Raw genomic sequence first — 72,089 nt, forward strand, 5'->3', positions numbered from 1 at the left:
TTACATCCACCATCACCACCTTCACCACCTCCACCACTTCCACCATTACCTCCATCACCACCACAACCATTACCTGTATTACCACCAACACCACCATAACCACATCACCACCATAACACCCACCTTCATCTCCGTCACTGCCACCACCACCAGCACTGCATCACCATGACCACCACCTCCACTATTCCTCCGTCACAACCACAACCACCACCATCACCACCTTCACCACCTCTGTCACCATCACGACCACTGCCACCAACACCATCATCCTCACCAGCCTCACCCCCACCATCACAACCCCACCCTCACCATTACCACCATATCGCCAACCAGTACCACCAGCACCATGTCACCACCACAACATCCACCTTCACCTCCATCACCACCACCATCACCACATCACCACAACCACCAGCTCCATCACTTCCATCACCGCCATAACCACCACTATCACCACATCGCCACCACCACTAGCTCAATCACCATGACCACCACATCACCTCCACCACCACCTCCATTACCTCCATCACCACAACCACCATTACCTGCATCACCATCAACGCCATCATAACCACATCACCACCATCAGCACCATGACGACCACCACCACCACCATCACTGCATCACCATGACCACCAGCTGCACCATCACTCAGTCAACACCACCACCATCATATCACCACCACCACTACTTCCAAACCTCCACCTCCAACATCATCTCCATCACAACCACCCACCATCGTGACCACATCACCATCACCCCCTCCACCACTACATCGCTACCATCACTGCCATCATCAACCATCACCAACACCTGCATCACCACTGCCAAAACATCACTACCTCCAGCATCACCTCCACAACTCCCTACCACCACCACACCACCACCATCACCCATATCTCCAACATCAAATCCATTACCAATTTCACGCCCACCCCACCACCATCATCAACCCTACCCCCATTCCATCCCCAACATCCGCATCATCACCACCACCACCTCCATCACCACCACAACCACCAGCTCCATCATCACCTCAGTCACCACCATCACCGTATCACCACAATTACCACCACTACCAACACCTGCACCTCCACCATCATCTCCATCATTCCTGACTCCACTATGACATTACCACCACTGCCACCTCCAACATCACCTCCATCACTGCCACCACATCCTCCACAATAACCTCTATCACCAGCACCACCACGACCTCCATTATGATCTCTATCACTAATGCTATCACTTCCACTACCACCTCCATTACCAGCATCACCACCTCCACCATCTCTTCCACCACCAACACCACCTCCATCATCACCTCCATCACCACAACCACCACCTCCACCACCACCTCCATTACCATCACCACCACAGTCTCCATTACCAGCACCACCACCTCCACCATCTCCTTCACCACCACAACCACCACCATCACCTCCATCACCTCCACCACCAGCACCGCCACTGCCATCATAGGATCACAGTGGTAACGATGAAGATGCTGAGGACCAAGTCGCATGCCTGGGTTCGACTCCAAGGCTGGAGGCTCTGGAAACACCCCTGGAACCACACAATGTCATGCAGGTCTCCATCAGGCCATGCGGGCAGGATGTGGCCAACAGTGTTGGGTCAGTGCCTGGGGCCAGTAGTGTCCCTCTGCTCACCTCTTTCTCCATCACCTTCCTGGGTGCAGGCAGGCTGGAAGTGCTGGCCCACCTCCCAGACAGGTAAACCGAGGCCCTCGGGTGTGTGGATGCAGCCAGCCAGGGAGCCTCTGCCTCCGCCCAGAGCAGCTGTTTCTGGGCCGGCCCAGCCTGGAATGCATTGTGTGTGGAAGGAAAGCAGCCAAGGGAGGAAATCCTCTTCCCAGTGCCTTCCAGGCAGGGGCAGGGCTGTGGGGGGGAGCGGCAGGTCAGCGCCCAGGACTGGCCTCCCTGCTGGCCTGGCCCACGAAGCTGCCCTCGAAGGGGCGCCTGACAGCCAAGACCTGGCCTCGGGGCTTCATTTGTAAAGTGGGTGCTGCTGGGGCGGAGGGGTGGGCCTGGGGCTGCCCCAGGAACGGCCACTGGAGGGCTTGGCGCCCCCTCCCCCAGGTGGTGCTGGACCATACTCTGGTCACTGAGGGGGAGGAGCCGGCTCACGCCTTTCTGGAACCAGTGTGGCCACCCAGGTGAGCCGGCTCACCCAGCCGCCCCTGCCCACAGCCTGCCCTGCGCCGGTGGACGGAGGGATCCGCAGAGAGGAGCCTCACTGGCCCGGCAGGGAGAAGTCGCCAGAGGCCCACGTCGTGGCCCCACGCGGGGTGGACAGGAGGCAGAGACCGCCTCCTGCTTTCTATCTGCCTGTCTGTCCAGGAGGCAGCCCTGGACCAAACCTCGCTGGCCAGGCTGTGCCTGCGCAGGAACGTATAGGCTGCCGGTCAGCAGGCGCTGGGTGCAGGGGTGGGCCTGGCTGGACGCAGGGCTCTGGGGGGCGCTTGGCCAGAGGGCTGGTCATGGTGGGTCCAGATGGGTGCCTGGACCCTTTCTGAGGTTATTTCCCCAGTTCCAGAATGCATAATTGAAGTAGACATATACGGCAACTGGAGGAATCCCAACCCTGGATCACTGACGTGTGGAGTGAGGGCTATTATGGTTGGGAAGGTCATGTGGAAGCCACTAGAACTGCCCCTACCTAGCAAAATAGGAAATCAGAAGCAATACCGGATTGCTGGAGGGAATGCAGAGATCAGTAGCACCATCAAGGATTTGAGGGCTACATGGTGGTGATTCCATTCAACTCTTCTATTTTAGCCTGTACAGAAAACAGATGGATCTTGGAGGGTGAAGATAGATCATTGTAAACTTAACCAGGTGGTGACCCCAGTCACAGCTGCTGTCCCAGACATGGTATTGTTGCTTGAGCAAATCAACACATCCCTGGTTTGTAGCTATTGATCTGGCAAATGTTTTTTTCCTCAATCGCCATTGGTAAGGACCACCAGAAAGAGTTTGCTTTCAGCTGGCAAGGCCAGCAGTACACCTTCACTGTCCTGCCTCAGGGGTATAGCGACTCTCCAGCCCCATGTCATAATATTGTCCACAGGGACCTTGATCAACACCCCCTCCCACAAGACATCACTCTGGTTCATCATATTGATGAGATCATGCTGGTAGGACCTAGGGAACGAGAAGGAGTAATGACCCTTGACTTATTGGTAAGGCATTTGTGTGAGAAAGAATGAGAGATAAATCCAACAAAAATATATAGGGGCTTTCTACCTGGTGAAATTTCTAGGAGTCCAGTGCTGTGAGGCATGTCGAGATATCCCTTCTCAAGTAAAGGATGAGCTGTTGCATTTGGCCCCTCCTATGACCAAAAAAGAGACTCAGTGCTTCCTTGGTTTCTTCAGATTCAGAGACAACACATTCCTCATTTGGGTGTCCTCCTCCAGCCCATTTATCTGGGTAATTAGGAAAGCTACCAGTTCCGATTGGGAACCGGAACAAGAGGGGGCTGTGCGACAGGTCCAGGCTGCTGTGCGAGCTGCACTGCCACTTGGGTCATATGATCCAGCAGACCCAATCATACTAGAAGTGTCAGTGACAAATAGAGATGCCATCCGGAGCCGTTGGCGTCCCCTATAGGGGAATCACAATGCAGTCCCTTAGGGTTTTGGACAAACCCTGCCATCACCTGCAGAGAACGACTCTCCTTTTGAGAAACTGTTTGGCTACTGGGCCTCAGTAGAAAACGAGTGTTTAACCATGGGCCACCAGGTTCCCATGAGACCTGAAGTGCCTGACGTGAGCTGGGTGTTGTCTGACCACAAAACCACAAAGCTGGGCAGGCACAGCAGCACTCCGTCATCATATGGAAGAGGCGTACACGAGACAGGGCTCAAGCGGGTCCCTGAGGCACAATAGATTACGTGAGGAAGTAGCTAAAATGCCCATGGCCAGCAGTCCTGCCACGTTACCTTCTCTTCCCCAGCCCACAGCTGTGGCCTCTTGGGGAGTCCCTTACAATCAGTTGACTGAGGAAGAGAAAACTTGGACCTGGTTTACAGATGGCTCTGCACGATATGCGAGGACCACCCAAAAGTGGACAGCTGTGCACTGCAGCCCCTTTCTGGGCTGGCCCTGAAGGACGGTGGTGAGGAAAACTCCTCCCCATGGGCAGAACTTCAAGCAGTGCACCTGCTGGTTTTCCCTTGTAAGAAGAAAAGGCCAAGGTGCATTTGTATTCAGATTCATGGGCTGTTGGCAACGGTTTGGCCAGATGGTCAGGAACTTGAAAGGAGCGTGATTGGAAAATTGGTGACAAAGAAGTGTTGGAAGGAGGTATGTGGATAGACCTATCTGAGTGGGCAAAAAATGAAGATGTTCGTGTCCCACGTGAATGCTCACCAGATGGTGACTTCAGCAGAGAAAGATTTTAATAATCAAGTGGGTAAGATGGCCTGCTCCGTGGCTAGAGCTCAGCCTCTTTCCCCATCCACTCCTGTCATTGCCCAGTGGCCTTGGTGGTGGGGATGGAGGTTATGCACGGGCTCAGCAACATGGACTTGCCCTCACCAAGGCCAACGGCTACAGCCACTGCTGAGGGCCCCATCTGCCAGCAGCAGAGACCCACACTCAGCCCCTGACACGGCACATTTCCCCGAGGTGACCAGCCTGCTACCTGGTGGCAGGTTGATTGTATTGGACATCATGGAAGGGACAGTGACTTGTTCTAACTGGAATAGACACATTCTCTGAATATGGGTTTGCCTTCCTTGCACGCAAGGCTTCCTCCAACACTACCATCCGTGGACCTACCGAATGTCTTGTCTACCGCCATGGCATTCCACACAGCATTGCTTCTGTCCAGGGAACCCATTTCACAGCAAAGGATGTGTGAAATGGGCACGTGCCCTTGGAGTTCACTGGTCTCATCATCCTGAAGCAGCTGGACTGATAGGACAGTGGAATGGCCTTTTGAAGACTCAATTACGGCACCAACTAGGTGGCAATACCTTGCGGGGCTGGGGCGGTGTTCTCCAGGAGGCTGTGTGTGCTCTAAATCAGAGGCCACTCTGTGGTGCTGTTTCTCCCATAGCCAGGATTCATGGGTCCAGGAATCAAGAGGGGGAAATGGCAGTGACACCACTCACTATTACCCTAGTGACCCACTAGGCAAATTTGTTTCCTGTCCCTGCAACTTTAAGCTCTGCTGGTCTCCAGGTCTTAGTTCCCAAAGGAGGAGTGCTTCTACCAGGAAACACAACAATGATTCCATTGAACTGGAAGTTCAGGCTGCCACCTGGCCACCTCGGGCTCCTCAAGCCTCTGAATGAACAGGCAAAGAAGGAATTACTGTACCGTCTGGGGTGATTGATCCTACCAGGGAGAACTAGTGCTACACCTACACAATAGAGGTACAGAAGGGCTCGCCTGGAGTGCAACATATCTCCTAGGGCGTCACCTGCTAGTACCGTGTGTGCCCTGTGAGTAAAGTCAATGCAAAGTTGTAACAAGCCAATCCAAGCAGGATAGCAATGGCCCAGAATCTTCAGGAATAAAAGTTTGGGTCACCCCGCCAGGCAAAGAACCACGGCCAGCTGAGGTGCTTGCTGAGGGTAAAGGGAACTGGAATGGGGAGTGGAAGAAGGTAGTGATAAGTAGGAACCTCAACCACATGACCAGCTACAGAACTGAGGACTGCAATGGTCACGAGCATTTCTTCCTTGTTCTGTTACAAGTGTGTCTGTATATGGACATAAGACGAATATCTTTTTTCTTCTCTAACCTTTTCCCTTAATATATGACATAAGTTGTATTAGTTTCATGTTTAGTATTTAAGGATGTCGAGTTTAAGAGTGAATATTACCCAAGGACTAGCACCCTAGTCTAGAGGGAATTCGTGCATTTCCAGTTGTATGCAGGACAGTTGAGTATATATATATGTATATATTTCTGCTTAACAATATATACAATATAGATATGGTATGTAACTATATATATATATATATATATATATATATATATATATATATATATATATATATACATGTGCTATTGTTTTTATTTAGAGTTTCAGTATGGTGTAAGGTGAGGTGTACGGCTGTGGGTTGACACGGGGTGGACTGTGATGGTCAGGCTAATGTGTGCACACAGCCAGGTAATGGTGTCCAGTTGTATGGTCAAGCAAGCACTGGGCTAACTATGATACAAAGGCATTTCGTGGACTCTAATCATCAGTGAGCAAAGATGGCTGACTGCATCTACAATCAACCAGGGAGAGAGCCATCCTCAATGAATGACAACTCATCCACTCAGGTGAAGGCCTTAAGAGGGGAAGTCATTTCAGCATCGAGAGAGAGACTTCCCATCACTGTATCAGACAGACAGCCTCTCCTGGGAACTCATCAAGGAAGTGTGCAGTCCCATGGTCACGTGAGAGTATTTTCTAAAATCTCACACTATTTACAGCTACCGCCTGTTGGTTCTGTTTCCCTAGAGAACCCTGACGAGTACACTGACCCAGCTGGACTGGGGGTCAGGAGAGCCTCGGGGCTGAGATGCCAGGATCACCAAGGCAGCGAGAGTAGCTAAGACAGAGAACCAGGGAGAGCACTCCCCATAGCCACAAAGGGCCTTGCGCCTATGCAGCAGGTTACACATCAGTGCATTCCCAGGGGCTGGGGAAGAACCATTCTAAGTGACTTTGGGAGCAGAGCCCAGTGCCCACCCAGGACTGGGAATAGAGCCTGGTCTCATCCACCAGACTGGAAACCTCATAACTGACGAGGCCTCCAGTACTCAGGAAGGCTTGCCACGGAGTGGGGGATAAGTAGCCTTGGACAAAATTCATTAGGTCCCATGTAACAAATGGAAAAAGCAAGAACTGAGATAATCAGAGCGTTTCCAAGTTAATTAATCCCCCTCTAAGAAATTATTAATATTTATAGGAAAACAACAATAGATAGCACCCAACAAGACATTCAGAGGTTACCAAGAATACAAAGAGCAGGAAAATATGACCTATAATGAAAGTAAAAATCAATCAGTAGGGGAGTGGGTGGAGCTCAGTGGTTGAGCACCTGCTTTACATGTATGAGTTCCTGGGTTCAATCCCCTCTATGTCCTAAAAAAAAAACATTCAATAGAAACCAACACAGAACTGATACACATGTTAGAATTACCAGACAAGAACATTTTAACTTGGCATTTGTATAATCTATGTATCTTTTAAAGAATTAAAAAATTAAAAAACAAAAATTTTAAAAAAGAACATTCTAACAGTTTTGGTAATGTATTCAAAAGAGTTAAGAGAGAAATGAAAGTTATTTTTAAAGTCCCAAATCAGACTAATAGAAATGAAACCTACAATATCTGAGATGAAAAATACACTGGATAGGATTCACAGCAGATTAGTCATAGCAGAAGAATGGTGAACCTGTATGCATGGCAATAGAAATTAACCAAAATAAAACACACAGGGGAAAAGATTTTGTAAAAGGAAAAGTGCACCAGCGAGCTGTGGACGCCAGGAAGCAGCCCAATAACTTGGAACTGAAACCCTGAAAAAGAGGAAGAAGGACACAGAAAAAATATTTGAAGAAATAATGGCTGAAATTTTTGCTCAATTTCATAAAAGTACAAGCCCACAATTCCAAAAGAAACAACAATCCCCAAGACAAGAAACATGATGAAACTACACCAAGGAACATAATAACAAAATTGTTCAAAACCAGTGATAAAGAGAAAATCATAAAAGTAGGTGAGAAACTATATATGCACAGAGGACTAAAGATAAGACCGACAACTGATTTCCCTTGGGGAACAGGGCAAGCGAGAAGGCAATGGTCCACCATCTGCAAAGTACTGAACGAAAAACCCAAATCTGTAATTCTCTTTGTAGCAAAAATATTAATGAAAAACAAAGTTGAAATAAGAACATTTTCAGATACGCAAAAACTGAAAGAATTCATCAACAAGAGATCCACACTGTAAGAAATGTTAAAGAAAGTCTTTCAGGCAGCCGAAAAATTTTACCAGACAAAAGTATGTTCAGATCCCTGGACATGGTAACTACTTGGGATATACGTAGTATTTTTTATTAATTAAATCTCTTTGAAAGATATTTGCTTAAACAAAAACATAATAACAATGTGTCATATATAGCATGTATAAGTAAAATATATGACAAGAATAGCATACAGGCTGAAAGGGGAGAGATGGAGGTATGCGATACATAGTATGGTTTCGATACTCTACAGCAAGTGCTATAATATCCCTTGCTAAACGTACTGCAATGCATAGAACATTCATCCACAACTAAGAATTATCGGACCCAAAATGTCAATAGTGCCTGTAATCAACCACTGAAATAACAAAAAGGTATAGCTAATAGGCCACAAAAGACATAAAAAAGGATTCATATTAAAAAGTCCAAAAGAAGACAGAAAAAGAGGGGTGTTTTAGTTAGCCAAAGGGGTCCTGATGCAAAATACCAGAAACTGGTTGGTTTTTATAAAGGGTATTTACTTAGGGTAGGAGTTTACAGATAAACCAGGCCATAAAACATAAGTTACTTCCCTCACCAAAGTCTATTTTCACATGTTGGAGCAAGATGGCTGCCAATGTCCGTGAAGGTTCAGGCTTCCTGGGTTCCTCTCTTCCCAGGGCTTGCTTCTTTTGAGGATTAGGGTTCCTCTCTTCCTGGGGCTCCAGCTTAAGGCTTCAGCATCAAACTCCAACATCAAACACCCTTACCTCTGTCCTTATCCATGCGTTATATCTGTGAGTCCCCACCTACCAAGGGGTGGGGACTCAACGCCCTACTGGCACAAGAGGTTTCCATAATTCCTTAATCAAGTAAACCTATGAATCCAATATGATCTCATATGCCCGAGGAAAAGATCACTTTGCAAACATAATCCAATATTTCTTTTTGGAATTTGTCAATAATATCAAAATGTCACAAGTGGGAAAAAAGAAACAAGTAACAAGTGGAACAAATAGAAAGTAAGTGGAAGGATAATAGCATGAAACCTAACCGTATCAATAATCACGTTAAATGGAAATGATCAGAACACCCTTCTTAAAAGCAGAGATGGTCAAAATAGATTTAAAAAGCACAATCAACTCTAGACTGCATACAAGAGTGCACTTTAATATAGGTTAAAATTAAAAGGATGGAAAGATAGGCATGCTAAAACTAATCAAAAGAAAGCGGGAGGAGGTGGGCAAGCTGGCGTCCGAGCAAGTGCGCCATCGCCGCCTCCTGCGAGCACACAGGTTCCTTTCCCACGTGCTGAGGAACCTGCTGGAAAATGGCGTGTGCTCTCCAGATGGAGCGGAGTCCTGCCGACCGGGCTGTTTGGGGAATCCGCGGGGCAGTAAGCGTCTGGACGTCGATCTGGAGACACAGCAGCAGAGCTGGTGCTTGCTCAAGGTAGAGCGGCGGGTTTCCAACACTGAACTCGGAGGCCGTGGAAGGTTCGTCCCTTCCCCCCGGGCTGAGGGCTCAGCGCTCCCTGAGAACTGCCGGTCGCGCAGCAGAGTTCCCAGCCCCGCGTTCCCCAATCGTGTGATCCCCAAGTCCGTGTTCCCTGAACCCCCACAACCCACATTTCACAGACCCACGTACTCCGAGTCCACATTCTCTCCGGCCTCTGTTTCCCAAACCCAGCACTCCCGGAATTCCGGCACCGCCCTCGCCCTCCGGCCCTGGACTAACTCCGGGAGTGGGAGGGTTTAGGGGGGAGGTGCAGAGGGGCCAAGGGGTGCAGGTTCAACTTTCTGGTCCCCCCTTTTTATTGAGTTTGGAGGAGCAAACCAGCTGACTTGGGGAGAGCCTAGGAAGAGAGGAGACACCAATCTGCTGAGAGAGCCTGATTTACCTAAACGCCCTGGGATAGGAAACTTGGTCTGGGAGAAGGTGGAGTCAGAAAGTTAACTAGCCCCCTGGTAGCACACCTAAGGCAGAGGGACAGCAGGACGTGCTCTGCAGGCTTCCAGTAGCATATTTAGGGTTCCTAGAAACAGGTGGGTGCTCTCAAGAAGTTAAGAGACATTATTTTCTGAGGTCAGTTGGTTGACCAGGGACCCATTTGATTCTCCTACAGGAGCCCTCACTCAGCCTTCCTGCTGCCCTGGGAGAGAGGGAAATGAGGAAGGGAGAAAGCGGGGAGGTCAGATTCCTAAGCAGTTTATTCATTTCAAAGAGGATTCCTTGCCTGAAGCCTTGTCTGGTCTTTTCTGTTGTTTTTCCATCCTCTTTATCCCACTGTGGTCCCTTTTTTTCTTTTCATTTTTTTCTTTCTTTTTCATCCTTGCTTTTCTTTTTTCTTTCTTTTTCTTTATTTTCCTTTTTCTTCTTTTTTCTTCCCTTCTATTACATGCTGCAGGCAACATTTCTTATTTACTGTGCTTCCTCAATCTCAATTTCCTCTTTCCTGTGTGTACTGATTTTTGATACTAATACTATTCCCTTTCCTTTGCATCTTTCTGTCTTCATCTTTTATTGTTTCTCTTACATTCCATCTCTCTTTGTTTGGCCCCCAATATTTCTGACTTTTTATCTCTAATACCTCTAATCTGTTTTCTATCTTTTATTCACTATTTAAAGTACTGTCCTTTCTTTTCTCTTTCCCTCTCTCATGACCACGCTGGCCTTTTAACTCATACTATATTCCTCCCCATATTCAGATTACTAACTCATTATAGGTACTCCACTTTTACTGTTATAACTATACACAGCTTGATGAGGTCTATATCCATTCTCCTAGATCTCACATGGTTCTTCTGCTAATGTTCACTATCAATACTACTATTATATATATTTTTTTCTTACCCCTTTTGCTTTCTCTGGTCCTAATATTTTCCTTCCAGGGAATGTCACCAACAACAAGAAATAGAATAAGAAGAACAAAGTGACAAAGAGAAGACTTAACATGCACACAAAAACAACAACTAATTAAACCCTGAGACAAAGAAGCTAATCAATTAATAAACACAACAAGATAAAATGATGATGAGACAGCAACAAAAAACTGCAGGCCATATGAATAATCAGGAAAACACAGCCTAATCCAATGAACAAACTTAAAACCAGGAAAAGGAGTGTAACATCAAACAACAAATTAAAGCTCTCAAAACATGTACCATTGACCAGCTGAATGAAGTGAAGGAAGAGATGAAGCATATTAAGAAAACTCTTGGAGAGCATACAGAAGAAATTCTAATTGTACACAAAAGGATAACGGATATGATAGGGATGAACAGCACAATCTAAGAAATCAAAAACACACTCTCAGCAAATAACAGCAGATTGAAGAGGCAGAGGATAGAATTAGTGAAGTGAAAGATAGTACATCTGAAATGAGATAGTGGGATTGATTGATAAAAAGATAGAAAAAATCCATCAGAAATTTAGGGATCTGAATGACAATGCAAAACATGCAAATAGAAACATTATAATCATCCCAGAAGAGAAGAGAAGGGAAAGGGGACAGAAGGGCTGTTGGAGGAAATAATGCCTGAAAACTTCTCAAACCTATTGAGGGAGGTGCATGTACATGTCCAGGAAACACAATGTACCTCAAAAATCCCAACAGGCCTACCCCAAGACATATACCTGTCAAATTATCCAATGTGCAAGACAAAGAGAAAATACTAAAAGGAGCAAGAGAAAGCAGAACCATCATAGACAAGGGAGGCTTCATAAGATTAAGTGCTGATTTCTCATCTGAAACCATGGAGGCAAGAAGGCAGTGGTATGACATAGTCAAGGTACTGAAAGAAAAGAATTTCCAACCAATACTCTATCTAACAAAGCTAGCATTCAAAAATGATGGAGAATTCAAAATATTCACAGATAAACAGAAACTAAGAGAGTATGTCAACAAGAAACCTGCCCTTCAAGAAATACTAAAGGGATATCCGCAGGAGGAAAGAAAAAAAACAGGAGAGAAAACAGGAGTTGGAAGTTGGAGGAGAGTGTAAGAACAATTAAAATGATAAGAAGAGGGGAAAAAATCAAGCAACATATCACAAAAACAAATCCAAAGAAAATATGGCTAATAGAAGTAATTTCTTGAAAGTAATAACACTGAATGACAATGGATTAAACTCACCTGTTAGGAGACACAGATTGGAAGATTGGAAAAGGAAATATGACCCATCTATATGCTGTCTACAAGGAAGACATCTTAGACCCAGGGATTCAAGGAGGTTGAAAGTGAATGGCTGGAAAACAATCTTACAAGCAAACAATAACCAAAACAGGGCAGGAGTAGCTATATTAATATCAGACAAAATAGACTGTAAATGAAAAACTATTGTGAGAGACAAAGATGGACACTACATATCGGAGAAAGGGATACTATTTCAAGAAGAAAGAACTATCATAAACATTTTTTAAAAAAGATTTATTTATTTAATTCCCCCCCTCCCCCGGTTGTCTGTTCTCTGTGGTTTTTGCTGTGTCTTGTTTCTTTGTCCGCTTCTGTTGTAGTCAGTGGCATGGGAAGTGTGGGCGGCGCCATTCCTGGGCAGGCTGCACTTTCTTTCGCGCTGGGCGGCTCTCCTTCCGAGACACACTCCTTGCGCGTGGGTCTTCCCTACGCGGGGGACACCCCTGTCTGGCACGGCACTCCTTGCGTTCATCATCACTGCGCATGGGCCAGCTGCACATGAGTCAAGGAGGCCCGGGGTTTGAACCGCGGACCTCCCATGTGGTAGACAGATGCCCTAACCACTGGGCCAAGTCTGTTTCCCCAATCATAAACATTTATACCCCTAACAAGGGCACCTCAAGATATGTGAGGTAAACACTGAGAAACTAAGGGAAGGAATAGTTGCCTCTACAGTTATAGTGGGGAGCTTTAACACACCACTATCGCCATTCGACAGAACATTTCAAAAGAGAATCAATAAAGAAACAAAGACTATGAACAATATATTAGAGGTTCTGGACCTAATAGACAAATATAGAACATTACACCCAAATACAGCAGGATATACATTCTTCTCAAGTGCACATGGATCATTCTCCAAGATAGACAACATGCTAGGCCACAAAGAAAGTCTCAATGGAGTCAGAAAGACAGAAATCATACAAAATATTTTCTGTGACCACAGTGCAATTAAGCTGGAAATCTCCAAGGGTCAGAGACCTAGATTTGGCACCAAGATATGAAAGTTAAACAACACACTCTTAGAAAAACAATGGGTCAAGGAGGAAATCTCAACAGAAAATAAATAACTACTTTGAAACTAATGAAAATGATAGCACAACATAGCAAAACTTATGGGATGCAGCAAAAGCTGTACTGAGAGGAAAATTCATAGCCATAAATTCAACCATCAGAAAAGAAGGAAGAGCTAAAATTGAAGAACTAACTGCACAATTGGAGGAGTTAGTAAAAAAACAACAAACTATCCCCAAAGAAAGAAGAAAGAAAGCAATAACAAAGATCAGAGCAGATCTCAATGAAACAGAAAATAAGAAAGCACTAAAAAAAATAAACAAAACAAAGGGCTGGTTCTTTGAGCAGATCAATAAAATGGACAGATCCTTTGCTAGACTAACAAAGAAGAAAAGAGAAAAGATGCAAATATACAAAATAAGAAATGAGAAAGGGGATATCACCACTGATCCCACTGAAATAAAGACTTTCACAAAAGGATACTTTGAAAAATTATATTCCAACAAGAAAGACAAATTATCCGTAATGGACAAATTCCTAGAAACACATAAGTGCTGACAAAAGAAGGTATCAATGATCTCAACAAACCAATCACATGTAAAGAGATAAAATCAGTCATTAAAAACCTCCCAACAATAGGGGGGAAGGGGAAAGAAATAAATAAAAAATAAATCTAAAACAAAAAACAAAAAACCTCCCAACTAAGAAGAGCCCCAGGCCAGATGGCTTCACAGGTGAAATCTACCAAAGATGCCAGAAAGAACTAACACCAATCCTGCTGAAACTCTTCCAAAAAATCAAAACAGAAGGAACATTGCCTAACTCATTTTATGATGCGAACATTACCCTAATACCAAAGCCAAACAAAGGAAAATTACAGACCAATCTCTCTAATAAACCTAGATGCAAAAATCTTCAACAAAATACTGGCTAATCATATTCACCAACACATTAAATGAAGTATACACCATGATCAAGTGGATTTCAGTCCTGGTATGCAAGGATGGTTCAACATAAGAAAATCAATTAATGTAATACACCACACAAACAGATTGAAGGGAAAAAAACACATGATCATATCTATAGATGCAGAAGAAGCATTTGACAAAATACAGCATCCTTTCTTCATAAAAACACTGCAAAAGATAGGAATAGAAGGAAACTTTCTGAACATGATAAAGGGTATATATGAAAAATCCACAGCAAACACAAGTCACAATGTTGAAATTCTAAAATCTTCCCCTCTAAGATCAGGAACAATACAAGGATGCCCACTGTCACCCCTTCTATTTAACATTGTGTTACAAGTACTTGCTCGAGCACTGAGGCAAGAACCAGATATAAAAGGGATCCAAGTAGGAAAGGAAGAAGTCAAAATTTCATTCTTTGCAGATGGCATGATCCTATACAGAGAAAGCCCTGGGAAGTCTACAACAAAGCTTCTAGAACTTATAAATGAGTTCAGTAAAGTCACAGGTTATAAGATCAATGCACAAAATTCAGCAGCATTTCTGTACACTGATGATGTGCAATCTGAAGAAGAAATCAAGAAACAAATACCATTTACAATAGTTAATAAAATTCAAACACCTGGGAATAAATTTAACAAAGATATAAAACACTTATACAGAGAAAACTACACAACACTGTCCAAGGAAATCAAAGAAGACCTAAATAAAGGGAAGAATATTCCCTGTTCATGGATAGGAAGACTAAATATTAATAAGATGTCTATCCTACCAAAACTGATCTACACATTCAATGCAATCCCAATAAAAATCAACACAGCATTTTTTAATGAACTAGAAAAACTAACTATGAAATTTACTTGGAAAGGAAAGAGGCATCGAATTGCCAAAGACATATTGAAAAAGAAAAACGAAATCGGAGGAATCACACTACCTGACTTCAAAACATACTACAAGGGAAGCGGACTTGGCCCAATGGATAGGGCATCCGTCTACCACATGGGAGATCCACAGTTCAAACCCCGGGCCTCTTTGACCCATGTGGAGCTGGCCCACGCACAGTGCTGATGCATGCATGGAGTGCCTTGCCACGCAGGGGTGCCCCCTGTGTAGGGGATCCCCACACGCAAGGAGTGCGCCCTGTAAGGAGAGCCACACAGTGTGAAAGAAAGTTCAGCCTGCCCAGGAATGGCGCTGCACATATGGAGAGCTGACACAGCAAGATGACGCAACAAAAAGAGACACAGATTCCTGTGCCGCTGACAACAGCAATGAAGAAGAACACGGAACAAATGGACACAGAGAACAGACAACTAGGGTGGGGGGGGAGGGGAAAGATATAAATAAAATAAATCTTAAAAAAAAAGTTTAAATAAAAAAAAAACATACTATGAAGCCACAGTAGTGAAAATGGCATGGTATTGGCACAAGAATAGACACACTGACCAACGGAATTGAGAGCTCTGATATAGAGCCCCATATATACAGTCATCTCATATTCGACAAGGCCACCAAGCCCACTCAACTGGGATGGCTCTTCAACAAATGGTGCCTAGGGAATTGAATATCCATATGCAAAAGAAGGAAAGAGGCATCTCACATCTTGTACAAAAATCAACTCAAGATGGATCAAAGACCTAAATGGAAGAGCCAAGACCATAAAGACCTTGGGAAAAAATGTAGGGAAGCATCTACAGAACCTTGTAATAGGAAATGGCTTCATGAACTTCACACCGAAAGCAGGAGCAGCAAAAGAACAAAGAGATAAAAGGGACTTCCTCAAAATTAAAGCCTTTTGCACCTCAGAGGAGTTTGTCAAGAAAGTGAATAGAGAGCCTACTCAATGGGAGAAAATATTTGGTAACCATATATCTGATAGGAGACTTATATCCTGCATATATAACAAACTCCTACATCATGAAAATAAAAAGACAACCCATTTTAAAAATGGGAAAAAGATTTGAACAGATGCTTCTCCAAAGAAGAAATACAAAGCAAGGTATAAAAAGCACATGAAAAAATGCTCAAAATCACTAACTATTCGGGAAATGCAAACCAAAACTAAAATGAGATACCGTCTTACTCCCATAAGACTGGCAGCTATCAAAAAAAAAACAGAAGACTACAAGTGCTGGAGAGGATCTGGAGGAAAGGGAACACTCATCTACTGCTGATGGGAATGCAGAAGGATCCAGCCATTCTGGAGGACAGACTGGATGTTTCTCAAAAAGTTAGCTATAGATTCACCCTATGACCCAACAATTCCAGAAGAACTGAAAACAAGGACACAAACTGACACATGCACAGCAATGTTTATAGCAGCATTATTCACTATTGCCAAAAGTTGGAATCAACCCAAATGCCCATCAGTAGATGAATGGATAAATAAAATGTGGTATATACATACAATGGAATACTACAGCTATAAGAAGGAATACAGTACAAACACTTGTAATAACATGGATGTATCTTGAGGACCTTATATTGAGTGAAGCAAGCCAAGCATTGAAGGACAAACACTACATGACTTCTCTGATATGAAACAAGCAAACCAAGCTGTCTCAGAGAGCTAGAGACTGGAAGATAGACTTAAAGGAATTGGGGGCAGGGAGAGGAAGGTTGCAAGCTGATGCCTACATGGGTGAAGTCTATGGTAAGTTGGAGGTAAGTATTTGTACAGGGAAGGGGTAAGATGGGGGCATAGGGATACCTTTGGGTGGGGCTTTGTGGGCTTGAGGGGGGCTAGGGATGGGAGGATGGGTCAGATGGCCCAAGGAATGGGGGGGAGGGCTGCGGGAAACAGTTGTATATGGGAGACTGTCAGGTATATGGTTGAAACTATAATGTTACTCTTTAGAAAATATAATAAGGAAGGATTACGTGTTTGAGGTGCTTGGGGGGGGGCATCTGGTACAGGGGCAGGCTTCTAGGGAGTGTGTAAGTGCTCATTTTGTCATAATGTATTATATCATTGGATGGAGACCCATACAATGAGGTGAAGGTGTACCCACATCCTGGGGAGACCTGATGTTCTCAAACAGTGGGAATTGTGTCTCTTGAGAGATTCAGGGGCTCCCAATCAGTTAGGGCAGTCTAGTATGTCAAGCCGTCAGCACTGTTGCAAGTATCTGTAAATCTGGTCCCTCTAGTAGTGAAGATTGATTGTCACTGTGGGCCCTGAGGGGAAGGGGAGCAAGGTATAGAACAGATGGAAGCAAGGTAACTGGGGGGCAAAGGAAGTGTTCCACAAGATGATATAATGATGGATATAGGACACGTTAACATGCACCAAAAGTGTATAAAAGTCTATAAGCTGAAATGTAAACCATAATGTAAAACTTAAGGAAACTAAAAGTTTTAAAATGCATAGTCTAAAACATAAACCATAATGTAAACCCAAATGGAAACATGTTTGACACCTATATATCAAAATCTGTACATCAGCTGCAGCAAATATAACATGAACATTTAAAAAAGATCACTGCTGGGGAAAGGAGAAAAGGGTTTGATGTTGGATATATGGGAGTCCCCTATATTGAATACGTGAATTAATGTGATCTAAAACTTTTTTGAAGGCAAAACTAAAAATTAGAAGAAAAAAAAGAAAGGATGTAGACACTGAGGAAGAAATGAAAGAAAGTGCTTTGTGGGAAACAGTTGTGGTTCAACTGATAGAGCATCTGCCTACCATATGGAGGGCCCAGGGTTCAATACCCAGGGCCTCCTGACCCGTGTGCTGAGCTGGCCATGCAAAGTGCTGCCACACGCAAGGAGTGCTGTGCCACGCAGGGGTGTCCCCTGTGTAGGGGTGCCACACGCTCAAGGACTATGCCCTGCAGGAGAGTCACCCCACACAGAAAAAGCGCAGCTCGCCCAGGAATGGTGCTGCACACACAGAGAGCTGATGCAGCAAGATGACACAACAAAAAAAGCGACACAATTCCCTGGTGCTGCATGACAAGAATACAAGTGGACACAGAAGAACACACAGCGAATGGACACAGAGAGCAAGACAGTGGCGGGGGGGGTGGGGGTGAAGGACAGAGAATTAGATAAAATAAATCTTAAAAAAAAAAAAAGGAAGTGCCTTGCCACTGTACATACAGGGTAACACCTATTACAGTGATTACAGTCAAAATGTTAAAAACAAAGCTTTATAATATATTTCATTTTTAAAATATATCAATTTATTTTTACTTGTGTTTGGTATTTCTAAATTAGTATGTATTCTATTTCTAAACTTTAAACCCATCACTATATTTCAATTTCCTATTAATTGAATTTGACAATATATTAGGCTTCATTGCTGTACAAGTTTTGGACCACAGAGAGGCTCAGCTATGGCAGGGGAGGAGCTCTGGTATGGGGTGTTATTGATTGGGGGCACACGGTTGGGAGGGAGTTCTCCAGGGCATGTATATAGGGCACATAAAAATGTTCTGATATATGTTGGGTATTCTGATAGTAGTTACAGTTACAAACGTCAACTGAGGGAGTGCTGAGTTCCTACCCAGGGGATCTCTGTCACATTCCCCAAGGGAACAACAATAATCCCCCAGTGCAATGGCAAAGATCTGCAAGAAAGGATGGTCCAATATGGAGCCCTTGATACTGACGACTATGTTTATGAGCCTGTGTGCCTAAAATATGAACTAGGCCTAAAGCTGCAGGGTACCTAAAGTTACCTCCTGAGAGTCTCCATATTGCTCAAATGTGGCTGCTCTCTAAGCCGAACTCAGCATATAAATGCATTTCCTTCCCCTCAGCATGGGACATGACACCCAGGGATGAGCCTCCCTGGCACCAAGGGATTACTACCAATCACTAGCTGGTGATGCACCTAGAAAGACACCCTGAATAAAAGGGTCAGCTCAAACCAGCAGAATATCTCAGCCTACATGTAGGATAATGTGTTAAAAACTGCTTTTTGACCTTGAATTAAGAAGGGGGAAATGGCAAAGACAAATGAGTTTATATGGCTAAGAGTTTTCAAAAAAGAGTCGGGAGGTCATCAGAGGGGTCATGCTTATGAACGCCTCAGCAGGATCCCAGAAAAAGCCAAAGTACATACAACCCTAGGTGCAGGTTTTCCTGAAGGCTACAGAGACCCACAGAATCTATGGTCATGACAGATGGATTTGGAGCTCTGTGCCATATCAGTTGGCTATACTTTGGAATTTGTGTTCCTGAGTGTGATGGAGCTGGACTCAGATCTGACCTTTCTGCACACGCCTCTTCTGTCACTTTTACTGAACTTGTGGTTGGTGCTAGGGATGGTGCATACTCAGGGGACTTGAATCTCTGGACTCTCCATGTGCCAGATGGGCCCTGCGCCTCAGCAGAGTTGCAACTCCTACTCTCAGGTTCGTTGGACTTACCCAGGTCAGGTAACAGGGAGGTGAAGATGGTCAACCACCACAAGAGGGGATCAAGAGTGCCTATAACTGCAAGCAGAGGAATTGCATCCATCTTCCATGTGGAATCTAAGCCCCCTCTTGATCTAGAGGTGGAGGGGACATCACCATCCCAGGGTCCACAGAATGGAGGAATAAAATATTGATTAGAGTGGCCCTACTGGTATTCTACTATAAAACTATTGTGACTAGTAATAGAAGAAATTATAGCATTAAGTTAGAGAAAGTGGCCACAGTAGTTGCTAAGGGCAGGGAGAGGGAAGAAGAGATGGGATGTGGGGGCATTTTTGGGACTTTGAGTTGTCCTACATGATATTGCAGGGTCAGATGCTGGACATTATATATCCTGCCATAACCCACTGAATGTACTGGGGGAGAGTGTGAACTGCAGGGTAAACTATTATCTATGTGGTACAGCAGTGCTCCAAGATGTGTTCACTGAGTGCGATGAGTGTGCCACAATGATGGGGGCGGTTGTTGGTGTGGGAGGAGTGGGAGGGGTATATGGGGACCTCTTATATTTTTTAATGTAACATTTTTTTGTGATGTATATCTTCAAAAATACAATTTACAAAAATGATGGGGTGGGGCATGGGTTATAGGGGAACCGCTTACGTTTTTTGAGGGTTTTTTTGTTTTTTAATGTAACATTCTTTGTGATCTATTGACTTTAATGAAGGAAGGAAGGAAAGAAGGAAGGAAGGAAGGAAGGCCTGCTGCAGGGATTCCAGACTCTGAAGACGAGGGGCATGGCCCCGGCAGGAGAAAGGTCTGTCCTTCCAGCAGCGGAGCTCCTGGCCCTGGGGACAGACGCCATTCAGGAGGCAGGTGGAGTCCCTGGGGTTTGGCTCCGTGGTGCCTGCGCTGTCCCCCGTGGCCACTGCGGGGCGTCCAAGGGCCGCACCTGTCCTGGGCAAAGCCTGGGGAGGCACCAAGGTCCCTGCCTGCTCCTGCTACCTCCTGCTTCCCAGCCGGCAGGGGGTGGGGGAGTGGGGGACACCCCCACTCCTCATGCAGGAAAAGGTTGCCTGAGCCTCCTGAGGGGTTCCCCTGTAGGGAGAGGACCAGGGCCCAGCAGGAAGGGGCTCCATGGGGCGGGAGGCCTGGCACCCAGAGCCTGTCAGAGCTGCACCTCCCAGTCAGAACCCCTGGCAGGAGCTGCCTGCGCGGGGTGGGTGGGCCCCGCCAGCCCCAGTGTTCTTCCAGAACAGCTCAGGCTGCTCCCGCACTGGCCTGGGCTGTGGGGCTCTGTCCTCAAGGCCCTGGACAGCCTGGACGGACAAGGTCACGGTGGGCTGAGGGCCAGTTTGTGTGCTCCTTGCTCTTCACTGTGTCACCGTGGTCAGAGCACTGAACTCCTCCTCCTGCCTGTGAAGGGGACGAGCGCACAGAGCCACCTCACAGGGGGCGTTGTCTGGGCCCAAGGCTGAGCACGTGTCAAGTGCCCAGAGCAGGGTCCTGCTTAGGAAGCGCCCAGCGTGTGGGCACCTGTCAGCACCATCACTTACCACCACCGCTTCCACCTCCACCACCTCCACCTCCACCATCACCTCCACCACCGCCTTCACCACCTCATCACATCCCCACATCACCACCACCATTAGCACCACCATCCACCATCACCTCCACCATTACCTCCACCTCCACCACCTCCATTACCTCCACCCCCACCACCTTCACCACCATCACCTCCACCACCACCTCCACCGTTACATCCACCATCACCACCTTCACCACCTCCACCACTTCCACCATTACCTCCATCACCACCACAACCATTACCTGTATTACCACCAACACCACCATAACCACATCACCACCATAACACCCACCTTCATCTCCATCACTGCCACCACCACCAGCACTGCATCACCACGACCACCACCTCCACTATTCTTTCATCACAACCACAACCACCACCATCACCACCTTCACCACCTTCACCATCACGACCACTGCCACCAACACCACCATCCTCACCAGCCTCACCGCCACCATCACCACAACCCCACCCTCACCATTACCACCACATCACCAACCAGTACCACCAGCACCACGTCACCAGCACAACATCCACCTCCACCTCCATCACCACCACCACCACTGCATCACCACAACCACCAGCTCAATCACCATGACCACATCACCTCCACCACCACCTCCATTACCATCACAACCACCGTTACCTGCATCACCATCAACACTACCATAACCACATCACCACCATAACATCCACCACCACCACCACCACCATCACTGCATCACCACGACCACCAGCTGCACCATCACTCAGTCAACACCACCACCATCATATCACCACCACCACTACTACCAAACCTCCAATTTCCACCATCATCTCCATCACAACCACCCACCATCGTGACCACATCACCATCACCCCCTCCACCACTACATCGCTACCATCACTGCCACCCTCAACCATCACCAACACCTGCATCACCACTGCCAAAACACCACTACCTCCAGCATCACCTCCACCACAACTCCCCCCCACCACCACACCACTACCATCACCCATATCTCCAACATCACATCCATTACCAATTTCACCCCCACCCCACCACCATCATCACCCCTACCTCCATTCCATCCCCACCATCCGCATCATCACCACCACCACCTCCATCACCACCACAACCACCAGCTCCAACATCACCTCAGTCACCACCACCACCGTATCACCACAACTACCACCACTACCAATACCTCCACCTCCACCATCATCTCCATCATTGCTGAATCCACTATCACATTACCACCACTGCCACCTCCAACATCACCTCCATCACTGCCACCACATCCTCCACAATAACCTCTATCACCAGCACCACCACCACCTCCATTATGATCTCTATCACTAATGCTATCACTTGCACTACCACCTCCATTACCAGAATCACCACCTCCACCATCTCTTCCACCACCAACACCACCTCCATTATCACCACCATCACCACAACCACCACCTCCACCACCTCCATTACCATCGCCACCACAGTCTCCATTACCAGCACCACCACCTCCACCATCTCCTTCACCACCACAACCACCTCCATCACCTCCATCACCTCCACCACCAGCACGGCGACTGCCATCATAGGATCATGGTGGTAACGATGAAGATGCTGAGGACCAAGTCACATGCCTGGGTTCGACTCCAAGGCTGGAGGCTCTGGAAACCCCCCTGGAACCACCCAATGTCATGCAGGTCTCCATCAGGCCGTGCAGGCAGGATGTGGCCAGCAGGGTTTGGTCAGTGCCTGGGGGCAGTAGTGTCCCTCTGCTCGCCCCTTTCTCCATCACCCTCCTGGGGGCAGGCAGGCTGGAAGTGCTGGCCCACCTCCCAGACAGGTAAACCGAGGCCCTCGGGTGTGTGGGTGCAGCCTGCCAGGGAGCCTCTGCCTCCGCCCAGAGCAGCTGTTTCTGGGCCGGGCCAGCCTGGAATGTATTGTGTGTGGAAGGGAAGCAGCCAAGGGAGGAAATCCTCCTTCCAGGGCCTTCCAGGCAGGGGCAGGGCCGTGGGGGGAGTGGCAGGTCAGTGCCCAGGACTGGCCTCCCTGCGACATGGCCCACGAAGCTGCCCTCGAAGGGGCGCCTGACAGCCAAGGCCTGGCCTCGGGGCTTCGTTTGTAAAGTGGGTGCTGCTGGGGTGGAGGGGTGGGCCTGGGGCTGCCCCAGGAACGGCCGCTGGAGGGCATGGTGCCCCTTCCCCCAGGTGGTGCTGGGCCATTCTCTGGTCTCTGAGGGGGAGGCAGCCTCGGCCCCCCAGCAGTGGCCCACACGAGCTCCAAGGGCCACAGGACCTGCTGGGCAAGAGCGGGTGCCAGGGTCCCAGGCCCTCCCATCCCAGCTGCTTCTCATTCCATTTTATTAAGCTCCTCTTCTAGGTTCCACCTGCCCGTGGCCCAGAGCTACGTCCGGATGCCGGGTTTCCCCGTCTGTGAACACCTGCGCAGGCGGGCCTCCCACGTGGCCACACCACCTGGGGTCAGCGTCCAGGGGACCCGACACCGCCCCCACCCCAGCTCCCAGCAAGCACCATTCGCCTGACCCAGGTCTCGGGTGCAGACACTGAGGCTCGAGAGCTAGCCGGGCTCCACGGGCTCTGTGTCCACCGGGGACCTGGTCCGTCTCTCCGTGAGCTTGCCGGGGCCACGCCCAGGGCAGGGACGCCAGGTAAGGGGCCTCGAGCACCCCACCTCCTGTCCCCAACCCCCTGGCTCCGGCTGTAGGGTCTGAACCAAGGGACAGGAAAGGAGGGACTCCTGGACCAGAGGCCAGCGCAGAGCAGGGACTCCGAGGCCACGCAGCGTGCCGACACCCAGAGCCTCCGGCGCAAGGCACGGGACTGCGGGTTCCCAGGGAGAGCTGCAGGGGACGCAGATGGCCAGGCAGCCACACCCAGAGGCAGCCCCGCGGCCGCGTCCCACTTGGCCCAGCTGGCCTCGGAGCAGGCCCAGTCAGGCCTTTGCAGAACCAGCGTGGCCGCCCAGGTGAGCCCGCTCGCCCAGCCGCCCCTGCCCGCAGCCTGCCCTGGGCTGGCAGACGGAGGGATCCGCAGAGAGGAGCCTCACCGGCCCGGCCAGGGAAAAGCCGCCAGAGGCCCACGTCGTGGCCCCACGCAGGGTGGACACGAGGCAGAGACCGCCTCCTGCTTTCCGACAGACAGGGATGGCCGTCCGTCTATCTGCCTGCCTGTCCAGGAGGCAGCCCTGGACCGCCCCTCACTGGCCTGGCTGCGCCTGCGCAGGAACGTATAGGCTGCCGGTCAGCAGGCGCTGGGCGCAGGGGTGGGCCCAGCTGGACGCAGGGCTCTGGGGTCGCTCGGCCAGAGGGCCGGTCATGGTGGGCTCTCAGGCAAAGGTGGGCGCAGGAGCGTGGCGGAAGGCGGCCTCTCCTACTGGGGGTGCCCAGGCGGGGCCTGGAAGGACAGGGGTAGGCGGCCCCCAGGAGGGGTGACGGGGCCCCTGGCAGTGCAGACCCAGGCCCCGGGTCAGGGCAGAGGCCTCTGGGGAGGGTCAGGGCCCAGAGTCCGGGCGGGGCGTCTCCTGGCCCCGCGCAGGCCTGACCGCGCCCTCCCAGGTGGGGGCTGCAGCCACCCCCCGCCAGCCCCCACCTCCATGAGCAGTTCCTCCGGGAGAAACGGGACAGCCCCGGGCCGCGCTCAAGGCCCCGCGGGGAGCCGCCCCCGAAAGCTCAGAGCAGCCCCGCGGCCCCCCCCAGGCCCCACCCCCCACAGCGGCCAAGGCTCCTGGAGGGTAGGGCACTGTGGGGCAGCACGTGGGGTGACCGCCGGCCTGTGGCATCCAGCCCCAGCCTGCCCGCCTCAGTGCTTTCCCAGAAGCCCGGCCCGGGGGGAGGGGCCAGAGCAGGGAGGGCGATTCCAGTGGCCAGTGCGGGACCCTCCTCGGGCCACAAATCCCCCCACGCTCCTCTCCCTCATCCTTCCGAGGGAGGCGGGGTCCCAGGAACCGGGGAGGTCGGACAGAGGGAAGGGGCACCCGGCTCTGGGCGTCCTGTGGGGCATTCCCCAGACCCCAGGCCCCAGGCTGGCTCCCAAGTGCCCGTGGAGGTGGGGTGGGGGCCAGCAATGCCCCCGAGGCCGAAGCTCTCCCGGTCCTGTTGGCCATGCCCGCAGGAGGCCTGCGCCCAGCTGGACTTCCTCCCCCCCTGGGTGGGCTGGACCAGGGAGATCCCTCCTGGGGCCGACAGCACCCACCAGCCCTGCCGCCCCCTGCGCCTTTCTGTCCACGCACCATGGACGTTTGGGCGGGCCTGGCACCCTGGAAGGCCTGGAGCTGCCCAGGGAGGCACGGAGGTCTCTGGAATTCCAGGCCAGGACACCGGCTGCCCCCAGCCCTCTTCCCAACAAGGCCACGTGCCCAGCTGGTGAGCAGAGGCCACACGGCCTCACCCTGTGGCCCTCCAAGGAGCCGAGGCGCCAACGGGCAGCACAGAGGCTCCAGGCCCCCGTCCACCGCCCTGCAATGACCAGGCGCTGGCCCCACTGCTTCTCCAAGGCTGTGGCCCCATCTGGGCCCCACGTGAGCCTGGCAGGAGCCCAGGGGCTAGACAGAGGATGTCCTGGACCATCGAGTGTGACCGGTTGGGACTGGCAGGGTAACGTGGCGTGAGTGCAGGCCAGTGGGCGTCAGGCCTGAGCACAGCTGAGGACACAGCTGTGTCAGATGAGCGGTGGCCTGGTCCACACGGCCACTCCAGCTGTCCCTGGTCCTCATGGCCACTCCAGCTGTCCCCCAGACCGGCTGGGGAAGGGGGCTGGGCCAGGAGCTGGAGGGAGCAGAGTGTACACTGGCCTACCTGGTGACAATGTGCTGGGATGTGACGTGGCTGCCAGAGGGGCTGGGTGGACACAGGTGCCCCCAGGACCTCGAGCCTGCGCCCCCCAGACCAGCTCAGAGTGAAGCCCTGCCCCGGCCGCCCCCAGGTGGCACCTCACTGGCCTCTGCCACCCTCTCCTGCACCTCTCCCCCTCGGCCCGCGCCCAGGCATGGCTGTCTGCCAGGAAGCAGCTGCCCCCGGTCACACTCCCAGCAGCAGGACCTGCGCTGACCCAGCGCCTTCCCTGGCCTCCCCCTCCCTCCTTTTGGCCTGGGTAGGGAGGGGGTCTGGGCTCCGGGCAGCTCAGCGGCACCCACGGACCCCCAGGGATCTGGGAGCAGGAGCTTCTCAGGGCCCCCGGGCCAGGGCGGGGGGAGGCCCCTGGTGGGAGCCCCCAACCCCTACCGCCCCTCTCCCCAGGGGTCACGAAGCAGCCCGGGGCTTGAAACCCCAATCCCTGCTGCTCCAGCCGGCCCCTCCCCCACCAGGAGCTCCTCTGGCCAAAGTGCCCGCCCCCTGCCCCTCCCCCAGGGGGAATTAAACTGAAGACCTGAGGGGGTGGGGGTGGCTTCCTCCTCCCTGGGCCGGTTCCCAACTGGGAAGAGAAGGGGCTGGTCCGTCCCTTGGGATTTGTCAAGGCCCAGGGGCTGCTGGGAAGGTGAGGGTGGTGGCACAACCTTCCAGGAACGTCCGTCGGGCACCCCAAGACCATCGAAGGCGCTGAGGCGTGTTAGCCCCCCCGGGCCACGGGGAACAGGCCCCTGTGGGTGGGCGTGCTGTCCCGAGCCCCCCTGACCCACTTCCCCCTTGGAGGGTCCGTAGCCCACCGGGCGGGGGGGAGCGGGGCTGGGTGACACGCACGGCCCCCGGCAGGGGCTCCCTCCCGGCCCCACCCCTTCCCTTCATGGGGGGCACAGCGGCAGGATCCGGGCAGATCGAGGGCCCCGGGCAAGCGGGATGAGGCCATGGGTGCCCAGAGGTCCCACCCCACCCGGGGGAGCCTGGCATCTCGGTGGGCGAGTTGGGTGCTCGGGAAAATGCGCCCTTCCCGGGAGCTCAGGGTGCCGGGGTGCAGGGTGGGGGCGTGGGCAGCCGACGGGGCAGATGACTGGGCGGGACTGGCGCCAATGCCCAGGTCCTCGGGGCGCCGGGCGCAGGGAGGTGACCGAAGTTAGGGGAACAAAGAGCAGAGCGGTGCGGGGCATGCGGGGCGTCCAGAAGCGCCGCCTTCCCTGCCTGGCCGCGGCCCACAGGTGTCCTTCCGGGCGAGGAGGCACCCAAGGAAGGAGGGTTGACACGGCCTGACCCTCCCCCGTGCCCCCGGGCCCCTCTCGGGGTGCGGGGCTCTGGTGTGCGGGCGGGGCCTGACGTCTCGGGCGGAGCCGAACCGGGCCGGGCCGCCGAGCCTAAAACCCGCGAGCTCCCTCCGCGCCGCAGTCCCTGGAGCCAGGAAGATGGCGAGGCCGGGCGCGCGGCGCTGCGCGGGGGGCGCACGGCAGACGGGACCCGCAACGCTGCTGCTGGCGGGGCTGGCGCTGCTGGGACCCGCAACGCTGCTGCTGGCGGGGCTGGCGCTGCTGGGCGCGGCGCGCGCGGCCCCGGAGACCGACTTGAGCCTGCACCCGCCCTTCTTCAACCTGGCGGAAGGGTCCCGCATCGCGGCCACCGCGACCTGCGGCGAGGAGGCCACGCCGCGCGGGACCCCTCGCGCCACCGAGGACCTCTACTGCAAGCTGGTGGGCGGCCCCGAGGCGGGCGGCGACCCCAACCAGACCATCCAGGTGGGCGCGGACGGGGGATCGCGCCCCCGGCGGGGTGGGGTGAGGGGTCCCCTTCCAGGGCGCTGCGCGGGGCCGGACGGGGATCAGGCTCGCGCCCTCCACGGCCACCCCCGGAGCGCCCTGGGCCAGGGAGGGTCGAGGGGCGGACAGAAGCCTCCGACTCCCAGCCGGGCCCCCACCTCCGCATTTCGGGACGGAGCGGGACCCCAACCCGCCACGCAGCCCGGCCTGGGAGGCGCACACTCTTCGGGGAAGTGGTGCGCGGGGTCCTGGCGACGATTCGCGGGCGGCGATGGGTCCTGACGGCGGCCTGGCGACCAGTCCCCAGAGCCCTAAGTCCCGGGATCTCGGGGACGGGACTTGGCCTCCCCGCGGCTGCCTGTGTGGGGTGCGGGTAGGCTCCGCCTCTCCGCTAATTTTCCTGGTCCTGCCGTGGAATGTGCGGAACACCTTGAGACCCCAACACCTTCCAGGGGGGCCCTGAGGGTCAGGGTGGCAACCAGGGGTTGAAGCTTAGCTCCACTGGTGGTCTAGGGCCTCGGGACCCCCAGGTGGGGGCACTGGGCGGGATCTACCTGGGGTGGAATAGGTGGGGCCCGAGCAAGGGCTCTGTCTCCCGGGGAGTGTCCCCTCCACCCCTGAAGACCTGCTGGGGGGACAGGGACCTGTGGGGGGCAGCCCCCTTCCACTGAGGCGTGGAGGTGGGCTTGGAGTGTGGGATAGGAAAGCGGGCGGGGGACACCTCTGGGCTTGGACTCGGGGACCCCCTGGGGAGCCAGCCCTCCTGGGCTCGGCTCTGCTTGGAGAGCAGAGTCTGCTCGAGAGCTGCCCCCCTTCTCCAGAGGCCACGTCCTGCTCCTCCAGGGACTTGTCCCCACCTTCCAGGAAAGGAGAGGTTGGGAGGGGGAGAGAGTAGCTGGAGAGAGTGGATGAGCTGGCTGGGGCCTCTGAGAAGGAACTGCAGCCTTGAGCTTTTCCAGGGGCTGCGGGAGCAGCCGGGAGTGAGCAGACCTCCACTCCCGAGCAGAGCCCGGCTTGTGGGGCGGGGGCGGGGCAGGAGGAGCCCTGGGAGCTGGGGTGCTGGCGCAGGTGCACCAGGAGGGTCTGCTTCCCCCGAGGTGGGTGAGGGGATGCTGCGGGTGCGGTGGGGCCACCTGGCTGGGGTTTCCTTTGTCCTCAGGTCCCTGGAGCTTCAGGGGTGTGTGGGGGGGTCCTGCCCAGGTGGGTCCTCTGGCACCTGGGGCGCTGGGGGGACGAGGCTGGCGTAGGAGGAGGCAGGGCTCTGTGGGCCTGGGCCTTGATTCCCCCTCCCCCACAGCTGGGAGTCCACGGGGAGGTCGTGGGACAGGCCTGGGGGGCAGCAGGGGCCCGCACTGAGTGACCGCTGGGCAAGGGGTGGCCTGAGTCCTGTCCACCCACCGTCCCAGAGTTCACCGTCTGCCAAGAAGAGGCGACAGCACCCGGGAACGGCCCCCTGGGCTCGCAGGCTGCAGGTGTCCTGCAGGGAGTGGCCAGGTGCAGGGAGACCATTGCTAAATGGCCGTGTGACAGTGGACAGGCCCTGAGCCATCGGGCCACCTAGTCTTCCTTGGGGCAGGCGGTGAGGGTGGCAGCTGGGGTCCGAGATGGGGCTCAGCCTGGACAGAGCAGAGGCTGGGGCGGGCCAATGGCGCTGTGCCTGGCCCCGTGTCCCCGCCTCTGTGTGAGCCGTGCCTGCGGCGACGCTTCCATCCCCGCCCACCCCGCTCCAGCCCAGCCCCGTGACCAGCGGGCACAGGTGGTGAGCTGCCCGCGCCCGCTCCTCCTGCCCTGCCGGCCTCCCTCTACCTGGGCATCTCCTGGACGTGCCCGTGTCGGTCCAGACGCCACCTCCTTCGAGGGGCCTCCTCTGATTTGCCCCCGCCCTCCCGTTGTGCCTGTCCCCGACTCTCAGAGCTGATCTTTGGGGTCGAGTATGCGTGCAGTCGGTGCTCAATAGGTGCTTGCTGCGCGCCTGGATGTGTGCAGGACGAGGGTCAGCAGATGGGGGGTGCCGGCGGGGCGAAGAGGCCCGAGGCTCGCCCGGGGCCCGCCTGACGCCCCTCCCCCACAGGGCCAGTACTGTGACATCTGCTCGGCCGCCAGCAGCAACAAGGCGCACCCCGCCAGCAACGCCATCGACGGCACCGAGCGCTGGTGGCAGAGCCCGCCACTCTCCCGCGGCCCGGAGTATAACGAGGTCAACGTCACCCTGGACCTGGGCCAGGTAGGGTTGCCCTTCGCACCCAGCATCACCCGCGCCCGCCACCCCCGTTGGGAAGGACACCCTGGGGGAGGGCCCGGAGCTTGAGGGCGCAGGTGGGCGCAGCGCGCTGTCGTCTGCTGGCGGCATGGGCACGGTGTGCTCGGCCAGGTGCCTTGTTGCCTCAGTATCCCCGTGCAGCGCAGGGAGCGAGGGCTGGGGGGCTCACGGAGACCCCTGGGCAATCCGGGGTGCAGGGTGCCCAGGGCACAGGCTGGGGTGGGGCAGAGTCTGCGAGGCCAGCCCGGGGCCCTGCTGTTTACTGGAGGAATTCCTCTCCGGGAGGCTGCTGCTGGCCGGTGTGGGAGGGGCTGCGGGTGTGCAGGAGGCGGAAGGGGACATTCCTGGGATACCTGTGCCCGTGGCTGAGCGGGCAGGCCCTGCCCCTGGGCGCATCAGCAAGCAGAGGGGCACGTGCCACCTGGCCGCTCACCTGAGGGAGGAGGCACCTGGGACCCCCACCCCTTGGGAAACTCCCAGGTGGTCATCGAGGGGATGGGGCAGCGCCCAGGAGCCCCCGTGCCAACAGCCGCTGGCACGACGGGCTGGCACTGGGGCAGCCGCAGGGACTCAGGACGGGGCTCAGGTGCGTGTCGCGTCCCCAGGTGTTCCACGTGGCCTACGTGCTCATCAAGTTCGCCAACTCCCCGCGGCCGGACCTCTGGGTGCTGGAGCGCTCCAAGGACTTCGGCCGCACCTACCGGCCCTGGCAGTACTTTGCCTGTGAGTCTCCGGGAGGCCTAGGGCCCTGGGGGGCGTCCCTGAGCTCCCTCGAGGTCTCAGGACTTCCATCACGGCCTCGCGCCCGCTCCTGCACTCACGACCCACCGCAGGGCGCCCCACAGAAGCTGGCACCCAGGCAGCGGAGGCAGCTACTCCCCGACGTGGGCGTGGCTGTCCCAAGGCACAGGGGCAGGAAGCCCAGGCCATCTGTGGCCTCCTCTGCGGGCGTCATGCCCAGTAGCTCCCACCCGCCGGGGGAGAGCCCGAGGCCAGGCGCCCACTCCCGGGGGCTCGGGTGGCACCCACCCTGAGCCTTGCGGGAACGGGGCACCCATGCCCGAGGGGCCGTCTCTAAGAGCAGCTGGGAGCCGTCCCCTTAGGGGACAGCTGAGCCGCCATGGACAGCGCTGGGCAGTTGTGGCCAGGGTGGGGTTAGCCGTCACCTCCACTTGTGCCCGCAGGTCGAGCTGGGTACCCAGAGGGGGCGGGGCCTGGCTGCTGGGGTGGCCGGGGGCAGCGGGCTTGGCGGGGACAGTTCCCACCTCCCCCAGGCTGTGCTGGGCCCAGGCTCAGGACCTGCCTGGGGTCTCGGGACCCCCGGGCCCCGCCCTCCCCTCCCTCCTCCCCTTCCTCCTCCCCTTCCCCCTTCTTCCCTCTTCTGCCCCTCCTCTGTACTCCAACCTTTCCCCTCCCTTGCCCCCCTCTGCCCCCCCCCCAGCCTCCAAGAGGGACTGCCTGGAGCGGTTTGGGCTGCAGACGCTGCAGCGCGTCACGCGGGACGACGACGTCCTCTGCTCCACCGAGTACTCGCGCATCCTGCCCCTGGAGAACGGCGAGGTGCGCCGGGGTGCGCCGGGGGCGCGGGGGGGCCCCGGGTGTGGGCGCAGGGCCGGCGGCCTCACCCCCCCCGCCCCGCCCGCAGGTCGTGGTGTCCCTGGTGAACGGGCGCCCGGGGTCCACGAACTTCTCCTACTCGCCGCTGCTGCGCGACTTCATCACGGCCACCAACATCCGCCTGCGCTTCCTGCGCACCAACACGCTGCTCGGCCACCTCATGGGCAAGGCGCTGCGCGACCCCACCGTCACGCGCAGGGTGGGCCAGGGGCGCGGGGCCTGGGCTGGGGGCTGGGGGCGCGCGGCCCTAGGGCCCGGGTGGGCGTGCGGGCGGGGCCGGGGGAGCGCGGGCTGGGGGCGCGCAGGGCTGGGCTGGGGGCGCGCGACCCTAGGGCCAGGGCGGGTGGGCGGAAGGGCGCGCAGGTGGGGCTGGGGGCTCGGGGCAGCTCTGCCCGGCCCACGCCCACACCCACACCCACGCGCGCCGCAGTATTACTACAGCGTCAAGGACATCAGCATCGGGGGCCGCTGCGTCTGCCACGGCCACGCCAATGTCTGTGTCGCCCGAGACCCCGCCGACCCGCACAGGTGAGGCCGCCGCTCCTTGCCGCCCCCACCCGCCTGGCCTGGGGAGACCTGGGTCCCAGAGCCCACCGTGGCCCTGGCCTCCACGGGACCCGTGCTGACTGCCCCTCATGCCTCGGTTTCCTCTCCTGCGCTTTGAGGATGGGTCAGGCAGAGCTTGGAGAGGAGGGCAGTGGTGTGCAGCCCCCTGCCCGGACACACGGCTTGGACAGGGCCGTTTGCCCTCATGCTGGACCCCCTAGCCCACGGGCCCTCCACGCAGCCGACGTCCCCAGGGCAGGGGGCTGCGGGCCGCTCGGGCCTGGGCAGCTCCAGAGCAGGCCCCCCCACGTCCTCCTCTACGACCTCCCCCTCCGCTCTCCTCCTGCCCCCTGCCCTCCCCTCCAGCTCTCCCCACCTTCCCGTCCCTCCCTCCCACCTCCTCCTCTCCCTCCCACTTCCTCCCTCCCTCCTTCCCTCCCTCCCTCCTTCCCTCCCACCTCTCTCCCTCCCTCCTTCCCCAGCTCTGTACCAGCCTTTTGCCAAATGCCTGGCTCTGTTCCCAGCACTGGGGACACGGGGGACCCCGGCACAGCCCCGGAGCACCTGTTCTGGGGGAGACAAGTGGAAAACATGCCACCCAGAAGCCTGCAGGGCCCCAGCAGGGCTGGGCACTGTGAGGGTGGTGCCGTGGGCGCAGGGCTGCAGGGAAGGAGCTGCGACCCTGCGACAGGGCGGCCCAAGGGGCTCCCAGCGCCCCCCACCAAACGCCAAGCCCCTCCGCACGGAGCTGGCCCGCTCACCCCCACTTCCTCCCCCCGTTCTCGGGGTCACAGCAGAGCCACGTGAACCCCAGACTCTTCAGATGTGGCCGTGGATCTCTGCAGGACACGGCCCCCCAGCCACCCCCCTTCTCAGCGCAGGGCCGAGGGCAGCGCAGCCTCGTGCTCTGAGCCGCGCACGGCGAGGGGCCCTGGGAAACTGAGGCCCCGTGGGATGCGCCAGGCGGGGGAGGGGCCGCCCAGGAGCCAAATCACCCCGAGGAGAGGGGGCCTCGGGGGAGGGGGAGGGGGGGAGGGACGGGGCTGCCCCGCCTGCTGGGCGAGCTGCCACCCCCAGGACCAGGAGCTGCAGCCAGGATGAGCTCACCCTACCTGCGGGGGGGTCTGGAGGGGAGCCTCTTCCCCAGCCCCACGAGCCCCCTGCCTCCCCCCTCCCCCCGCCCCTAACAGCAGCCCCCACTTCGTGTCCTCACTCAGCCCTGCCCCTGCCTCTGCTCCCTCTTTTCTCCTTCTGGAACTGCCTCTTAACTAGCCCCCTCCCCCCACTCCAGCACCCCTCCCCCCCAGGCCTGGATGCCGCTCCCGCCGCACCCTGTTTGCTTGCACCTGCTGTCCAGGGAGGGCTGGGGCCCTCGGGGCCCATTTCCAAACTGGGACAGAGCTGGGGCACGGGGATGCTGGGCCCAGCCGGCTCTCTCTGCCCGACAGCTGGGGAAACTGAGGCCGGGGAGGGTGGGAGAGCTTGTGCTCGGTGGGGCACTGACCATTCGGCCTGGGAATGAGGGCCCACCACCCTGATGTCTCGGGCCCTGGCCTCCTGGGCGGGCCCCCACGGCGGCTGGGTGGGCTCCGTGGAGGTCTCAGCCGCCGGCCGCGCCCCCAGGCTGCAGTGTGCTTGCCAGCACAACACGTGCGGGGGCTCCTGTGACCGCTGCTGCCCCGGCTTCAGCCAGCAGCCGTGGAGGCCGGCCACCCCGGACAGCGCCCACGAGTGCCAGCGTGAGTGCCCGCGGGGGCCCGGGCGGTGGGTGACGGGGGCCGCGGTCCTGGGCCAGCCGTGTCTGGGTCACGCGTGGGCTGCGGGAGGCGGTCGGGGAAGAGCCCGCGTCCCGGGGGCCGACGCGGTGGCCTGGGTCGCATGGGGGGCTGGTAGCTGAGGCCCCTTCCCCATAGCCTGTAACTGCCACGGCCACGCGCACGACTGCTACTACGACCCCGAGGTGGCGCGGCGCAACGGCAGCCTGAACCGCGACCTCGAGTACCGCGGCGGGGGCGTCTGCATCGACTGCCAGGTGGGCGGCCGCGGGCTGCGGGGGCTCAGGCGGCCGAGGGGGGGCTCGAGACGGGTGGGCCCCCTGAGCGGGTCGGGTTTGGGGGTAACGGCACGGTCGGGGCACCCCGAGGCAGGGGTGGGTGGTCCTGGACTCAGCAGCCCCCGCCCCCCAGCACCACACCACGGGAGTCAACTGTGAGCGCTGCCTGCCCGGCTTCTACCGCGCCCCCGGCCACGCCCTCGACGACCCCCACGTCTGCCGCCGTGAGCGGGGCCTGCCCGGGTGGGGGCTGGACTGTGGCGTCCACCTGGGTGGGGTGTCCGCCGCCATCCCCCGCCCACATGGGTATCCAGGCTCTGCCCCCCGGGGCCGTCTCCGGGCTCCCTCGGGGTCTCAGGCGTCCGGACCCCGGTGCAGGCTGCAGCTGCGAGTCCAACTTCACCGACGGGACGTGCGAGGACCTGACCGGCCGCTGCCGCTGCCGGCCCAACTTCGCGGGGCAGCGCTGCGACACCTGCGCCCCGGGCTTCGTGGTCTTCCCGCGCTGCCGCTGTGAGTGCCTGCCGGTGCCTGGGGGCCACAGCCCACCCCGAGCCCTGGAGCGTGGCTGCCACGGGGTCCCTGGGGGGCGGGTAGGGCCTGGGGCGCCCCTTTGGGCGTGCATGGTCGGGGCGCCGGGCCGAGGTCGCCGCACTGACCAGTGCCGCGCGGTGTCTCCCCCAGCCACGCCTTGGTCTTTTCGCAATGACACTGGGGAGCCGGTGCTGCCGGCAATACTGATTGTCGGTAAGTGTCCCCTGGGGTCTCCTGGGCTGTCCTGCCTTGCAGCCCCTGAAGCTGCCTGCCCGGGGGTGCTCGGGCCAGAGGGGCCACGTTCGAGCCCACGGGGGGGCTCGAGGGGGCTGTCGTTGGCCGTCTTGGGTTTGGCTCTTCTATGCAAACAACACACACTCATTCCAGGATACCAAAAGCCTACATGAGTGTGCCGGAGACACGGAGTCCCCACGTCGCGCACCTGCAGACACACCGCCCACGCCTGGCCCTCGCCACGCACGCGTTTCTCCAGGCCCACTGTCGCGCACACGGTGTCCACTGCGCTTTCACCCGCCCACTCCTGCCAGCGTGTCGCTTTGCGGTCTACGGACCTGGCGTTGCTTGTCAGCGCCGCCCTGCGGGAACCGCGTCTTCCAGATTCATAGAACCCCGCCGCCCCGTCCCACCGGCGTCTGGAGCTCCCAACGCAGCCCGCTCCGGCCTGGCCCGCGTGCCCGGTGCGCCCGGCCAGCAGAAGGGCCGCCCTGGCCAGGCCTCACGGCCACGGCCCCCCGGAGCGCGCCCCGGCGCCAGCTCCCCCAGCGCCATCCCCGTGTCGTGGCGAGCCCTCCCCTCTGCCAGCGCAGGTGGCCCGGCGGGCAGGGCCCCACGCCACACCCTGTCGCCCACGACTGCTTCAGGGAGGCGCCCCGTGGCGACAGCGCCCCGGGAAGAGGCCCCTACTGGACGGGACCCCAGCGCGAGGAATCACCGCAGGCAGCGACAGCGCCGCGTGACGCCGGCGGCAGCCCCGGCCCACCACCCGCGGGACCTCCCCCGATCATGTACGCCAGGCCGCTCCAGTGCCTCCCAGAGGGGCCCGTCTTGGACCATGCGCGCTCGCGTCTCCTCGAGGGGCCCCGGGTGGGGCTCGGGTCGGGCCCTCTGGGTCTGGTTTTGTAACCCCCCCCGGGTGGTGGGCCACACTGTGCTGCGCCCCAGAGCAGCTTAAACGCCCCAGGAATCGTCTCCCTTAAAAGTTTAACAAAACTCACCTATCAAACCCCGGGGCCCGCGGCTTCTGTCAGGGCAGGTCTTGAACGTCAGGTTCTTGGAAGGCTGTTGCGTTTATTAAAGTTTCTACCTCATCTGAGCTCAGCCTGGGTTGTTGATATTAACATATGGTTTACTTCGTTTAGATTTGTAAACGTGTTAGCATATAATTACGCACAGAAGTGTCACGATTTTTAAATTAATCTCTTTTATTCCTATTATTGTGTATTTTTCTTCTTTTCTTTTTTTAAAACAGAACAGCCGGAGGCTTATTGAAATTACTTTTGGTTTCATTGATAAGATCTGCTGCTGGGGATTCCCAGCTTTCCCCAAAGTGAACTCCAGCCTTTTACCAGGGTAAGGGCACTGGGGGAAAGGAAATGATCAGACATTTCGGGATTACTAGACAATGGCTCAGAAGTGGCATTAATTCCAGGAGACCCAAAGCGTCACCGTGCTCCACCAGTCAGAGCAGGGGCTTGTGGAGGTCAGGTGATTAATGGAGTTTCAGCTCAGGTCTGCCCCACAGTGGGTCCAGATGGGTGCCTGGACCCTTTCTTGGTTATTTCCCCAGTTCCAGAACACATAATTGAAGTAGACATACACGGCAGCTGGAGGAACCCCAACCCTGGATCCCTGACGTGTGGAGTGAGGGCTATTACGGTTGGAAAGGTCAAGTGGAAGGCACTAGAACTGACCCCACCTAGCAAAATAGGAAATCAGGAGCAATACCGGATTGTTGGAGGGACTGCAGAGATCAGTGGCACCATCAAGGATTTGAGGGCTACGTGGTGGTGATTCCATTCAACTCTTCTATTTAGCCTGTACGGAAAACAGATGGATCTTGGAGGTGATGATAGATCATTGTAAACTTAACCAGGTGGTGACTCCAATCACAGCTGCTGTCCCAGACATGGCACTGTTGCTTGAGCAAATCAACACATCCCTGGTTTGTAGCTATTGATCTGGCAGATGTTTTTTCCTCAATCGCCATTGGTAAGGACCACCAGAAAGAGTTTGCTTTCAGCTGGCAAGGCCAGCAGTACACCTTCACTGTCCTGCCTCAGGGGTATAGCGACTCTCCAGCCCTATGTCATAATATTGTCCACAGGGACCTTGATCATCTCCACCTCCCCAAGACATCACTCTGGTTCATCATATTGATGAGATCATGCTGGTAGGACCTAGGGAACGAGAAGGAGTAATGACCCTTGACTTATTGGTAAGGCATTTGTGTGAGAAAGAATGAGAGATAAATCCAACAAAAATATATAGGGGCTTTCTACCTGGTGAAATTTCTAGGAGTCCAGTGCTGTGAGGCATGTCGAGATGTCCCTTCTCAAGTAAAGGATGAGCTGTTGCATTTGGCCCCTCCTATGACCAAAAAAGAGACTCAGTGCTTCCTTGGTTTCTTCAGATTCAGAGACAACACATTCCTCCTTTGGGTGTGCTGCTGCAGCCCATTTACCCGGGTGATTAGGAAAGCTACCAGTTCCGATTGGGAACCGGAACAAGAGGGGGCTGTGCGACAGGTCCAGGCTGCTGTGCGAGCTGCACGGCCACTTGGGTCATATGGTCCAGCAGACCCAATGGTGCTAGCAGTGTCACTGACAAATAGAGATGCCATCCGGAGCCGTTGGCGTCCCCTACAGGGGAATCACAAGGCAGTCCCTTAGGGTTTTGGACAAACCCTGCCATCCCCTGCAGAGAACGCCTCTCCTTTTGAGAAACTGTTTGGCTACTGGGCCTCAGTAGAGAACGAGTGTTTAACCGTGGGCCACCAAGTTCCCATGAGACCTGAAGTGCCTGACGTGAGCTGGGTGTTGTCTGACCCACCAAACCACAAAGCTGGGCAGGCACAGCAGCACTCCGTCATCATATGAGAGAGGTGTACATGAGACAGGACTCAAGCGGGTCCCTGAGGCACACTAGGTTACCTGAGGAAGTAGCTGAAATGCCCATGGCCACCAGTCCTGCCACGTTACCTTCTCTTCCCCAGCCCACAGCTGTGGCCTCTTGGGGAGTCCCTTACAATCAGTTGACTGAGGAAGAGAAAACTTGGACCTGGTTTACAGATGGCTCTGCACGATATGCGGGGACCACCCAAAAGTGGACAGCTGTGCACTGCAGCCCCTTTCTGGGCTGTCCCTGAAGGATGGTGGGGAGGAAAACTCCTCCCAGTGGGCAGAACTTCAAGCAGTGAACCTGCTGGTTTTCCCTTGTAAGGAGAAAAGGCCAAGGTGCATTTGTGTTCGGATTCGCCAACGGTTTGGCCAGATGGTCAGGAACTTGAAAGGAGCGTGATTGGAAAATTGGTGACAAAGAAGTGTTGGAAGGAGGTATGTGGATAGACCTATCTGAGTGGGCAAAAAATGAAGATGTTCGTGTCCCACGTGAATGCTCACCAGATGGTGACTTCAGCAGAGAAAGATTTTAATAATCAAGTGCGTAAGATGGCCTGCTCCATGGTTAGCGCTCAGCCTCTTTCCCCATCCACTCCTATCATTGCCCAAGTGGCCTTGGTGGTGGGGATGGAGGTTATGCAAGGGCTCAGCAACATGGACTTGCCCTCACCAAGGCCAACGGCTACAGCCACTGCTGAGGGCCCCATCTGCCAGCATCAGAGACCCACACTCAGCCCCTGACACGGCACCTTTCTCCGAGGTGACCAGCCTGCTCCCTGGTGGCAGGTTGATTGTATTGGACATCATGGAAGGGACAGTGACTTGTTCTAACTGGAATAGACACATTCTCTGAATATGGGTTTGCCTTCCTTGCACGCAAGGCTTCCTCCAACACTACCATCCGTGGACCTACCGAATGTCTTGTCTACCGCCATGGCATTCCACACAGCATTGATTCTGTCCAGGGAACCCATTTCACAGCAAAGGATGTGTGAAATGGGCACGTGCCCTTGGAATTCACTGGTCTCATCATCCTGAAGCAGCTGGACTGATAGGACAGTGGAATGGCCTTTTGAAGACTCAATTACGGCACCAACTAGGTGGCAATACCTTGCGGGGCTGGGGCGGTGTTCTCCAGGAGGCTGTGTGTGCTCTAAATCAGAGGCCACTCTGTGGTGCTGTTTCTCCCATAGCCAGGATTCATGGGTCCAGGAATCAAGAGGGGGAAACGGGAGTGACACCACTCACTATTACCCTAGTGACCCACTAGGCAAATTTGTTTCCTGTCCCTGCAACTTTAAGCTCTGCTGGTCTTCAGATCTTAGCTCCCAAAGGAGGAGTGCTTCTACCAGGAAACACAACAACGATTCCATTGAACTGGAAGTTCAGGCTGCCACCTGGCCACCTCGGGCTCCTCAAGCCTCTGAATGAACAGGCAAAGAAGGAATTACTGTACCGTCTGGGGTGATTGATCCTACCAGGGAGAACTAGTGCTACACCTACACAATAGAGGTACAGAAGGGCTCGCCTGGAGTGCAACATATCTCCTAGGGCGTCACCTGCTAGTACCGTGTGTGCCCTGTGAGTAAAGTCAATGCAAAGTTGTAACAAGCCAATCCAAGCAGGATAGCAATGGCCCAGAATCTTCAGGAATGAAAGTTTGGGTCACCCCGCCAGGCAAAGAACCACGGCCAGCTGAGGTGCTGGCTGAGGGTAAAGGGAACTGGAATGGGGAGTGGAAGAAGGTAGTGATAAGTAGGAACCCCAACCACATGACCAGCTACAGAACTGAGGACTGCAATGGTCACGAGCATTTCTTCCTTGTTCTGTTACGAGTGTGTCTGTATATGGACATAAGACGAATATCTTTTTTCTTCTCTAACCTTTTCCCTTAATATATGACATAAGTTGTATTAGTTTCATGTTTAGTATTCAAGGATGTCGAGTTTAAGGGTGAATATTACCCAAGGACTAGCACCCTAGTCTAGAGGGAATTCGTGCATTTCCAGTTGTATGCAGGACAGTTGAGTATTGTTAAGCAGAAATATATATATATTTCTACTTAACAATATATACAATATATATGGTATATAACTATATATATATATATATATATATATATACATGTGCTATTGTTTTTATTTAGAGTTTCAGTATTGTGTAAGGTGAGGTGTACGGTTGCCGGGTTGACAAGGGGTGGACTGTGATGGTCAGGCTAATGTGTCCACACAGCCAGGTAATGATGTCCAGTTGTTTGGTCAAGCAAGCACTGGGCTAACTATAATACAAAGGCATTTCATGGACTCTAATCATCAGTGAGTTGACTGCACAGATGGCTGACTGCATCTACAATCAACCAGGGAGAGAGGCATCCTCAATGAATGACGACTCATCCACTCAGTTGCAGGCCTTAAAAGGGGAAGTAATTTCAGCATCGAGAGAGAGACTTCCCATCGCTGTATCAGACAGACAGCCTCTCCTGGGAACTCATCAAGGAAGTGTGCAGTCCCATGGTCACGTGAGAGTATTTTCTAAAATCTCACACTATTTACAGCTACCACCTGTTGGTTCTGTTTCCCTAGAGAACCCTGACGAGTGCACTGGCCCAGCTGGACTGCGGGTCAGGAGAGCCTCGGGGCTGAGATGCCAGGGTCACCAAGGCAGCGAGAGTAACTAAGACAGAGAACCAGAGAGAGCACCCCCCGATAGCCACAAAGGGTCTTCTCCTATGCAGCAGGTTACACATCAGTGCATTCCCAGGGGCTGGGGAAGAACCATTCTAAGCGACTTTGGGAGCAGAGCCCAGTGCCCACCCAGGACTGGGAATAGTGCCTGGTCTCATCCACCAGACTGGAAACCTCGTAACTGATGAGGCCTCCAGTACTCAGGAAGGCTTGCCACGGAGTGGGGGATAAATAGCTTTGGACAAAATTCATTAGGTCCCATGTAACAAATGGTAAAAGCAAGAACTGAGATAATCACAGCGTTTCCAAGTTAATTAATCCCCCTCTAAGAAATTATTAATATTTATAGGAAAACAACAATAGATAGCACCCAACAGGACATTCAGAGGTTAACAAGAATACAAAGAGCAGGAAAATATGACCTATTATGAAAGTAAAAATCAATCAGTAGGGGAGTGGGTGGAGCTCAGTGGTTGAGCATCTGCTTTACATGTATGAGTTCCTGGGTTCAATCCCCTCTATGTCCTAAAAAAAAAACCATTCAATAGAAAACAACACAGAACTGATACATATGTTAGAATTACCAGACAAGAACATTTTAACATGACATTTGTATAATCTAAGTATCTTTTAAAGAATTAAAAAATTAAAAAACAAAAAATTTTTAAAAATAACATTCTATCAATTTTGGTAATATATTCAAAAAAGTTAAGAGAGAAATGAAAGTTATTTTTAAAGTCCCAAATCAGACTAATAGAAATGAAAGCTACAATATCTGAGATGAAAAATACACTGGATAGGATTCACAGCAGATTAGTCATAGCAGAAGAATGGTGAACCTGTATGCATGGCAATAGAAATTAACCAAAATAACACACACAGGGGAAAAGATTTTGTAAAAGGAAAAGTGCACCAGCGAGCTGTGGACGCCAGGAAGCAGCTTAATAGCATGTGACTGAAACTCTGAAGAAGAGGAAGAAGGACACAGAAAAAATATTTGAAGAAATATTGGCTGAAATTTTTGCTCAATTTCATAAAAGTACAAGCCCACAATTCCAAAAGAGACAACAATCCCCAAGACAAGAAACATGATGAAACTACACCAAGGAACATAATAACAAAATTGTTCGAAACCAGTGATAAAGAGAAAATCATAAAAGTAGGTGAGAAACTATATATGCACAGAGGACTAAAGGTAAGACCGACAACTTATTTCACATGGGGAAAAGGGCAAGTGGAAGGCAATGGTCCAACATCTGCAAAGTACTGAACGAAAAACCCAAATCTGTAATTCTCTTTGTAGCAAAAATATAAATGAAAAACAAAGGTGAAATAAGAACATTTTCAGATATGCAAAAACTGAAAGAATTCATCAACAAGAGATCCACACTGTAAGAAATGTTAAAGAAAGTTTTTCAGGCAGCCGAAAAATTTTACCAGATGAAAGTATGTTCAGATCCCTGGACATGGTAACTACTTGGGTTATACATAGTATTTTTTATTAATTAAATCTCTTTGAAAGACATTTGCTTAAACAAAAACATAATAACAATGTGTCATATATAGCATGTATAAGTAAAATATATGACAACAATAGCATACAGGCTGAAAGGGGAGAGATGGAGGCATGCGATACATAGTATGGTTTCGATACTCTACAGCAAGTGCTATAATATCCCTTGCTAAACGTACTGCAATGCATAGAACATTCATCCACAACTAAGAATTATTGGACCCAAAATGTCAATAGTGCCCGTAATCAACCACTGAAATAACAAAAAGGTATAGCTAATAGGCCACAAAAGATTTAAAAAAGGATTCATATTAAAAAGTCCAAAAGAAGACAGAAAAAGAGGGGTGTTTTAGTTAGCCAAAGGGGTCCTGATGCAAAATACCAGAAACTGGTTGGTTTGTATAAAGGGTATTTATTTCGGGTAGGAATTTACAAATAAACCAGGCCATAAAACATAAGTTACTTCCCTCACCAAAGTCTATTTTCACATGTTGGAGCAAGATGGCTGCCAACGTCCGTGAAGGTTCAGGCTTCCTGGGTTCCTCTCTTCCCGGGGCTTGCTTCTTTTGAAGATTAGGGTTCCTCTCTTCCTGGGGCTCCAGCTTAAGGCTTCAGCATCAAACTCCAACATCAAAAACCCTTACCTCTGTCCTTATCCATGCATTATATCTGTGAGTCCCCACCCACCAAAGGGTGGGGACTCAACGCCCTACTGACACAAGAGGTTTCCATAATTCCTTAATCATGTAAACCTATGAATCCAATATGATCTCATATGCCTGAGGAAAAGATCAGTTTGCAAACATAATCCAATATATCTATTTGGAATTTGTCAATAATATCAAACTGTCACAAGTGGGAATAAAGAAACAAGTAACAGGCGGAACAAATAGAAAATAAGTGGAAGGATAATAGCATGAAACCTAACCATATCAATAATCATGTTAAATATAAATGATCAGAACACCCTTCTTAAAAGCAGAGATGGTCAAAATAGATTTAAAAAGCACAATCAACTCTGGACTGCATACAAGAGTGCACTTTGAATATAGGTTAAAATTAAAAGGATGAAAAGATAGGCATGCTAAAACTAATCAAAAGAAAGCGGGAGGAGGTGGGCAAGCTGGCGTCCGAGCAAGTGCGCCATCGCCGCCTCCTGCGAGCACACAGGTTCCTTTCCCACGTGCTGAGGAACCTGCTGGAAAATGGCGTGTGCTCTCCAGATGGAGCGGAGTCCTGCCGACCGGGCTGTTTGGGGAATCCGCGGGGCAGTAAGCGTCTGGACGTCGATCTGGAGACACAGCAGCAGAGCTGGTGCTTGCTCAAGGTAGAGCCGCGGGTTTCCAACACTGAACTCAGAGGCCGTGGAAGGTTCGTCCCTTCCCCCCGGGCTGAGGGCTCAGCGCTCCCTGAGAACTGCCGGTCCGCAGCAGAGTTCCCAGCCCCGCGTTCCCCAAACGTGTGAACCCCAAGTCCGTGTTCCCTGAACGCCCACAACCCACATTTCATAGACCCACGTACCCCGAGTCCACATTCTCTCCGGCCTCTGTTTCCCAAACCCAGCACTCCCGGAATTCCGGCACCGCCCTCGCCCTCCGGCCCTGGACTAACTCCAGGAATGTGAGGGTTTAGGGGGGAGGCGCAGAGGGGCCAAGGGGTGCAGGTTCAATTTTCTGGTCCCCCCTTTTTATTGAGTTTGGAGGAGCAAACCAGCTGACTTGGGGAGAGCCTAGGAAGAGAGGAGAGGTGAATCTGCTGAGAGAACCCAATTTACCTAAACGCTCTAGGATAGGAAACTTGGTCTGGGAGAAGGTGGAGGTAGAAAATTAACTAGCCCCCTTTAGCACACCTAAGGGAGAGGGACAGCAGGGCGTGCTCTGCAGGCTTCCAGTAGCATATTTAGGGTTCCTAGAAACAGGTGGGTGCTCTCAAGAAGTTAAGAGACATTATTTTCTGAGGTCAGTTGGTTGACCAGGGACCCATTTGATTCTCCTCCAGGAGCCCTCACTCAGCCTTCCTGCTGCCCTGGGAGAGAGGGAAATGAGGAAGGGAGAAAGGGGGGAGGTCAGATTCCTAAGCAGTTTATTCATTTCAAAGAGGATTCCTTGCCTGAAGCCTTGTCTCGTCTTTTCTGTTGTTTTTCCGTCCTCTTTACCCCACTGTGGTCCTTTTTTTTCTTTTCATTTTTTTCTTTTTTTCCTTTCTTTTACTTCTGTGCTTTTCTTTTTTCTTTCTTTTTCTTTATTTTCCTTTTTCTTCTTTTTGTCTTCTCTTATATTACATGCTGCAGGCAGCATTTCTTATTTACTGTGCCTCCTCGACCTCAATTTCCTCTTTCCTGTGTGTACTGATTTTTGATACCAATGCTATTCCCTTTTCTTTACATCTTTCTATCCTCCATCTTTTATTGTTTCTCTTACATTCCATGTCTCTTTGTTTAGCCCCCAATATTTCTGACTTTTTATCTCTAATACCTCTCATCTGTTTTCTATCTTTTATTCACTCTTTATAGTACTGTCCTTTCTTTTCTCTTTCCCTCTCTCCTGACCACACTGGCCTTTTAATTCGTACTATATTCCTCCCCATATTCAGATTACTAACTCATTATAGGTACTCCACTTTTTACTGTTATAACTATACACAGCTTCCATGAGGTCTATATCCATTCTCCTAGATCTCACATGGTTCTTCTGCTAATGTTCACTATCAATACTACTATTATATTTTTTCTTTTCTTACCCCTTTTGCTTTCTCCGGTCCTAATATTTTCCTTCCAGGGAATGTCACCAACAACAAGAAATAGAATAAGAAGAACAAAGTGACAAAGAGAAGACTTAACATGCACACAAAAACAACAACTAATTAAACCCTGAGACAAAGGAGCTAATCAATTAATAAACCCAACAAGATAAAATGATGATGAGACAGCAACAAAAAACTGCAGGCCATATGAATAATCAGGAAAACACGGCCTAATCCAATGAACAAACTAAAAACCAGGAAGAGGAGTGGAACATCAAACAACAAATTAAAGCTCTCAAAACATGTACCATGGACCAACTGAATGAAGTGAAGGAAGAGATGAAGCATATTAAGAAAACTCTTGGAGAGCATACAGAAGAAATTCTAATTGTACACAAAAGGATAACGGATATGATAGGGATGAACCGCAGAATCCAAGAAATCAAAAACACACTCTCAGCAAATAACAGCAGATTGAAGAGGCAGAGGAAAGAATTAGTGATGTGGAAGATAGTACATTTGAAATCAGATAGTGGGATTGATCTATAAGAAGATAGAAAAAATCCATCAGAAACTTAGGGATCTGAATGACAATGCAAAACATGCAAATAGAAACATTATAATCATCCCAGAAGGAGAAGAGAAGGGAAAGGGGACAGAAGGGCTGTTGGAGGAAATAATGCCTGAAAACTTCTCAAACCTCTTGAGGGAGGTGCATGTACATGTCCAGGAAACACAATGTACCTCAAAAATCCCAACAGGCCTGCCCCAAGACATATACTTGTCAAATTATCCAATGTGCAAGACAAAGAGAAAGTACTAAAAGGAGCAAGAGAAAGCAGAACCATCATAGACAAGGGAGGCTTCATAAGATTAAGTGCTGATTTCTCATCTGAAACCATGGAGACAAGAAGGCAGTGGTATGACATAGTCAAGGTACTGAAAGAAAAGAATTTCCAACCATTTACTCTATCTAACAAAGATAGCATTCAAAAATGATGGAGAATTCAAAATATTCACAGATAAACAGAAACTAAGAGAGTATGTCAACAAGAAACCTGCCCTTCAAGAAATACTAAAGGGATATCCGCAGGAGGAAAGAAAAAAAACAGGAAAGATAGAGTTGGAAGTTGGAGGAGAGTGTAAGAACAATTAAAATGATAAGAAGAGGGGAAAAAATCAAGCAACATATCACAAAAACAAATCCAAAGAAAATATGGCTAATAGAAGTAATTTCTTGAAATTAATAACACTGAATGTCAATGGATTAAACTCACCTGTTAGGAGACACAGATTGGAAGATTGGAAAAGGAAATATGACCCATCTATATGTTGTCTACACGGAAGACATCTTAGACCCAGGGATTCAAGGAGGTTGAAAGTGAATGGCTGGAAAACAATCTTACAAGCAAACAATAACCAAAACAGGGCAGGAGTAGCTATATTAATATCAGACAAAATAGACTGTAAATGAAAAACTATTGTGAGAGACAAAGATGGACACTACATATCAGAGAAAGGGATAATATTTCAAAAAGAAAGAACTATCATAAACATTTTTTTAAAAAGATTTATTTATTTATTTAATTCCCCCCCTTCCCCGGTTGTCTGTTCTCTGTGGCTTTTTGCTGCGTCTTGTTTCTTTGTCCGCTTCTGTTGTAGTCAGCGGCACGGGAAGTGTGGGCAGCACCATTCCTGGGCAGGCTGCACTTTCTTTCGCGCTGGGTGGCTCTCCTTCCGAGGCACACTCCTTGCGCGTGGGGCTCCCCTACAGAGGGGACACCCCTGTGTGGCATGGCACTCCTTGTGTGCATCATCACTGCGCATGGGCCAGCTGCACATGGGTCAAGGAGGCCCGGGGTTTGAACCGCGGACATCCCATGTGGTAGAGAGATTCCCTAACCAGTGGGCCAAGTCTGTTTCCCCAATCATAAACATTTATGCCCCTAACAAGGGCACCTCAAGATATGTGAGGTAAACAATGAGAAACTAAGGGAAGGAATAGTTGCCTCTACAGTTATAGCGGGGAGCTTTAACACACCACTATCGCCATTCGACAGAACATTTCAACAGAGAATCAATAAAGAAACAAAGACTTTGAACAATATATTAGAGGATCTGGACCTAAGAGACAAATATAGAACATTACACCCAAATACCGCAGGATATACATTCTTCTCAAGTGCACATGGATCATTCTCCAAGATAGACAACATGCTAGGCCACAAAGAAAGTCTCCATGAATGCAGAAAGACTGAAATCATACAAAATATTTTCTGTGACCACAGTGCAATTAAGCTGGAAATCTCCAAGGGTCAGGACCTCGACTTGGCACCAAGATATGGAAGTTAAACAACACACTCTTAGGAAAACAATGGGTCAAGGAGGAAACCTCAACAGAAATCAATAACTACTTTGAAACTAATGAAAATGATAACACAACATAGCAAAACTTATGGGATGCAGCAAAAGCTGTACTGAGAGGAAAATTCATAGCCATAAATTCAACCATCAGAAAAGAAGGAAGAGCTAAAATTGAAGAACTAACTGCACAATTGGAGGAGTTAGTAAAAAAACAACAAACTATCCCCAAAGAAAGAAGAAAGAAAGCAATAACAAAGATCAGAGCAGATCTCAATGAAACAGAAAATAAGAAAGCACTAAAAAAAATAAACAAAACAAAGAGCTGGTTCTTTGAGCAGATCAATAAAATGGACAGACCCTTAGCTAGACTAACAAAGAAGAAAAGAGAGAAGATGCAAATACACAAAATAAGAAATGAGAAAGGGGATATCACCACTGATCCCACTGAAATAAAGACTTTCATAAAAGGATACTTTGAAAAATTATATTCCAACAAGAAAGACAATTTAGCACTAATGGACAAATTCCTAGAAACACATAAGTGCTGACAAAAGAAGGTATCAATGATCTCAACAAACCAATCACATGTAAAGAGATAGAATCAGTCATTAAAAACCTCCCAACAATGGGGGGAAGGGGAAAGAAATAAATAAAAAATAAATCTAAAACAAAAAACAAAAAACCTCCCAACTAAGAAGAGCCCAAGCCAGATGGCTTCACAGGTGAAATCTACCAAAGATGCCAGAAAACTCTAACACCAATCCTGCTGAAACTCTTCTAAAAAATCAAAACAGAAGGAACATTGCCTAACTCATTTTATGATGCCAACATTACCCTAATAACAAAGCCAAACAAAGACAGCACAAAAAAGGAAAATTACAGACCAATCTCTCTAATAAACCTAGATGCAAAATTCTTCAACAAAATACTGGCTAATCATATTCACCAACACATTAAATGAAGTATACACCATGATCAACTGGGTTTCACTCCTGGTATGCAAGGATGGTTCAACATAAGAAAATCAAACAAAGTAACACACCACAAAGAGATTGAAGGGAGAAAACACATGATCATATCTATAGATGCAGAAAAAGCATTTGACAAAATACAGCATCCTTTCTTCATAAAAACACTGAAAAAGATAGGAATAGAAGGAAACTTTCTGAACATGATAAAGGGTACATATGAAAAATCCACACCACACACAAGTCACAATGTTGAAATCCTAAAGTCTTTCCCTCTAAGATCAGGAACAATACAAGGATGCCCACTGTCACCCCTTCTATTTAACATTGTGTTACAAGCACTTGCTCGAGCACTGAGGCAAGAACCAGATATAAAAGGGATCCAAGTAGGAAAGGAAGAAGTCAAAATTTCACTCTTTGCAGATGGCATGATCCGATACAGAGAAAACCCTGGGAAGTCTACAACAAAGCTTCTAAAACTTATAAATGGGTTCAGTAAAGTCACAGGTTATAAGATCAATGCACAAAAATCAGCAGCATTTCTGTACACTGATGATGTGCAATCTGAGGAGGAAATCAAGAAACAAATACCATTTATAATAGTCAATAAAAAAATCAAATACCTGAGAATAAATTTACAAAGATATAAAACACTTATACAGAGAAAACTACACAACACTGTTCAAGGAAATCAAAGAAGACCTAAATAAATGGAAGAATATTCCCTGTTCGTGGATAGGAAGACTAAATATTAATAAGACGTCTATCCTACCAAAACAGATCTACACATTCAATGCAATCCCAATAAAAATCAACACAGCATTTTTTAATGAACTAGAAAAACTAACTAAGAAATTTACTTGGAAAAGAAAGAGGCATCGAATTGCCAAAGACATATTGAAAAAGAAAAATGAAATTGGAGGAATCACACTACCTGACTTCAAAACATACTATAAGGGAAGTGGACTTGGCCCAATGGATAGGCCATCCGTCTACCACATGGGAGATCCACAGTTCAAACCCCGGGCCTCTTTGACCCATGTGGAGCTGGCCCACGCACAGTGCTGATGCACGCATGGAGTGCCTTGCCACACAGGGGTGCCCCCTGTGTAGGGGATCCCCACGCGCAAGCAGTGCGCCCTGTAAGGAGAGCCACCCAGTACAAAAGAAAGTTCAGCCTGCCCAGGAATGGCGCTGCACATATGGAGAGCTGACACAGCAAGATGACGCAACAAAAAGAGACACAGATTCCTGTGCCGCTGACAACAGCAACAAAGAAGAACACGGAACAAATGGACACAGAGAACAGACAACTAGGGTGGGGGGGGGAGGGGAAAGATATAAATAAAATAAATCTTAAAAAAAAAAGTTTAAATAAAAAAACATACTATGAAGCCACAGTAGTGAAAATGGCATGGTATTGGCACAAGGATAGACACACTGACCAACGGAATTGAGAGTTCTGATATAGAGCCTCATATATACAGTCATCTCATATTCGACAAGGCCACCAAGCCCACCCAACTGGGATGGCGTCTTCAACAAATGGTGCCTAGGGAATTGAATATCCGTATGCAAAAGAAGGAAAGAGGACTACCATCTCACATCTTGTACAAAAATCAACTCAAGATGGATCAAAGACCCAAATGAAAGAGCCAAGACCATAAAGACCTTGGAAAGCAATGTAGGGAAGCATCCACAGGGCCTTGTAATAGGAAATGGCTTCATGAACTTCACACCCAAATCAGGAGTAGCAAAAGAACAAAGAGATAAAAGGGACTTCCTCAAAATTAAAGCCTTTTGCACCTCAGAGGAGTTTGTCCAGAAAGTGAATAGAGAGCCTACTCAATGGGAGAAAATATTTGGTAACCATATATCTGCTGGAGACTTACATCCTGCATATATGAAGAACTCCTATGTCACGAAAATAGAAAGACAACCCATTTTAAAAATGGGAAAAAGATTTGAATGGACGCTTCTCCAAAGAAGAAATACAAATGGCTAAAAAGCACATGAAAAAATGCTCAAAATCACTATTCAGGAAATGCAAATCAAAACTAGAATGAGATACCATAATCTTACTCCCCTAAGATTGGCAGCTATCAAAAATAACAGAAGACTACAAGTGCTGGAGAGGATGTGGAGGAATGGGAACACTCATCCACTGCTGATGGGAATGCAGAAGGATCCAGCCATTCTGGAGGACAGATTGGAGGTTTCTCAAAAAGTTAGCTATAGATTCGCCCTATGATCCAACAATTCCAGAAGAACTGAAAACAAGGACACAAACTGATACATGCACAGCAATGTTTATAACAGCATTATTCACAATTGCCAAAAGTTGGAATCAACCCAAATGCCCATCAGTAGATGAATGGATAAATAAAATGTGGTATATACATACAATGGAATACTACAGCTATAAGAAGGAATACAGTACAAACCCATGTAATAACATGGATCAATCTTAAGGACGTTATGTTAAGTGAAGCAAGCCAAGCATTGAAGGACAAATACTACATGACTTCTCTGATATGAAACAAGCAAACCAAGCTGTCTCAGAGAGCTAGAGACTGGAAGATAGACTTAAAGGAATTGGGGGGAGGGAGAGGAAGGTTGCGAGCTGTTGCCTACATGGGTGAAGTCTATGATAAGTTGTAGGTAAGTATTTGTACAGGGAAGGGATAAGATGGGGGCATAGGGATACCTTTGGGTGGGGCTTTGTGGGCTTGAGGGGGGCTAGGGATGGGAGGATGGGTCAGATGGCCCAAGGAATGGGGGGGAGGGCTGCGGGAAACAGTTGAATATGGGAGACTGTCAGGTATATGGTTGAAACTATAATGTTACTCTTTAGAAAATATAATAAGGAAGGATTACGTGTTTGAGGTGCTTAAGGGGGGCATCTGGTACAGGGGCAGGCTTCTAGGGAATGTGTAAGTGCTCATTTTGTCATAATGTGTTATATATTTGGGTGGAGACCCATACAATGAGGTGAAGGTGTACCCACATCCTAGGGAGACCTGATGTTCTCAAACAGTGGGAATTGTGTCTCTTGAGAGATTCAGGGGCTCCCAATCAGTTAGGGCAGTCTAGTATGTCAAGCCCTCAGCACTGTTGCAAGTATCTGTAAATCTGGTCCCTCTAGTAGTGAAGATTGATTGTCACTGTGGGCCCTGAGGGGAGGGGGAGCAAGGTATAGAATAGATGGAAGCAGGGTAACTGGGGGGCAAAGGAAGTGTTCCACAAGATGATATAATGATGGATATAGGACACGTTAACATGTACCAAAAGTGTATAAAAGTTTATAAGCTGAAATGTAAACCGTAATGTAAAACTTAAGGAAACTAAAAGTTTTAAAATGTATACAGTCTAAAATATAAACCATAATGTAAACCCAAATGGAAATATGTTTGACACCTATATATCAAAATCTGTACATCAGCTGCAGCAAATGTAACATGAACATTTTAAAAAGATCACTGCTGGGGAAAGGGGAAAAGGGTTTGATGTTGGATATATGGGAGTTCCCTATATTGAATATGTGAATTAATGTGATCTAAAACTTTTTCGAAGACAAAACTAAAAATTAGAAGAAAAAAAAGAAAGGATGTAGACACTGAGGAAGAAATGAAAGAAAGTGCTTTGTGGGAAACAGTTGTGGTTCAACTGATAGAGCATCTGTCTACCATATGGAGGGCCCAGGGTTCGATACCCAGGGCCTCCTGACCCGTGTGCTGAGCTGGCCCATGCAAAGTGTTACCACGCGCAAGGAGTGCTGTGCTACGCAGGGGTGTCCCCTGTGTAGGGGTGCCACACGCTCAAGGAGTATGCCCTGCAGGAGAGTCACCGCACATGAAAAAAGTGCAGCTCACCCAGGAGTGGTGCTGCGCACACAGAGAGCTGATGCAGGAAAATGACACAAGAAAAAAAGTGACACAATTCCCTGGTGCTGCATGACAGGAATACAAGTGGACACAGAAGAACACACAGCGAATGGACACAGAGAGCAAGACAGTGGGGGGGGGGGGGGAAGGAGAGAGAATTAAATAAAATAAATCTTAAAAAAAAAAAGGAAGTGCCTTACCACTGTACATATAGGATAACACCTGTTACAGTGACGACAGTCAAAATGTTAAAAACAAAGCTTTATAATATATTTCATTTTTAAAATACATCAATTTATTTTTACTTGAGTTTAGTATTTCTAAATTAGTATGTATTCTATTTCTAAACTTTAAACCCATCACTATATTTCAATTTCCTATTAACTGAATTTGACAATATATTAGGCTTCATCGCTGAACAAGTTTTGGACCACAGAGAGGCTCAGCAATGGCAGGGGAGGAGCTGTGCTGTGGGGTGTTATTGATGGGGGGCACATGGTTGGGAGGGAGTTCTCCAGGGCATGTATATAGGGCACAAAAAAATGTTCTGATATATGTTGGGCATTCTGATAGTAGTTACAATTACAAACGTCAACTGAGGGAGTGCTGAGTTCCTACCCAGGGGAGCTCTGTCACATTCCCCAAAGGAACAACAATAATCCACCAAGTGCAATGGCAAAGATCAGCAAGAAAGGATGGTCCAATATGGAGCCCTTGATACTGATGACTATGCTTATGAGCCTGTGTGCCTAAAATATGAACTAGGCCTAGAGCTGCAGGGTGCCTAAGAGTTACCTCCTGAGAGTCTCCATGTTGCTCAAATGTGGCTGCTCTCTAAGCCAAACTCAGCATGTAAATGCATTTCCTTCCCCTCAGCGTGGGACATGACTCCCAGGGATGAGCCTCCCTGGCACCAAGGGATTACTACCAATCACTAGCTGGTGATGCACCTAGAAAGAGACCTTGAATAAAAGGGTCAGCTCAAACCAGCAGAATATCTCAGCCTACATGTAGGATAATGTGTTAAAAACTGCTTTTTGACCTTGAATAAAAAGGGAGAAATGGCAAAGACGAATGAGTTTATATGGCTAAGAGTTTTCAAAAAAGAGTCGGGAAGTCATCAGAGGGGTCATGCTTATGAACGCCTCAGCAGGATCCCAGAAAAAGCCAAAGTACATACAACCCTAGGTGCAGGTTTTCCTAAAGGCTATAGAGATCCACAGATTCTATGGTCATGACAGATGGATTTGGAGCTCTGTGCCATATCAGTTGGCGATACTTTGGAATTTGTGCTTCTGAGTGTGATGGAGCTGGACTCAGATGTGACCTTTCTACACACGCCTCTTCTGTCACTTTTACTGAACCTGTGGTAGGCGTTAGGGATGGTGCATACTCAGGGGACTTGAATCTCTGGACTCTCCATGTGCCAGATGGGCCCTGCGCCTCAGCAGAGTTGCAACTCCTACTCTCAGGTTCGTTGGACTTACCCAGGTCAGGTAACAGGGAGGTGAAGATGGTCAACCACCACAAGAGGGGATCAAGAGTGCCTATAACTGCAAGCAGAGGAATTGCATCCATCTTCCATGTGGAATCTAAGCCCCCTCTTGATCTAGAGGTGGAGGGGACATCACCATCCCAGGGTCCACAGAATGGAGGAATAAAATATGGATAAGAGTGGCCTTACTGATATTCTACTATAAAACTATTGTGACTAGTAATAGAAGAAATTATAGCATTAAAGTAGAGAAAGTGGCCACAGTAGTTGCTAAAGGCAGGGAGAGGGAAGAAGAGATGGGATGTGGGGGCATTTTTGGGACTTTGAGTTGTCCTACATGATATTGCAGGGTCAGATGCTGGACATTATATATCCTGCCATAACCCACTGAATGGACTGGGGCAGAGTGTGAACTGCAGGGTAAACTATTCTCTATGTGGTGCAGCAGTGCTCCAAGATGTGTTCACTGAGTGCGATCAGTGTGCCACAATGATGGGGGCGGTTGTTGGTGTGGGAGGAGTGGGAGGGGTATATGGAGACCTCTTATATTTTTTAATGTAACATTTTTTTGTGATGTATATATCTTCAAAAATACAATTTACAGAAATGATGGGGTGGGGCGTGGGTTATATGGGAACCGCTTACGTTTTTTGAGGGTTTTTTTTGTTTTTTAATGTAACATTCTTTGTGATCTATTGACTTTAATTTTAAAAGTGGAAAGAAAGAAAGAAAAGAAGGAAGAAAGGAAGGAAGGAAGGAAAGAAGGAAGGAAGGAAGGAAGGAAGGAAGGAAGGAAGGAAGGAAGGAAGGAAGGAAGGAAGGAAGGGAGGGAGGGAGGGAGGGAGGGAGGGAGGGAGGGAGGGAGGGAGGGAGGAATGCTTGCTGCAGGGAATCCAGACCCTGAAGATGAGGGGCATGGCCCCGGCAGGAGCAAGGTCTGTACTTCCAGCAGCAGAGTTCCTGGCCCTGGGGACAGACGCCATTCAGGCGGCAGGCAGAGTCCCCAGTGTTTGGCTCCTTGGCGCCTGCGCTGTCTCCCGCGGCCACTGCGGGGCGCCCAAGGGCCGCACCTGTCCTGGGCAAAGCCTGGGGAGGCACCAAGGTCCCTGCCTGGTCCTGCCATCTCCTGCTTCCCAGCCGGCAGGGGGTGGGGGAGTGGGGGACACCCCCACTCCTCATGCAGGAAAAGGTTGCCTGAGCCTCCTGAGGGGTTCCCCTGTAGGGAGAGGACCAGGGCCCAGCAGGAAGGGGCTCCATGGGGCGGGAGGCCTGGCACCCAGAGCCTGTCAGAGCTGCACCTCCCAGTCAGAACCCCTGGCAGGAGCTGCCTGCTCGGGGTGGGTGGGCCCCGCCAGCCCCAGTGTCCTTCCAGAACAGCTCAGGCGCTCCCGCACTGGCCTGGGCTGTGGGGCTCTGTCCTCAAGGCCCTGGACCGTCTGGATGGACAAGGTCACAGCGGGCTGAGGGCTGGTTCATGTGCTCCTTGCTCTTCGCTGTGTCACCGTGGTCACAGCACTGAACTCCTCCTCCTGCCTGTGAAGGGGACGAGCGCACAGAGTCACCTCCCAGGGGGCGTTGTCTGGGCCAAGGCTGAGCACATGTAAGTGCCCAGAGCAGGGTCCTGCTTAGGAAGCGCCCAGTGTGCGGGCAACTGTCAGCACCATCACTTACCACCACCGCCTCCACCACCCTCCCCTCCACCATCACCGCCTTCACCACCTCATCACCTCACCACATCACTACCACCATTAGCACCACCAACCACCATCACCTCCACCATTACCTCCACCTCCACCACCTCCATTACCTCCACCCCCACCACCTTCACCACCATCACCTCCACCACCACCTCCACCGTTACATCCACCATCACCACCTTAACCACCTCCACCACTTCCACCATTACCTCCATCACCACCACAACCATTACCTGTATTACCACCAACACCACATCACCACCATAACACCCACCTTCATCTCCATCACTGCCACCACCACCAGCACTGCATCACCACGACCACCACCTCCACTATTCTTTCATCACAACCACAACCACCACCATCACCACCTTCACCACCTCTGTCACCATCATGACCACTGCCACCAACACCATCATCCTCACCAGCCTCACCCCCACAATCACAACCCCACCCTCACCATTACCACCACATCACCAACCAGTACCACCAGCACCATGTCACCACCACAACATCCACCTTCACCTCCATCACCACCACCATCACCACATCACCACAACCACCAGCTCCATCACTTCCATCACCGCCATAACCACCACTATCACCACATCGCCACCACCACTAGCTCAATCACCATGACCACCACATCACCAACACCACCACCTCCATTACCTCCATCACCACAACCACCATTACCTGCATCACCATCAACACCATCATAACCACATCACCACCATCAGCACCACAATGACCACCACCACCACCATCACTGCATCACCATGACCACCAGCTGCACCATCACCTCAGTCAACACCACCACCATCATATCACCACCACCACTATTTCCAAACCTCCACCTCCAACATCATCTCCATCACAACCACCCACCATCATGACCACATCACCATCACCCCCTCCACCACTACATCGCTACCATCACTGCCGTCATCAACCATCACCAACACCTGCATCACCACTGCCAAAACATCACTACCTCCAGCATCACCTCCACAACTCCCTACCACCACCACACCACCACCATCACCCATATCTCCAACATCAAATCCATTACCAATTTCACCCCCACCCCACCACCATCATCAACCCTACCCCCATTCCATCCCCACCATCCGCATCATCACCACCACCACCTCCATCACCACCACAACCACCAGCTCCATCATCACCTCAGTCACCACCATCACCGTATCACCACAATTACCACCACTACCAACACCTCCACCTCCACCATCATCTCCATCATTCCTGACTCCACTATGACATTACCACCACTGCCACCTCCAACATCACCTCCATCACTGCCACCACATCCTCCACAATAACCTCTATCACCAGCACCACAACCACCTCCATTATGATCTCTATCACTAATGCTATCACTTCCACTACCACCTCCATTACCAGCATCACCACCTCCACCATCTCTTCCACCACCAACACCACCTCCATCATCACCTCCATCACCACAACCACCACCTCCACCACCACCTCCATTACCATCACCACCACAGTCTCCAGTACCAGCACCACCACCTCCACCATCTCCTTCACCACCACAACCACCACCATCACCTCCATCACCTCCACCACCAGCACCGCCACTGCCATCATAGGATCACAGTGGTAACGATGAAGAATGCTGAGGACCAAGTCGCTTGCCTGGGTTCGACTCCAAGGCTGGAGGCTCTGGAAACCCCCTGGAACCACACAATGTCATGCAGGTCTCCATCAGGCCATGCGGGCAGGTGGTGGCCAGCAGTGTTGGGTCAGTGCCTGGGGCCAGTAGTGTCCCTCTGCTCACCCCTTTCTCCATCACCCTCCTGGGGGCAGGCAGGCTGGAAGTGCTGGCCCACCTCCCAGACAGGTAAACCGAGGCCCTCGGGTGTGTGGGTGCAGCCTGCCAGGGAGCCTCTGCCTCTGCCCAGAGGAGCTGTTTCTGGGCCGGGCCAGCCTGGAATGTATTGTGTGTGGAAGGAAAGCAGCCAAGGGAGGAAATCCTCTTCCCAGCACCTTCCAGGCAGGGGCGGGGCTGTGGGGGGGAGCGGCAGGTCAGCGCCCAGGACTGGCCTCCCTGCGACATGGCCCACGAAGCTGCCCTCGAAGGGGCGCCTGACAGCCAAGACCTGGCCTCGGGGCTTCGTTTGTAAAGTGGGTGCTGCTGGGGCGGAGGGGTGGGCCTGGGGCTGCCCCAGGAACGGCCACTGGAGGGCTTGGCGCCCCCTCCCCCAGGTGGTGCTGGACCATACTCTGGTCGCTGAGGGGGAGGAGCCGGCTCAGGCCTTTCTGGAACCAGTGTGGCCACCAAGGTGAGCCGGCTCGCCCAGCCGCCCCTGCCCGCAGCCTGCCCTGCGCCGGCGGATGGAGGGATCCGCAGAGAGGAGCCTCACCGGCCCGGCAGGGAGAAGTCGCCAGAGGCCCATGTCGTGGCCCCACGCGGGGTGGACAGGAGGCAGAGACCGCCTCCTGCTTTCTATCTGCCTGTCTGTCCAGGAGGCAGCCCTGGACCGGCCCTCGCTGGCCAGGCTGTGCCTGCGCAGGAACGTATAGGCTGCCGGTCAGCAGGCGCTGGGTGCAGGGGTGGGCCTGGCTGGACGCAGGGCTCTGGGGGGCGCTCGGCCAGAGGGCCGGTCATGGTGGGTCCAGATGAATGCCTGGAACCTTTCTGAGGTTATTTCCCCAGGTCCAGAATGCATAATTGAAGTAGACATATACGGCAACTGGAGGAATCCCAACCCTGGATCCCTGACGTGTGGAGTGAGGGCTATTATGGTTGGAAAGGTCATGTGGAAGCCACTAGAACTGCCCCTACCTAGCAAAATAGGAAATCAGAAGCAATACCGGATTGCTGGAGGGACTGCAGAGATCAGTAGCACCATCAAGGATTTGAGGGCTACATGGTGGTGATTCCATTCAACTCTTCTATTTAGCCTGTACAGAAAACAGATGGATCTTGGAGGTGATGATAGATCATTGTAAACTTAACCAGGTGGTGACTCCAATCACAGCTGCTGTCCCAGACATGGTATTGTTGCTTGAGCAAATCAACACATCCCTGGTTTGTAGCTATTGATCTGGCAAATGTTTTTTTCCTCAATCGCCACTGGTAAGGACCACCAGAAAGAGTTTGCTTTCAGCTGGCAAGGCCAGCAGTACACCTTCACTGTCCTGCCTCAGGGGTACAGCGACTCTCCAGCCCTATGTCATAATATTGTCCACAGGGACCTTGATCATCTCCCCCTCCACAAGACATCACTCTGATTCATCATATTGATGAGATCATGCTGGTAGGACCTAGGGAACGAGAAGGAGTAATGACCCTTGACTTATTGGTAAGGCATTTGTGTGAGAAAGAATGAGAGATAAATCCAACAAAAATATATAGGGGCTTTCTACCTGGTGAAATTTCTAGGAGTCCAGTGCTGTGAGGCATGTCGAGATATCCCTTCTCAAGTAAAGGATGAGCTGTTGCATTTGGCCCCTCCTATGACCAAAAAAGAGACTCAGTGCTTCCTTGGTTTCTTCAGATTCAGGGACAACACATTCCTCCTTTGGGTGTGCTCCTCCAGCCCATTTACCTGGGTAATTAGGAAAGCTACCAGTTCCGATTGGGAACCGGAACAAGAGGGGGCTGTGCGACAGGTCCAGGCTGCTGTGCGAGCTGCACTGCCACTTGGGTCATATGATCCAGCAGACCCAATGGTGCTAGAAGTGTCAGTGACAAGTAGAGATGCCATCCGGAGCCGTTGGCGTCCCCTACAGGGGAATCACAAGGCAGTCCCTTAGGGTTTTGGACAAACCCTGCCATCCCCTGCAGAGAACGCCTCTCCTTTTGAGAAACTGTTTGGCTACTGGGCCTCAGTAGAGAACGAGTGTTTAACCGTGGGCCACCAAGTTCCCATGAGACCTGAAGTGCCTGACGTGAGCTGGGTGTTGTCTGACCACCAAACCACAAAGCTGGGCAGGCACAGCAGCACTCCGTCATCATATGAGAGAGGTGTACATGAGACAGGGCTCAAGCGGATCCCTGAGGCACACTAGGTTACCTGAGGAAGTAGCTGAAATGCCCATGGCCACCAGTCCTGCCACGTTACCTTCTCTTCCCCAGCCCACAGCTGTGGCCTCTTGGGGAGTCCCTTACAATCAGTTGACTGAGGAAGAGAAAACTTGGACCTGGTTTACAGATGGCTCTGCATGATATGCGGGGACCACCCAAAAGTGGACAGCTGTGCACTGCAGCCCCTTTCTGGGCTGTCCCTGAAGGATGGTGGTAAGGAAAACTCCTCCCAGTGGGCAGAACTTCAAGCAGTGCACCTGCTGGTTTTCCCTTGTAAGGAGAAAAGGCCAAGGTGCATTTGTATTCAGATTCATGGGCTGTTGGCAACGGTTTGGCCAGATGGTCAGGAACTTGAAAGGAGCGTGATTGGAAAATTGGTGACAAAGAAGTGTTGGAAGGAGGTATGTGGATAGACCTATCTGAGTGGGCAAAAAATGAAGATGTTCGTGTCCCACGTGAATGCTCACCAGATGGTGACTTCAGCAGAGAAAGATTTTAATAATCAAGTGGGTAAGATGGCCTGCTCCGTGGCTAGAGCTCAGCCTCTTTCCCCATCCACTCCTGTCATTGCCCAGTGGCCTTGGTGGTGGGGATGGAGGTTATGCACGGGCTCAGCAACATGGACTTGCCCTCACCAAGGCCAAGGGCTACAGCCACTGCTGAGGGCCCCATCTGCCAGCAGCAGAGACACACTCAGCCCCTGACACGGCACCTTTCCCCGAGGTGACCAGCCTGCTACCTGGTGGCAGGTTGATTGTATTGGACATCATGGAAGGGACAGTGACTTGTTCTAACTGGAAGAGACACATTCTCTGAATATGGGTTTGCCTTCCTTGCACGCAAGGCTTCCTCCAACACTACCATCCGTGGACCTACCGAATGTCTTGTCTACCGCCATGGCATTCCACACAGCATTGCTTCTGTCCAGGGAACCCATTTCACAGCAAAGGATGTGTGAAATGGGCACGTGCCCTTGGAGTTCACTGGTCTCATCATCCTGAAGCAGCTGGACTGATAGGACAGTGGAATGGCCTTTTGAAGACTCAATTACGGCACCAACTAGGTGGCAATACCTTGCGGGGCTGGGGCGGTGTTCTCCAGGAGGCTGTGTGTGCTCTAAATCAGAGGCCACTCTGTGGTGCTGTTTCTCCCATAGCCAGGATTCATGGGTCCAGGAATCAAGAGGTGGAAACGGGAGTGACACCACTCACTATTACCCTAGTGACCCACTAGGCAAATTTGTTTCCTGTCCCTGCAACTTTAAGCTCTGCTGGTCTTCAGATCTTAGCTCCCAAAGGAGGAGTGCTTCTACCAGGAAACACAACAACGATTCCATTGAACTGGAAGTTCAGGCTGCCACCTGGCCACCTCGGGCTCCTCAAGCCTCTGAATGAACAGGCAAAGAAGGAATTACTGTACCGTCTGGGGTGATTGATCCTACCAGGGAGAACTAGTGCTACACCTACACAATAGAGGTACAGAAGGGCTCGCCTGGAGTGCAAGATATCTCCTACGGCGTCACCTGCTAGTACCGTGTGTGCCCTGTGAGTAAAGTCAATGCAAAGTTGTAACAAGCCAATCCAAGCAGGATAGCAATGGCCCAGAATCTTCAGGAATGAAAGTTTGGGTCACCCCGCCAGGCAAAGAACCACGGCCAGCTGAGGTGCTGGCTGAGGGTAAAGGGAACTGGAATGGGGAGTGGAAGAAGGTAGTGATAAGTAGGAACCCCAACCACATGACCAGCTACAGAACTGAGGACTGCAATGATCATGAGCATTTCTTCCTTGTTCTGTTACGGGTGTGTCTGTATATGGACATAAGACGAATATTTTTTTCTTCTCTAACCTTTTCCCTTAATGTATGACATAAGTTGTATTAGTTTCATGTTTAGTATTTAAGGATGTCGAGTTTAAGAGTGAATATTACCCAAGGACTAGCACCCTAGTCTAGAGGGAATTCGTGCATTTCCAGTTGTATGCAGGACGGTTAAGTATATATATATATATATCTGCTTAACAATATAGATATGGTATATAACTATATATATATATACATGTGCTATTGTTTTTATTTAGAGTTTCAGTATGGTGTAAGGTGAGGTGTACGGGTGCTGGGTTGACAAGGGGTGGACTGTGATGGTCAGGCTAATGTGTCCACACAGACAGGTAATGGTGTCCAGTTGTTTGGTGAAGCAAGCACTGGGCTAACTATAATACAAAGGCATTTGAAGGACTTTAATCATCAGTGAGTTGACTGCACAGATGGCTGACTGCATCTACAATCAACCAGGGAGAGAGCCATCCTCAAGAATGACGACTCATCCACTCAGGTGAAGGCCTTAAGAGGGGAAGTCATTTCAGCATCAAGAGAGAGACTTCCCATCGCTGTATCAGACAGACAGCCTCTCCTGGGAACTCATCAAGGAAGTGTGCAGTCCCATGGTCACGTGAGAGTATTTTCTAAAATCTCACACTATTTACAGCTACCACCTGTTGGTTCTGTTTCCCTGGAGAACCCTGACGAGTGCACTGGCCCAGCTGGACTGCGGGTCAGGAGAGCCTCGGGGCTGAGATGCCAGGGTCACCAAGGCAGCGAGAGTAACTAAGACAGAGAACCAGAGAGAGCACCCCCCATAGCCACAAAGGGTCTTGCACCTATGCAGCAGGTTACTCATCAGTGCATTCCCAGGGGCTGGGGAAGAACCATTCTAAGTGACTTTGGGAGCAGAGCCCAGTGCCCACCCAGGACTGGGAATAGTGCCTGGTCTCATCCACCAGACTGGAAACCTCGTAACTGATGAGGCCTCCAGTACTCAGGAAGGCTTGCCACAGAGTGGGGGATAAGTAGCCTTGGACAAAATTCATTAGGTCCCATGTAACAAATGGTAAAAGCAAGAACTGAGATAATCAGAGTGTTTCCAAGTTAATTAATCCCCCCCTAAGAAATTATTAATATTTATAGGAAAACAACAATAGATAGCACCCAACAAGACATTCAGAGGTTAACAAGAATACAAAGAGCAGGAAAATATGACCTATTATGAAAGTAAAAATCAATCAGTAGGGGAGTGGGTGGAGCTCAGTGGTTGAGCACCTGCTTCACATGTGTGAGTTCCTGGGTTCAATCCCCTCTGAGTCCTAAAAAAAAAACATTCAATAGAAAACAACACAGAACTGATACACATGTTAGAATTACCAGACAAGAACATTTTAACATGACATGTGTATAATCTAAGTATCTTTTAAAGAATTAAAAAATTAAAAAACAAAAAATTTTAAAAAAGAACATTCTAACAGTTTTGGTAATGTATTCAAAAAAGTTAAGAGAGAAATGAAAGTTATTTTTAAAGTCCCAAATCAGACTAATAGAAATGAAACCTACAATATCTGAGATGAAAAATACACTGCATAGGATTCACAGCAGATTAGTTATAGCAGAAGGATGGTGAACTTGTATGCATGGCAATAGAAATTAACCAAAATAACACACACAGGGGAAAAGATTTTGTAAAAGGAAAAGTGCACCAGTGAGCTGTGGACGCCAGGAAGCAGCCTAATAGCATGGGACTGAAACCCTGAAGAAGAGGAAGAAGGACACAGAAAAAATATTTGAAGAAATAGTGGCTGAAATTTTTGCTGAATTTCATAAAAGTACAAGCCCACAATTCCAAAAGAGACAACAATCTCCAAGACAAGAAACATGATGAAACTACACCAAGGAACATAATAACAAAATTATTCAAAGCCAGTGATAAAGAGAAAATCATAAAAGTAGGTGAGAAACTATATATGCACAGAGGACTAAAGGTAAGACCGACAACTGATTTCCCATGGGGAACAGGGCAAGTGAGAAGGCAATGGTCCACCATCTGCAAAGTACTGAAAGAAAAACCCAACTCTGTAACTCTCTTTGTAGCAAAAATATTAATGAAAAACAAAGTGAAATAAGAACATTTTCAGATATGCAAAAACTGAAAGAATTCATCAACAAGAGATCCACACTGTAAGAAATGTTAAAGGAAGTCTTTCAGGCAGCAGAAAAATTTTACCAGGTGAAAGTATGTTCAGATCCCTGGACATGGTAACTACTTGGGATATACGTAGTATTTTTTATTAATTAAATCTCTTTGAAAGACTTTTGCTTAAACAAAAACATAATAATAATGTGTCATATATGACATGTATAAGTAAAATATATGACAACAATAGCATACAGGCTGAAAGGGGAGAGATGGAAGCATGCGATACATAGTATGGTTTCGATACTCTACAGCAAGTGCTATAATATCCCTTGCTAAACGTACTGCAATGCATAGGACATTCATCCACAACTAAGAATTATTGGACCCAAAATGTCAATAGTGCCCGTAATCAACCACTGAAATAACAAAAAGGTATAGCTAATAGGCCACAAAAGACATAAAAAAGGATTCATTTTAAAAAGTCCAAAAGAAGACAGAAAAAGAGGGGTGTTTTAGTTAGCCAAAGGGGTGATGATGCAAAATACCAGAAACTGGTTGGTTTGTATAAAGGGTATTTATTTCGGGTAGGAATTTACACTTAAACCAGGCCATAAAACATAAGTTACTTCCCTCACCAAAGTCTATTTTCACATGTTGGAGCAAGATGGCTGCCAATGTCCGTGAAGGTTCAGGCTTCCTGGGTTCCTCTCTTCCCGGGGCTTGCTTCTTTTGAGGATTAGGGTTCCTCTCTTCCTGGGCCTCCAGCTTAAGGCTTCAGCATCAGACTCCAACATCAAAAACCCTTACCTCTGTCCTTTGCCATGCCTTATATCTGTGAGTCCCCACCCACCAAGGGGTGGGGACTCAACGCCCTACTGGCACAAGAGGTTTCCATAATTCCTTAATCAAGTAAACCTATGAATCCAATATGATCTCATATGCCCGCGGAAAAATCAGTTTGCAAACATAATCCAATATTTCTTTTTTGAATTTGTCAATAATGTCAAACTGCCACAAGTGGGAAAAACAGAAACAAGTAACAGGTGGAACAAATAGAAAGTAAGTGGAAGGATAATAGCATGAAACCTAACCATATCAATAATCATGTTAAATGTAGATGATCAGAATACCCTTCTTAAAAGCAGAGATGGTCAAAATAGATTTAAAAAGCACAATCAACTCTAGACTGCATACAAGAGTGCACTTTAATACAGGTTAAAATTAAAAGGATGGAAAGATAGGCATGCTAAAACTAATCAAAAGAAAGCGGGAGGAGGTGGGCAAGCTGGCGTCCGAGCAAGTGCGCCATCGCCGCCTCTCCTGCGAGCACACAGGTTCCATCCACACGTTCTGAGGAACCTACTGGAAAATGGCGTGTGCTCTCCAGATGGAGCGGAGTCCTGCCGACCAGGCTGTTCCGGAATCCACGGGGCAGGAAGCTTCTGGATCTGGAGAGACTGCGGCAGAGCTGGTGCTTGCTCAAGGTAGAGCGGTGGGTTTCCAGCCCTGAACTCGGAGGCCGTGGGATGGGACGTCCCTTCCCCCCGGGCTGAGGGCTCAGCGCTCCCTGAGAACTGCCTGTCGCACAGCAGAGTTCCCAGCCCCGCGTTCCCCAAACGTGTGAACCCCAAGGCTGTGTTCCCTGAACCCCGCAACCCACATTTCACAGACCCACGTACCCTGAGTCCACATTCTCTCCGGCCTCTGTTTCCCAAACCCAGCACTCCCGGAATTCCAGCACCGCCCTCGCCCTCCGGCCCTGGACTAACTCCGGGAGTGGGAGGGTTTAGGGGGGAGGTGCAGAGGGGCCAAGGGGTGCAGGTTCAATTTTCTGGTCCCCCCTTTTTATTGAGTTTGGAGGAGCAAACCAGCTGACTTGGAGAGAGCCTAGGAAGAGAGGAGACACGGATCTGCTGAGAGAACTCAATTTACCTAAATGCCCTAGGATAGGAAACTTGGTCTGGGAGAAGGTGGAGGTAGAAAATTAACTAGCCCCCTGGTAGCACACCTAAGGCAGAGGGACAGCAGGACGTGCTCTGCAGGCTTCCAGTAGCATATTAGGGTTCCTAGAAACAGGTGGGTGCTCTCAAGAAATTAAGAGACACTATTTTCTGAGGTGAGTTGGTTGACCAGGGACCCATTTGATTCTCCTACATGAGCCCTCACTCAGCCTTCCTGCTGCCCTGGGAGAGAGGGAAATGAGGAAGGGAGAAAGGGGGGAGGTCAGATTCCTAAGCAGTTTATTCATTTCAAAGCAGATTCCTTGCCTGAGGCCTTGTCTGGTCTTTTCTGTTCTTTTTCCGTCCTCTTTATCCCACTGTGGTCCTTTTTTTCTTTTCATTTTTTTCTTTTTTTTTCTTTCTTTTTCTTCCTTGCTTTTCTTTTTTCTTTATTTTTCTTTATTTTCCCTTTTCTTCTTTTCTCTTCTCTTATATTACATGCTGCAGGCAACATTTCTTATTTACTGTGCTTCCTCAATCTCAATTTCCTCTTTCCTGTGTGTACTGATTTTTGATACTGCGGTCACCCCTCGGGCTGAAGTGTGGTTTGCTGGCCTGGCAGGGGAGCGGCCGCGGTAGGCCTAATTCTGCTGCCCCCATAATAGGGTGGTTGGTCGGGCCCACCGCCACCCCTGAAGGAACCTCGGTATGGGCGCAGAGTGCCCTCGGGTCTCCCCTTCTCGGCAGCCATGCTTCCGCGGCCGCCCCTCCTCCCAGATGGCGCCACCCGATGCCTTGTGGGGCGGCACCCTTCTTCTTCCTTCTCCCTGCGCAGGCGCAGGGCAGAAAATTCCAGTCTGCCCTTTTCCCCTCCCCCGACAGCAGCAACAGCCAGGTGTGGGCGGAAAAATCCAGCCCGCCTTTTCCCCTCCCCCGACAGCAGCAACAGCCAGGCGTGGGCGGAAAAATCCAGTCTGCCCTCCACCCCAGCAACAGCAGCCACCAATCCCTAAACCCTGTCCCTTCCCCCAGCAACAGCGACAGCCAATCCCTAACCACCACCCCTCCCCCGTCCGGTACCGCCCACTGACCTTTCGCCGGCAACCAATCAGAACGGGGCATGGCTTCGACCAATCAGCCTTCCCCAGCCCCTATAAAACTGTTGCCTCTCCCTCAATAAAGTGGACTTGCGTGTTTACCTTGTCTCCGCGGTAGTTCTTCTGCCGTGCGCCCTCCAGTCCTGAGAGCCCCCGACAAGGGCCTGGCCTCCCTTGTCCCCAGTTCGTCGCCTGCTTCTCCGGGCGACCCCTTCGTTGCCTGCTTCTCCGGGCGACCCCTTCATCGCCGGCTTCGCCGGGCGACCCCGTCAGCCGAACCGCGCAACCCCTTGTGAGACCGATCCCTCGTCTGCTGCCGGACCGACCCCTCGTCCCAAGTGGGACCGACCCTTCATCCCAAGCGGGACCGACCCCTCGTCCAGAGCTGGACCGACCCCTCGTCCGCAGCCAGACCCCACCTCTACCGACCGAGCAAACCGTCGCATGATACCAATGCTATTCCCTTTCCTTTACATCTTTCTATCCTCCATCTTTTATTGTTTCTCTTACATTCCATGTCTCTTTGTTTAGCCCCCAATCTTTCTGACTTTTTATCTCTAATACCTCTAATCTGTTTTCTATCTTTTATTCACTATTTAAAGTAGTGTCCTTTCTTTTCTCTTTCCCTCTCTCCTGACCACACTGGCCTTTTAACTCTTACTATATTCCTCCCCATATTCAGATTACTAAATCATTATAGGTACTCCACTTTTTACTGTTATAACTATACACAGCTTCCATGAGGTCTATATCCATTCTCCTAGATCTCACATGGTTCTTCGGCTAATATTCACTATCAATACTACTATTATGTATTTTCTTTTCTTACCCCTTTTGCTTTCTCTGGTCCTAATATTTTCCTTCCAGGGAATGTCACCAACAACAAGAAATAGAATAAGAAGAACAAAGTGACAAAGAGAAGACTTAACATGAACACAAAAACAACAACTAATTAAACCCTGAGACAAAGGAGCTAATCAATTAATAAACCCAACAAGATAAAATGATGATGAGACAGCAACAACAAACTGCAGGCCATATGAATAATCAGGAAAACACAGCCTAATCCAATGAACAAACTAAAAACCAGAAAGAGGAGTGGAACATCAAACAACAAATTAAAGCTCTCAAAACATGTATCATGGACCAACTGCATGAAGTGAAGGAAGAGATGAAGCATATTAAGAAAACTCTTGGAGAGCATACAGAAGAAATTCTAATTGTACACAAAAGGATAATGGATATTGCGGTCACCCCTCGGGCTGAAGTGTGGTTTGCTGGCCTGGCAGGGGAGTGGCTGCGGTAGGCCTAATTCCGCTGCCCCCATAATAGGGTGGTTGGTCGGGCCCACCGCCACCCCTGAAGGAAGCTCGGCATGGGCGCAGAGTGCCCTCGGGTCTCACCTTCTCGGCAGCCATGCTTCCGCGGCCGCCCCTCCTCCCAGATGGCGCCACCCGATGCCTTGTGGGGCGGCACCCTTCTTCCTTCTCCCTGCGCAGGCGCAGGGCAGAAAATTCCAGTCTGCCCTTTTCCCCTCCTCCGACAGCAGCAACAGCCAGGTGTGGGCGGAAAAATCCAGCCCGCCCTTTTCCCCTCCCCCAACAGCAGCAACAGCCAGGTGTGGGCGGAAAAATCCAGCCCGCCCTTTTCCCTCCCCCCGACAGCAGCAACAGCCAGGCGTGGGGCGGGAAAATCAAGTCTGCCCTCCACCCCAGCAACAGCAGCCACCAATCCCTAAACCCTGCCCCTTCCCCCAGCAACAGCGACAGCCAATCCCTAACCACCACCCCTCCCCCGTCCAGTACCGCCCACTGACCTTTCGCCGGCAACCAATCAGAACAGGGCGTGGCTTCGACCAATCAGCCTTCCCCAGCCCCTATAAAACTGTTGCCTCTCCCTCAGTAAAGTGGACTTGCGTGTTTACCTTGTCTCCGCGGTAGTTCTTCTGCCGTGCGCCCTCCAGTCCTGAGAGCCCCCGACAAGGGCCTGGCCTCCCTTGTCCCCAGTTCGTCGCCTGCTTCTCCGGGCGACCCCTTCGTCACCTGCTTCTCCGGGCAACCCCTTCGTCGCCTGCTTCTCCGGGTGACCCCTTCGTCACCGGCTTCACCGGGCGACCCCGTCAGCCGAACCGCACAACCCCTTGTGAGACCGATCCCTCGTCTGCTGCCGGACCGACCCCTCGTCCCAAGTGGGACCGACCCCTCGTCCCAAGCGGGGACCGACCCCTCGTCCAGAGCTGGACCGACCCCTCGTCCGCAGCCAGACCCCACCTCTACCGACCGAGCAAGCCGCCGCAGGATATAATAGGGATGAACAGCACAATCCAAGAAATGAAAAACACACTCTCAGCAAATAACAGCAGATTGAAGAGGCAGAGGAAAGAATTAGTGATGTGGAAGATAGTACATTTGAAATCAGATAGTGGGATTGATCGATAAAAAGATAGAAAAAATACAGCAGCAACTTAGGGATCTGAATGACAATGCAAAACATGCAAATAGAAACATTATAATCATCCAGAAGGAGAAGAGAAGGGAAAGGGGACAGAAGGGCTGTTGGAGGAAATAATGCCTGAAAACTTCTCATACCTATTGAGGGAGGTGCATGTACATGTCCAGGAAATGCAACATACCTCAAAAATCCCAACAGGCCTACCCCAAAACATATACTTGTCAAATTATCCAATGTGCAAGACAAAGAGAAAATACTAAAAGGAGCAAGAGAAAGCAGAACCATCATACACAAGGGAGGCTTCATAAGATTAAGTGCTGATTTCTCATCTGAAACCATGCAGGCAAGAAAGCAGTAGTATGACATAGTCAAGGTACTGAAAGAAAATAATTTCCAACCAATACTCTAACAAAGCTAGCATTCAAAAATGATGGAGAGTTCAAAATATTCACAGATAAACAGAAACTAAGAGAGTATGTCAACAAGAAACCTGCCCTTCAAGAAATACTAAAGGGAGTTCTGCAGGAGGAAAGAAAAAAAACAGGAGACATAGAGTTGGAAGTTGGAGGAGAGTGTAAGAACAATTAAAATGATAAAAAGAGGGGAAAAAATCAAGCAACATATCACAAAAACAAATCCAAAGAAAATATGGCTAATAAAAGTAATTTCTTGGAAGTAATAACACTGAATGTCAATGGATTAAACTCACCTGTTAGGAGACACAGATTGGAAGATTGGATAAGAAAATATGACCCATCTATAAGCTGTCTACAAGAAGCACATCTTAGACCCAGAGATTCAAGGAGGTTGCAAGTGAATGGCTGGAAAACAATCTTACAGGCAAACGATAACCAGAACAGGGCAGGAGTAGCTATATTAAATATCAGACAAAATAGACTGTAAATGCAAAACTCTTGTGAGAGACAAAGATGGACACTACGTATCGGAGAAAGGGATAATATTACAAGAAGAAAGAACAATCGTAAACAGTTTTTTTAAAAAGATTTATTTATTTATTTAATTCCCCCCTCCCCTAATTGTCTGTTCTCTGTGGCTTTTTGCTGCGTCTTGTTTCTTTGTCCGCTTCTGTTGTAGTCAGCGGCACGGGAAGTGTGGGCAGCGCCATTCCTGGGCAGGCTGCACTTTCTTTCGCGCTGGGTGGTTCTCCTTCCGAGGCACACTCCTTGAGTGTGGGGCTCCCTTACGCAGGGGACACCCCTGTGTGGCAGGGCACTCCTTGCGTGCATCAGCACTGCGCATGGGCCAGCTCCACATGGGTCAAGGAGGCCCGGGGTTTGAACCGCGGATCTCCCATGTGGTAGACGGATGCCCTAACCACTGGGCCAAGTCTGTTTCCCCAATCATAAACATTTATGCCCCTAACAAGGGCACCTCAAGATATGTGAGGTAAACACTGAGAAACTAAGGCAAGGAATAGTTGCCTCTACAGTTATAGTGGGGAGTTTTAACACACCACTATCACCATTCGACAGAACATTTCAACAGAGAATCAATAAAGAAACAAAGACTTTGAACACTATATTAGAGGATCTGGACCTAATAGACAAATATAAAACATTACACCCAAATACAGCAGGATATACATTCTTCTCAAGTACACATGGATCATTCTCCAAGATAGACAACATGCTAGGCCACAAAGAAAGTCTCAATGAATTCAGAAAGACTGAAATCATACAAAATAATTTCTGTGACCACAGTGCAATTGAGCTGGAAATCTCCAAGTGTCAGATACCTAGATTTGGCACCAAGATATGAAAGTTAAACAACACACTCTTAGAAAAACAACGGGTCAAGGAGGAAATCTCAACAGAAAATAAATAACTACTTTGAAACTAATGAAAATGATAGCACAACATAGCAAAACTTATGGGATGCAGCAAAAGCTGTACTGAGAGGGAAATTCATAGCATAAATTCAAACATCGAAAAACAAGAAAGAGCTAAAATTGAAGAACTAACTGCACAGTTGGAGAAGTTAGGAAAAAAATAACAAACTAACACCAAAGAAAGAAGAAAGAAAGCAATAGCAAAGACCAGAGCAGATCTAAATGAAACAGAAAATATAAAAGAATTAAAAAAAATAAACAAACAAAGAGCTGGTTCTTTGATCAGATCAATAAAATTGACAGAACCTTAGCTAGACTAACAAAGAAGAAAAGAGAGAAGATGCAAATACACAAAATAAGAAATGAGAAAGGGGATATCACCACTGATCCCACTGAAATAAAGACTTTCAGAAAAGGATACTTTAAAAAATTATATTCCAACAAGAAAGACAATTTAGCGGTAATGGAACAATTCCTAGAAACACATAAGTGTTGACAAAAGAAGGTATCAAGGATCTCAACAAACCAATCACATGTAAAGAGATAGAATCAGTCATTTAAAACCTCCAAACAATTGGGGGAAAGGGTATAGAAATAAATAAAAAATAAATTTAAAACAAAAAACAAAAAACCTCCCAACTAAGAAGAGCCCTAGGCCAGAGGGTTTCACAGGTGAAATCTAACAAAGATTCCAGAAAAAACTAACACCAATCCTGCTGAAACTCTTCCAAAAAATCAAAACAGAAGGAACATTGCCTAACTCATTTTATGATGCCAACATTACCCTCATACCAAAGCCAAACAAACACAGCACAAGGAAGGAAAATTACAGACCAATCTCTCTAATAAACCTAGATGCAAAAATCTTCAACAAAATACTGGCTAATCATATTCACCAACACATTAAATGAAGTATACACCATGATCAACTGGGTTTCACTCCTGGTATGCAAGGATGGTTCAACATAAGAAAATCAAACAAAGTAACACACCACAAAGAGATTGAAGGGAGAAAACACATGATCATATCTATAGATGCAGAAAAAGCATTTGACAAAATACAGCATCCTTTCTTCATAAAAACACTGAAAAAGATAGGAATAGAAGGAAACTTTCTGAACATGATAAAGGGTACATATGAAAAATCCACACCACACACAAGTCACAATGTTGAAATCCTAAAGTCTTTCCCTCTAAGATCAGGAACAATACAAGGATGCCCACTGTCACCCCTTCTATTTAACATTGTGTTACAAGCACTTGCTCGAGCACTGAGGCAAGAACCAGATATAAAAGGGATCCAAGTAGGAAAGGAAGAAGTCAAAATTTCACTCTTTGCAGATGGCATGATCCGATACAGAGAAAACCCTGGGAAGTCTACAACAAAGCTTCTAGAACTTATAAATGAGTTCAGTAAAGTCACAGGTTATAAGATCAATGCACAAAAATCAGCAGCATTTCTGTACACTGATGATGTGCAATCTGAGGAAGA

General features: G+C 50.6%; 1 protein-coding gene across 1 annotated transcript; it reads left to right on the top strand.

Annotated features, from left to right (window-relative positions):
• The first annotated feature begins 27,361 nt into the window (after window positions 1-27,361).
• On the top strand, window positions 27,362-36,073 carry LOC101443657 (laminin subunit alpha-5-like). The gene is made up of 12 exons (XM_058292831.1): window positions 27,362-27,709; window positions 29,802-29,954; window positions 30,596-30,713; window positions 31,432-31,550; window positions 31,636-31,806; window positions 32,038-32,135; window positions 33,777-33,892; window positions 34,067-34,185; window positions 34,340-34,430; window positions 34,585-34,719; window positions 34,891-34,953; window positions 35,128-36,073. Exons 1-12 carry the CDS (start codon window positions 27,383-27,385, stop codon window positions 35,145-35,147), a joined length of 1,530 nt encoding a protein of 509 aa, XP_058148814.1. The 5' UTR covers window positions 27,362-27,382; the 3' UTR covers window positions 35,148-36,073.
• Window positions 36,074-72,089: the final 36,016 nt, after the last annotated feature.

The sequence above is a fragment of the Dasypus novemcinctus genome, unplaced genomic scaffold, assembly GCF_030445035.2.
Source record: "Dasypus novemcinctus isolate mDasNov1 unplaced genomic scaffold, mDasNov1.1.hap2 scaffold_336, whole genome shotgun sequence".
NCBI lineage: Eukaryota > Metazoa > Chordata > Mammalia > Cingulata > Dasypodidae > Dasypus > Dasypus novemcinctus.

What these genes read in the sequence shown, in the direction of transcription:
- LOC101443657 (XM_058292831.1), top strand. Translation starts at nt 27,383, where the DNA reads ATGGCGAGGCCGGGCGCGCGGCGCTGCGCGGGGGGCGCACGGCAGACG. An exon ending in CGACCCCCACGTCTGCCGCC is followed by an intron (nt 34,431 to 34,584) that starts GTGAGCGGGGCC and finishes ACCCCGGTGCAG; the next exon opens with GCTGCAGCTGCGAGTCCAAC. An exon ending in GCCGGCAATACTGATTGTCG is followed by an intron (nt 34,954 to 35,127) that starts GTAAGTGTCCCC and finishes CACTCATTCCAG; the next exon opens with GATACCAAAAGCCTACATGA.